The sequence below is a fragment of the Podarcis liolepis genome (genome assembly GCF_965112155.1).
Source record: "Podarcis liolepis genome assembly, chromosome: 3".
NCBI lineage: Eukaryota > Metazoa > Chordata > Lepidosauria > Squamata > Lacertidae > Podarcis > Podarcis liolepis.
The window spans coordinates 119,293,145-119,365,233 of NC_139557.1; the positions used below are offsets into that span (position 1 = coordinate 119,293,145).

At 45.8% G+C, this 72,089-nt stretch overlaps 2 long non-coding RNA genes across 3 annotated transcripts; one reads left to right on the forward strand and one right to left on the reverse strand.

Moving 5' to 3' along the window:
* The first annotated feature begins 1,460 nt into the window (after nucleotides 1-1,460).
* Nucleotides 1,461-57,316, forward strand: LOC310702846. Of its 2 annotated transcripts, XR_014523688.1 has the most exons (4): nucleotides 1,461-2,077; nucleotides 22,825-22,957; nucleotides 42,454-42,514; nucleotides 57,139-57,316. It is a non-coding gene; the product is annotated as an uncharacterized lncRNA (long non-coding RNA). The 2 variants fall into 2 exon arrangements; XR_014523689.1 differs by lacking the exons at nucleotides 42,454-42,514; nucleotides 57,139-57,316 and adding an exon at nucleotides 24,242-24,327.
* LOC310703007 lies at nucleotides 13,224-14,796 on the reverse strand. The gene is made up of 2 exons (XR_014523886.1): nucleotides 14,682-14,796; nucleotides 13,224-13,398 (listed from the first exon to the last, which is right to left on the reverse strand). It is a non-coding gene; the product is annotated as an uncharacterized lncRNA (long non-coding RNA).
* Nucleotides 57,317-72,089: the final 14,773 nt, after the last annotated feature.

Sequence of the window (72,089 nt, forward strand, 5' to 3'; positions counted from 1 at the left end):
ATCATTTCTGTCAAGGTTGGGGAGCTGGTCCCACGGTCTAATTTTCCCAGTTACTATGTTCTCTTTATAAGTTGACACAGACACACTGGTAGACTTCCTCTAGGGGGTGTAGTTACTTTTTGGCATCCATTTTTAAAATGTATCCAATAAGGGGGGGGAGAATTACTTTCGATTTTCCGATATTTTGTTTCCTTTCAATATAAAACAAACAGGCAGAAAGCAGCGTTGGAATTATTTTTTCCTTTTTCCTTTTCCATATTCAAATTGTAAGCATCACCGACAGTTTCTTTCCTGTCATTCCGTCCCCAGGTTAGGGACAATGGAGACTTATTTTCTTAACTCACTCACTGCAGGATTAGAAAGTCAAGTTTTTTCCCCCTTTCGTCCTGCTGTCTAGGGGGATTTGGTAGTAAAGATGCAGGAAGTTTAAGGGGTATAAATAATAAATTATTATTATTATTATTATTATTAAGGCTTTCAATTTATCCGGCTTTTAGCTTGTAAAATCTTTGCTTTAATTTTTATACAAAGAACAGGAGGCAGACTTCCTGTTTGCGCCTTCCCGTCTCAGGTCAAATTCAAAGGTATATTTTTAATCCAAAGTTTCAATTGTGCTACTCACGGGTTGTTGTTTAAAATCCGAATTGTCACAGGAAAAAGGACAGCGCTCTCCGACATCAGCTGTGCAGCTTCACTCCGCAGAAGTAGCGATTGACTCTCAGCACCACGCCAACCCCTGTCTCACTCCGGAGCCCTTTGGAGGGTTCCTTTGCCGAACGGGGGAGGGGGCGCAAACGGTGCCCGCCGAGTCCCACGGCTGCCGGCTTCTTCCGCCTGCGGTTTTCAAAAGGGTTCCCGCTTCGCTGCAGCGGTAGACCCGATTTCTGTGGAGCTATCTCCCTCTGAGTCAGAGGGAATCCGCCATTGTCGGAGGCGCCGCCTCCGGAAGTCCTGTGTCTCTAAAAGTTTAATCACTCCTCCTCCCACCATGTGTCCCAGGTATTGAATAGTCGAGACCCCTATCTGGCATTTGCTAGCTTTGATGGTTAAGCCCGCCTCTTTAATTCGCTGTAGCACTATCCCTAAGTGCTCTTTGTGTTTCTCCCAAGTTGGACTGTACACAGCCATATCGTCCAAATAAGCAACTGTGAACTCTCTTAATCCCTTCAGGATTTTGTCCACCAATCGCTGAAAAGTTGCTGGCGCATTCTTTAAGCCAAAGGGCATTACTTTAAACTCAAACAGCCCTAAGGGACTTCTGAACGCAGTTTTCTCCTGGTCCCTAGGGTCCATTTCTACTTGATAGTACCCCTTTGTTAAGTCTAGGCAGGTGATGTAATGACACTGGCCTATAGCTTCGATCAGGTCATCTAAACGGGGCATTGGATATGCATCTGCTTTAGTGACATGGTTCAGCTTCCTATAATCCAGGCAAAATCTAATAGATCCATCAGGTTTGTCTAATAACACTATGGGTGCTGCCCAGCGGCTTTCCGAAGGGGTTATCATCCCTGCCTTCAGCATCGCCCTTACCTCATTGCTAACTTTCCCCACATACTCTCCAGTTATTCTGTAGGGGTTGCCAGCAATAGGCTTAGCATCCCCAGTGTCGATATGATGTATAACTCCTTTAGCTCTACCTGGAGTGTTACTGAAAATGTCTTTATAATCTTGTAGGATCTGCTTAACCTCCACCTGCTGATTAAGGGTTAATGTAGGAGCTATCTTTATTTCTTGTAGATTGCACAATTGCTCCCCTCTCCCTTCCCAGCATGTTATATCGGCTTCATCTGATTTGTCTGCCTCAAAACAATTAACTAAATCAGCATCTTCTTTCTGTTCTTGGGCAAAACTATGTTTTTGGCTTTTTACAATGCTCTGTCTCCTTGGGCAACAGTAGCATTCCCCTCAGCATCGGGTGACGGTTGACCCCCCTTGGAGCGAGTAACTACAAAAGAACTCTGTACATGCTCTAAGAGATCCCATCCGATCAGCACAGTGGTAGGAATCTCCTCAGAAAGAGCAACCTGCCACTTCCCTGACCAATCTTGGAATTTAATATGGATTTCTGCAACTGGTAATACCTCAGGGTGTTTAGAAATTCCTTTTAATTCCATAACTTTCCCTGGAATTATTTTGGTGGGACAGATGATCTCTGGGTGGACAATAGTGACCTGAGACCCGGTGTCTTTTAACCCCAGAAATCTCTTCCCTTCAATCCAAATATCTTCCCCAGCATTTTTAAAAAGAAGATTATCTTGTTTTATAGCATAGCAATGTGCCACTTTAGCCTCCACTACTTCAGCAGGCTTCGGCCTATCCTGACTAGCTTGGCTCTCCTCAGCTTCTTTGATACAAAAGGTTCTTCTCTGAGGGCTTATATTACCAGACTTTTCTCCTCCAGATCTACAATTAAATCTTTTGTGGCGAAATTTTCGACATCCCCAGCATTGAACTTCTTTGGGATTTGTATAGTTTGTTTTCCATACTTTCTCCTCAGTGAGACTGGCGTTGGCTTGGGCCTTGTCATTTTGCCCTTTTGACAAAGGCCTATCTCCCTTGTCTTTCTCTGAAGAGGGGATTCCCTTTGCTTGTTGGAATTTATTTCTGTTAGTCCCCCACACTTTCCCGCCAAAACTCGGTTCATCAAACCTATGGTCCCTTATTTTGTTTATTTGGTCAGCTAAGTTAGCGGCTTCTTGAAGTGATGGAGGGTGTCTTTCCTTTATAAGATATTTTAATCGATCTCCGACATTTGAGAATAAATTACAGCTAATGACCCACTGATCCTGGCTCTAAGGATCGTCATCTTGTCCTCATCTTTCACTTGAAAGTCTTGACAAGCTCTTTCAAATGGTATAATGAAAGCCTCAAGGCAATCTTTTTCCTTAAACTCAGGAAAGCGCTTTAAATCTACCTTCACTTGAGTTGGACTACTGGTGTTATTACTATTATTTTGATTCTCCATAGCTGCTAATTCCAGTTTCCTCATTTCCAGCTGAAATTGCATTCTTTCGCTCTCACTTTCAGCCCTAATTCTTTCACTCTCCTTCTCAGCCTTAAGTCTTTTGCTCTCAGCTTTAATTCTTTCTATTTCTTGTGCAGATCTAATCTTTTCTAATTCCAATTTATATTCTTGTTCTAACATCCATTTTACAAATCCTTCAGTGAATTTTGGATCTCCTGCCTCAGGTTTGATATTAGTTACATTTTCTAAACTCTGCTCTACTCTCTGAGGATTTCCATTCTCCTCTCCTTCAGAGCTTTCATAAGTTGTTTCCCTCACAGGGTTTCTTATATTTTTGAGTGGCATATTGTGTGAGTGAGAATTATCAATAAATTAACAAAATACGGGAAATTTCCTCTCAGTACTGTTCTTTCTGGCTAGGCTTCTCTCAAGACTCTGGTCCCAAAGGTCTGCTATGGGTTTTCTCTCTAACCCTTCAAGCTCTACTTCCTCTGACCATGAGCCTAAACCCTCTACCAGAACAGACTTTGAGCTCTCTTTCTCTTTGTTATCTTGGCTTCGCTGATCAGAAGGTCGGTGGTTCGAATCCCTGCAACGGGATGAGCTCCCGTTGCTCGGTCCCTGCTCCTGCCAACCTAGCAGTTCGAAAGCACGTCAAAGAAAAGTAGATAAATAGGTACCACTCTGGTGGAAAGGTAAACGGTGTTTCCATGAGCTGCTCTGGTTTGCCAGAAGTGGCTTAGTCATGCTGGCCACATGACCCGGAAGCTGTATGCCAATAAAGCGAGATGAGCGCCACAGCCCCAGAGTCGGCCATGACTGGACGTAATGGTCAGGGGTCCCTTTACCTTAAGTAAGTAAATAAGTAAGTAAGTAATTAAGTAAATGGCTTAGTCATCCTCTACGGTGGAAAGGAGAAGGAAAAGGACAGGCTGGCCAATTATTGTTGTGAAAGGTGCTCTTCGTTCAGGTAACCGCAAGGGTCCAGCCAAGATTTATTTTAGGGGGGCCTATGAAGTTGTGCCTCCGTTTCTTGCTCTTCTGAATCAACTTTCCTTTCACTTGTGGACCATGGTATTTGTGCTCCCTCTACACAGGATTTGGCCTGTTACAAACCGATTATATCTGCCTCCTGTTGATGATGTCCTGCTGTCTTCACTGACATTGGGAGCTGTCCACCACTGTATAATTGTTGCAGAAGGGAACTTCTGCTTGGCGAATGAGAATCAAGCAAGTGTCCAGAGGAAAGTATCATTTCTCCTCCCCGCACCATGCCCCTCTTGTAGCATTTTTTGGATCAATCATTTTCAGGAGCCTCTGATCTGAGTAGCTTTAGGCTACCACCCTAAATGAACATCCCTTCTCGGATTTAGGCAAAGGGAGCCAGTGAACTGAGAAAATAGTTTCATTACGTAAAACTTGGAAAACTTTTATGATGCCTGCTAACATGAACAACAGGTTTCTTTACAAGTTGATGATCATTTATCTGATTCCAGTTTAACCTCCTTTAATATAGCATTTGTCTGCTATATCCATTTGAGTTTTCCATTAAAACTTTATTATTTCATCCATTATGTAAAAACTGCATCGATACAAACTCATCTCTCCTCCCTCCATCTTCCCATCCATGTCTTAGAGCCATTCTATTCCTTCAGAAACAGAAATAACCAAAACAAAACTCATTATAGTCATTATGTAGGTTAATTATACAGCCTGCAAGATTTACAGTTGTCTTAATTAGGTTTTTCATTAATTAAACAACCACTGGCAGTACAAAGTATCTCTAATGCAACCTTTTTATTACACAGAATGTCATTTTGATAGAGCAGTGAGTACTAGCTACCTGTTCCATTCGTTACACAAAGCGTCAATTACTTAAGTGGTCCCTGAATACATCGTCCTTTGATTGCAAGCTTAATTGGTTGCACAGCCAGTTGTTTTCATACCTTGTCAATTGCAAAAGACACCTATGGCAGAATCAGCCTAGGGCGGCACTTCCCGTACTGCCCTAAATGGCCGTGATATTTTCCAAAATCAGTGCTGATGATGCTGGTGCTTCTCCTCCACTGGCAGAAGCAGCAGGGCAGGAGGGGCACCCATGGGCATTCTGCCTGGTTGGGGGCTTCTGCCACCTGGAGCAGCGTCCTCACCTGCCTCAAGGCTCTGGGATCAGCCCTGTCTTTGGTTGCTTTGCTCTGTGAGTTTTTGCCAGATCCACATGGTCTAATCCTTAAATCACATGGTATTTGATTGTTTAGATTAATATTCAGTTTCATCTATTGTTTATCTCAGTGGAAAGGGATCACCATAACTGTCCATCCTAAAACTTCAATAGCTGCTGGGCATTTGCTCACTGTGATCTTCTCCCCTCCATCTTGTTTGAATAGCTGAGGATTAAAAGGTAAATGTAAAGGACCCCTGACAGTTAAGTCTAGTTAAAAAAGGAAAAAGGATGATGATGGTGATGGTGATGATGATGATGATGATTGCAAGAATGAGAAAAAGGACAAGAGAGCATGTGAAGATTGCCCTTCCTTCAAGTAAGCAAAGAGTCCATCATTTCACCTTTGAAATCTCCTTGCCCTGCATGTCCCACTCAACCTCTTCAATCAGTGGACTTGAATCTCTCTTTTTTGGAAGAACTGTTTGAAGCTATTACTACTACCAGTGCTATTTCCGGGGGGGGGGATGCAGGGGTAACGCATACCCCTAAACATTTTGTGAATCTAAGTTTGGCCAGATTGAGGAGCAGTATTTCAGCATGAGTAGGAAAATGAGAGTAACCCTAAACATTTTTTAGGGGGGGGGGAGCACGGGCTACTACTAAGAATAATCATTGTAGGAGGCGAGCATGTGAAAAGTGCCCTTCCTTCAGGTAACCGCAAGGGTCCAGCAATGTGGTGGGCACAGGTGAGGGGTGAGTCATTCACCTGAGGGATACATCCCCCTAGCACTGCCTATGTGGGGCATTGCATCCTCCTCATAAATGTTTCATTTGATTCAAGCTATCTCCCTCTGAAACATGAATACAGAACATCCTGAATGTTTGTGATCTTCTGTGGAAACTGGTATGACTGACAGAATGCAGGAATGCCTTTGCAGAGGCACGTGATTTTGGCAACATTCTCGTCCACGTCAGCCTAAGTCACAATGTCCCAAAGAAATTAAAATTATGATGAAAAAAAGGTAGATGAAAAAGAAGAACTCAAACAGAAGGTTCCCGTCTACAGGCAGCTCAGGGATTCGGCAGTGTCGCACAGGCTCAGGGGTGATCAAGGCTGTAATTGGAGGAGCAGAGAGGCTGATAGCACTACCATTCCTGTTTCTTAGACTAGTGCCGTTGCCACAGTTCCCACCAACCAACGTCTGGAGAGAAGGCAAAGCTGAATGGCTTAGCTGCTGCCGACTGGGTCCCCTCCTTCCACCGGGCATGACCAGGAACCAATCCACCTCTTCCACCTCTGGCAGCCTTTGCCCTGAGATCTAGGTAACAATTCGCAAGACTTTCCAGCTCGCCTCTCTAGCAGCACCATGAGGGGGTCCCGCCGCCGCCGCCTGCCCGCTCTCGGGGGCCCGCCAGGCTGCGGAGGGACCCGTCCCGGAACGTCCCGGTCCGGCTCCCCGTTTCCTCTTGTCCCTCCTTCGCTCGTTGTCGCCGCGACAGCAGCGGCGGCGACTGCAGCTCCTGCCGCCCTGAAGAGACGTGGCAATGAGGGGCTGATACTTCTCCCTCCCAGCCCTCTCTTGGCAAGCTTTGGGGCTCCATTTGACTGAAAAGCTGGCTTTGCCACCACAATTCATCCTGAGCCATGAAGATCCTTCACCTGTGCTTGGCAGTTCTCTCTTTGCTGCTCCTGGCTTCCCCAGGTAAGGGATGGAGAGGAAGAAGGCAAAGGGACACCTGCCAGCCTATTATGGGTTGGAGGAGGGAGAGGAGTACAGTTGCTCTTCTGTGGCCTTGCAAAGGAAGCTCACTTTTCTTGCTAGAGATGTTTCTTTAGTGGTAATCTCTTTAGTGGGAATTCTTTGCATAAAAAATGTATATATCCGACAAAATTGCCTACCAAAGCGTGTCTACTAGGGAAAATATGCACTGTGTTGCTGAATTTCCCCCATTATGCCCATAACAGCTATGCAATTTCCCCTATTATAACCTATATTTTCATGCTATTGTCATGAAATTACACTTTTTCAGGTACATTTTTTAAACACATTACTTGGAGGGAGAGCTGACTTTCAGAGGACGGCTGTACTTTGATGTTCACATGTTGTCTTCATTATGGCACAGTATTATAAGGAAAAAAGGACATGGGTGACCCTGTGGTTTAAACCACTGAGCCTCTTGGGCTTGCCGATCAGAAGGTTGGCGGTTTGAATCCCAACGACGGGGTGAGCTCCCATTGCTCGGTCCCTGGTCCTGCCAACCTAGCAATTCAAAAGCACATCAAAGTGCAGGTAGATAAATAGGTACCACTCTGGCGGGAAGGTAAACAGCTTAGTCATGCTGGCCATGTGACCCGGAAGCTGTCTGTGGTCAAACGCCGGCTCCCTCAGCTTGTAAAGCGGGATGAGCGCACAACCCCAGAGTTGTCTGCAACTGGAATTAACTGTCAAAACTGTCCTTTACCTTTTTTTTAATATATGGAAAATGGCTTTGCATGTAAAACTGGTAAGGAAAAACAAAAGCAGCCTCTTCTTTGCTCAGTTTGGTTAGATTTTATGGAATTCTATGCAAATTTATGGAATATGTTTTACAAAATAAAATTTTGATTTGTCTCTTCCACAAGTCTGCCAATAAATTTGGGGTATATAGTATCTAATTAGTGGGGAAATGTTTCTTGATGTAATATAGAGCCTTTTATTCTGGGTGGTCCTTGGGGTCTGATGGCTTCAGTTCCAGGCTTTAGTTTCTCTATAACTTATAAGCCATGTGTGCCTCACTTCTTGCTGTCGTGTTTCGTGGACTGAAACCCTCCACTCATGAGCAAATATCTGGATAAGCACATTTACCTTTTCTTCTTGTGAATGTAGCAAGGCTGGCAAACACCAGTGGCCAGTGGCAAGGGGTGGGGTGGGGGTAGGAGTTGGGATGTCACAGCACCCAGAGAGTCACATAGCCACTCCTGTTCAAAGGGCTGTGGAGTTGTTCCTCTCTTTCATCCAGTTGTGATTTAACTTCCTTCTCCCCAGTGGACAGTTATGTTTGTTTCTCTCTTTGTACAGGATCTTCACAGTACCAGGAACCAAAGAATAGAAGGCAATGCCATAATGCCAATGGTACTTGCTACCCTACACGTTGTCCCAATAATTATAAAAGGATTGGAAGGTGTATTTATAATTCTCCCTGTTGCCAAAGGTAATTTCAGCTTACCAAAAGAGAATTACACCTCCTGCCCCTCCCCCATTACCCTCTGGATTGATCATTTCAAGTACCCAATGCAGAGTCCCCTAAACTGATCATCCATTGCCTGCAAGCTCAATTGCTCCATTGCAAAAATAAAAATAAAATACCTATGCCAGAATCAGCCAAGGGTTGCACATCCCATTTTACCGCTTGATGCAAAATGCTAATTGCTGCTTGGCCATTCCGCCAGCACGGCTCCTAAGCCCATCTACCTGCTCCTCCTGCCATGGCCTGATCTGCCGCTGACACACACCATACCCTGTTGATTGCAGGCACAGAAGCGGCACTACCATTGTTGCCCATTTTAAGCAAGATTGTGCTGAGTTCTTTCACCACAGGCAGAACCAGCGGGGCAGGAGGGGCACCAATGTGTTTGTTGTCTGAGGGGCTTCTGCCAGCAGAAGCAGGGTCATCACCTGCCTCATGGCTGGTCAAGCTGTCTTTGGCCCCTTTGCCATGTGACCTTATGCAAGATCTTTGCCAAATCCCTAAACCACACCAGATGGGCACATTTAATTTGTTGTGCAGCTTCATCCATTGTTTATCTCAGTGCCTAAGGGATGTCTATTCTGCAGTTTCAACAGATGCTGGGCACTTACTCTGTGTGGTGTCCTGCCCTCCACCATTTAAGATTACCTCAGTTTCACATGCCATACATTCCATGCAAATCTCCCACTTTCAGTTCCAAGCAGCTTCATTCTTATTTTATCTTTTAAAGAAAGAACCTGAGGCAGTAGACTTTTGTCTTGGGTCCTGGCAGGGAAATTAGCAACTGGACTGAAGGAATCCCAGGGTGCCAGTATCTCTCCTGTTTCTCAAAACACTCCCACAAAATTGTGAGCAAGCTTCCTGTTAACCCTGAACTCTTCCTCAGGGCCACAAAGACAACAAATCCCTGCCGTGCATAACATCCAGTCTGCAGGAGAATATTGGAGACCTTGAAAGCCCCCTCACTATTCTGTGACCTATTTAATTGTACCTAGAAAAGAAAGTCCCCCAAGGGTAAGGATGGGCAAGAGGTTGGATTCAATTTTCATCGAAAGGTGAATCTATGTAATTCATAGTTTCTGGAAATGAAAAACTGAAACAGACCTATCCCTACTCAATGGTTTATTATCATGAAATCTTTCTTGTGGTCCAACATGCCTTGCTTTGTATTTTCGTGTCTCAAACATGGTCGCTTTGCTATGAAACTGAGTTAACTGTTGTCCTTTTGTTTCTGGTTTCTATGTTTTAGACGGGAGGAATGATAGATGCCTTTGAAAAGTGGAAGATGCTCCCTCTCTTTGAGAGCTGCTGGATCCCACTTGATCCCCAACTGGGGACTTCCAAAGCATCCAGATTGAAAAAAAGCAACATTTTCAAGGCTTACCTGAGCTTGTGCCTTGCAATAAAAGCAGATCCAAAAGCCTTTCCCCCTCTGTTTTTCATTTCTAAGCATGAGTGTTCTTGCTAGTGAAACTAAAATGGCACCTTACGTCCATGAGAAGGAGGTGTCAGCTGCATTCTGATGAACACCCAGCCGAAACCCCCTGATGATCTCTCCCAGCTGCTGCATGTAGATGTTGAAAACATTTGCCCTCAGATCTGTGGACCAGACCCAGAGGCAGGGATAGTCCTCAAAGAATGACTAAACCTGCCTCTTCGGTAATGACATAGTCTGGTCTTAGCGTAACTCCTCCTCCTACCCCTAATCACTGAGATTGGTTCTCCTAGGGCACCCCCCCCCCCGTGGAACCTGCCCCAGCCATTTTGTTGGATGGTCTGCCCCTGCCACTTAATGGATCCAAATGGTTTCCAAAGAGTGGCAGGGGATGCTTTATCTCATGTTGATGGCCTTTCAGCTGATTCCCTGGTGGCCCGCTGGAATGTGGAGTTAACCAGGGCTATTGACTGTTTGGCTCCGAAGCGCCCTCTCTGATTGCATGGTTTTCCACAGATCTGAGGGCAATGAAACAATTGCTGAGATGGCTAGAGCACCAGTGGTGGATAACTCATTCGGAAGCTACCAAGTGGGGGTAGCGATGGCAAAGAGGACTTTCTTCTCCGCCTTTATTGTATGTGCAGAAAACAGCAGCAGGAAACTCTTTCATGTGGTTTGCAATTCAGCAGAACCACCTGCTACATCAGGGCCCAGTACGGGTCACATGATCTCCTGCAATGATTTTGCAAAGTTTTTTGCAGATAAAGTCACTCAGATTCAAGAAGAGGTAGACTCCACTGTGGGAGCAGGGCCAGGGCGGGAGAGTGCTAGAGTCCTGTCTAGTCAAGTTGCGTGGGATCAATTCCAATCTGTTACCTCTGAGGATGTGGACAGGCTGCTTGGACGAGTGAAGCCAACCACCTGTCTCATTGATCCTTGGCCATCCTGGCTTATAAAAGCTAGCCGGTAAGGGCTGGGCGATGGACTTCGTGGGGTGGTGAATGCTTCTCTCTGTGAGGGAGCCTTCCCAGACCCGCTGAAAGAAGCGGTTAGGAAACCGCTTCTTAAAAAAACATCTTTAGATGCTTCCAATATGGCCAACTATCATCCAGTCTGAAATCTTCCATTCTTGGGCAAGGTGATTGAGCGAGTGGTTGCTGAACAACTCCAGGCACGCCTGGAAGAAGCAGACCATTTGGATCCCTTCCAGTCAGGATTCAGGCCTCATCATGGGACTGAAACGGCCTTGGTCGCACAGGTCTGTGATCTCCGGCGGGCTAGGGACAAAGGTGAGAGCTGTTTCCTAGTTCTGCTGGATCTCTCAGTGGCTTTTGACACCATCGGCCATAACGCCTCAGGGTTGTGTCCTCTCCCCCCTGCTCTAACTCTCTTTCAAATCAGAACCAGTGAAGGCGGTGAAGGTCCTGTGTCTGGAGGCGGTTGGAGGATGGATGGTGACTAACAGATTGAGGTTGAATCCTGACAAGACAGAAGTACTGTTTTGGGAGGGACAGAAGACGGGCAGGTGTGGAAGACTCCCTGGTCCTGAATGGGGTAACCATGCCCTGAAGGACCCGGTGTGCAGCCTGGGAGTCATTCTGGACTCACAGCTGTGCATGGAGGAGCAGGTCAATTCTGTGTCCAGGGCAGCTGTTTACCAGCTCCATCTGGTATGCAGGCTGAGACCCTAGCTGGCCATAGGCTGTCTCCTCAGAGTGGTGCATGCTCTACTTATCTCTCACTTGGACTACTGCAATGCGTTCTGTGTGGGGCTACCTTTTAAGGTGATCTGGAAACTACAACTAATCCAGAATGCAGCAGCTAGACTGGTGACTGGGAGCAGCAGCCAAAACCATTTAACACTGGTCTTGAAAGACCTACACTGGCTCCCAGTACATTTCCAAGCACAATTCAAAGTGTTGGTGTTGACCTTTAAAGCCCTAAACAGCCTTGGTCCAGTATACCTGAAGGAGCGTCTCCACCTCCATCGTTCTACCCGGACACTGAGGTCCAGCGCCGAGGGCCTTCTGGCGGTTCCCTCACTGCGAGAAGCCAAGTTACAGGGAAACAGGCGGAGGGCCTTCTCGGTAGTGGCACCCGCCCTGTGGAATGCCCTCCCACCAGATGTCAAAGAGAAAAACAACTACCAAACTTTTAGAAGACCTCTGAAGGCAGCCTTATTTAGGGAAGTTTTTAATGTTTAATAGGTTATTGCATTTTAATATTCTATTGGAAGCCGCCCAGAGTGGCTGGGGGAACCCAGCCAGTGGGGTGGGGTATAAATAATAAATTATTGTTATTGTTATTGTTATTCTTATTGTTATTCTTTGCATTCTCTTATCTCACCGGACTGGGTGCCATGGGATCCTAGGATGAAGAATTCTTCCCGGTAGGCACATGTGCATGCAATTATGCCTAATATACTATAATGAGTGGGCTTGGTGGAGCTAATTTCTGCAAGAGCCTGGGCTATTTCCTGTGACGTTAACATATGAGAGGCTGGAGGTGAAATAGTTAAACATGTTACCCAATCAGAACCTAGGGGGTGGAGTCAGAGGGACTATAAAACCAGCTCTGGGAGGGGCAAAGGGAGGAGTTCTTTGGGAGTGGGATGGTTGGTTGGAGTGGGAGAGAATTGGGATAGAGTCTGTGGGTAGGTTGAATTAGTGTAGCAAAAGAAGCTGAGTCAGAAACAGTTAGGAGCCAGGAAGACAAGTAAATATCTGAGAGGTGGTTTAGTGAGTAAGAGCAGGTAGCAGAAGTTATAGGTCTGGATAGGCACCCCATGATTGTAATTCACTGAGACCGTTTATGAAACCACATGCTTGTTAAACTGCAGTAAATAAACAGAAGTTTATGTTCCAACTTAACCCTGACGACTCAGTATTTTACCAGGTAGGACCTGTGTGGTGGCAGCGAGAAATAAACCGGTGGCACAGGGATCAATAGACGCTGAAACGTTCAGGAACCCTGTGTGATCCCCACACTTCCCAACCTGCGATCCTGTGGGGGGAAGGGGGCAAGAATCTATAAGAGGACGCTTCCAGACCTGGTCTGGTCAGTTCAATAATCCCCAAATTCAGACACCTGTGGATTTTGAAGGATGACTATATTTCAATTGGCATACTTTTTCAAAGAGTGCAACTCAGGTTGGTTACCATTTAAAGGGAAACTGAACAGAATTTCTTCTCCCTCCCATTCCACCCTCCATATTTTGTCACTCTTCATTTTCCACATTTTGGCCCAGTCCTCCTCACTAGACTGTTTTGGGGGATCCTCACCCCCTTTTAGTTTTCCTTTCTAATGACGTTTTGGGCCTCTCCACAAACCATGCCTGCTGACACCTCCTTCTCATGGACGTAAGGTGCCATTTTGGCTTCACTAGCAAGAACACTCATGCTTAGAAATGAAAAACAGAGGGAAAAGGCTTTTGGATCTGCTTTTATTGCAAGGCACAAGCTCAGGTAAGCCTTGAAACTGTTGCTTTTTTCAATCTGGATGCTTTGGAGAAGAAGTCCCTAGCTGGGGATCAAGCGGGATCCAGTGGCTCTCAAAGAGAGGGAGCATCTTCCATTTTTCAAAGGCATCCATCACTCCTCCCGTCTAAAACATAGAAACCAGCAACAAAAAGACAACAGTTAACTCAGTTTCATAGCAAAATGACCATGCTTGAGACACGAAAATACAAAGCAAGGCATGTTGGACCACAAGAAAGATTTCATGATAATAAACCATTGGGTAGGGATAGGTCTGTTTCAGTTTTTCATTTCCAGAAGCTATGAATTACATAGATTCCCCTTTCGATGAGAATTAAATGCAGTCTCTCAGGCACCCCTACCCCTGGGGGACTTTCTTTTCTAGGTACAATTAAATATGTCACAGAATAGTGAGTGAGCTTTCAAGGTCTCCAATATTCTCCTGCAGACTGGATGTTATGCACGGCAGTGATTTGTTGCCTTTGTGGCCCTAAGGAAGAGTTCTGGGGAAATAGGAAGCTTGCTCACCAGTTTGTGACAATGTATTGAGAAACACGAGAGAACTGGCACCCTGCGGTTCCTTCAGTCCAGTTGCTAATTTCTCTGTATGCACCCAAGACAAAAGTCTAGTGTCTCAGGCTCTTTCTTTAAAAGATAAAATAATAATGAATCTGCTTGGAATTGAAAGTGGGAGATTTGCCTGGAATGTATGGGATGTGAAACTGAGGTAATCTTAAATGGTGGAGGGCAGGACACCACACAGAGTAAGAGCCCAGTATCTGTTAAAGCTGCAGAATAGACATCCCTTAGGCACTGAGATAAACAATGGGTGAAGCTGCACAACAAATTAAATGTGCCCATCCGGTGTGGTTTAGGGGCAAAGGAGATCTGGCATAAGGTCACAGGGCCAAGGGGCCAAAGACAGCTGGACCAGCCATGAGGCAGGTGAGGACCCTGCTTCTGCTGGCAGAAGCCCCCCAGACAACAAACACATTGGTGCCCCTCCTGCCCCGCTGGTTCTGCCTGTGGCGAAAGAACTCAGCACCATCTTGCTTCAAATGGGCAACAATGGTAGTGCCGCTTCTGTGCCTGCAACCAACAGGGTATGGTGTGTGTCAGCGGCAGATCAGTCCATGGCAGGAGGAGCAGGTAGATGGGCTTAGGAGCCGTGCTGGCGGAATGGCCAAGCAGCAATTACCATTTTGCATCAAGCGGTAAAATGGGATGTGCCACCCTTGGCTGATTCTGGCAAAGGTATTTTTATTTTTATTTTTGCAATGGAGCAATTGAGCTTGCAGGCAAAGGATGATCAGTTTAGGGGACGCTGCATTGGGTACTTAAAATGATCAATCCAGGGGGTAATGGGAGAGGGGCAGGAGGTGTAATTCTCTTTTGGTAAGATGAAATTACCTTCTGCAGCAGGGATAACTAGGAAAACACTCTCCAATCTTTTCATGAGTATCAGGACAATACATAGGGTAGCAATAATCACCTTTCTTAAGGCATTGCCTGGCCTTCGTGGCCTGTGCAGATCCTGTGCAAAGAGAGAAACAAACATAACTGTCCACTGGGGAGAAGGAAGTTAAATCACAATAGAATGAAAGAGAGGAACAACTCCACAGCCCTTTGAACAGGAGTGGCTCTGTGACGCTCTGGGTGCTGTGACATCCCAACTCCTACCCCCCCACCCCCCCTTGCCACTGGCCACTGGTGTTTACCACCCTTGCTACATTCACAAGGAGAAATGGTAGATGTGCTTCTCCAGATATTTGCTCATGAGTGGAAGGTGTCAGTCCACATAACACGACAGCAAGAAGTGAGGCACACATGGCTTATAAGTTATAGAGAAACTAAAGCCTGGAATTGAAGCCATCAGAGCCAGTAGGACTACCCAGAATAAAAGGCTCTATATTACATCAAGAATATTTTCCCCATTAATTAGAAACTATATAGCCCAAATTTATTTGCAGACCTGTGGAAGAGACAAATCAAAATTTTATTTTGTAAAACATATTCCATAAATCTGCATAGAATTCCATAGAATCTAACCAAACTGAGAAAGGAAGAGGCTACTTTTGTTTTTCCTTACCAGTTTTACATGCGATGCCATTTTCCATATATTAAAAAAAAGGTAAAGGACTGTTTTAACAGTTAATTCCAGTTGCAGACAACTCTGGGAGCCGGCGTTTGACCACAGACAGTTTCCGGGTCATGTGGCCAGAATGACTAAGCTGCTTCTGGTGAACCAGAGCTGCACATGGAAACGCCGTTTCCTTTCTGCCGGAGCTGTACCTATTTATCTACTTGCACTTTGATGTGCTTTCGAATTGCTAGGTTGGCAGGACCAGGGACCGAGCAATGGGAGCTCACCCCGTCGTGGGGATTCAAACCGCTGACCTTCTGATCGCCAAGCCCAAGAGGCTCAGTGGTTTAAACCACAGGGCCACCCACATCCCTTTTTCCTTATATTAGTTTGCCATAATGAAGTCAACATGTGAACATCAAAGCACAGCCGTCCTCTGAAAGTCAGCTCTGCCTCCAAGTAATGTGTTTTAAAAATGTACCTGAAAAAGTCTAATTTCATGACAATAGCATGAAAATATAGGTTATAATAGGGGAAATTGCATAGCAATTATGGGCATAATGGGGGAAATTCAGCAACACAGTGCATATTTTCCCTAGTAGACACACTTTGGTAGGCAATTTTGTCAGATATATACATTTTTATGCAAAGAATTCCCACTAAAGAGATTACCACCAAAGAAACATCTCTAGCAAGAAAATCTCCTTTGCAAGGCCACAGAACAGCAACTGTACTCCTCTCCCTCTTCCACCCCATAATAGGCTGGCAGGTGTCCCTTTGCCTTCTTCCTCTCCATCCCTTACCTGGGGAAGCCAGGAGCAGCAAAGAGAGAACTGCCAAGCACAGGTGAAGGATCTTCATGGCTCAGGATGAATTGTGGTGGCAAAGCCAGGCAAAGCCAGCTTTTCAGTCAAATGGAGCCCCAAAGCTTGCCAAGAGAGGGCTGGGAGGGAGAAGTAGATTGCATAATTTTAATTTCTTTGGGACGTTGTGACTTAGGCTGACGTGGACGAGAATGTTGACAAAATCACCTGCCTCTGGAAAGGCATTCCTGCATTCTGTCAGTCATACCAGTTTCCACAGAAGATCACAAACATTCAGGATGTTCTGTATTCATGTTTCAGAGGGAGATAGCTTGAATCAAATGAAACATTTATGAGGAGGATGCAATGCCCCACATAGGCAGTGCTAGGGGGATGTATCCCTCAGGTAAATGACACACCCCTCACCTGTCCCCAAAACATTGCTGGACCCTTGCGGTTATGTGAAGGAAGGGCATTTTTCACATGCTCGCCTCCTACAATGATTGTTCTTAGTAGTAGCCCGTGCTCCCCCCCCCCCAAAAAATGTTTAGGGTTACTCTCATTTTCCTACTCATATTGAAATACTGCTCCTCAATCTGGCCAAACTTAGATTCACAAAATGTTTAGGGGTATGCGTTATCCCTGCATCCCCCCCCCCCCCCGGAAATAGCACTGGTAGTAGTAATAGCTTCAAACAGTTCTTCCAGAAAAAAAAGAAAATTCAAGTTCACTGATTGAAGAGGTTGAGTGGGACATGCAGGGCAAGGAGATTTCAAAGGTGAAATGATGGACTCTTGTGCTTACTTGAAGGAAAGGCAATCTTCACATGGTCGCTTGTCCTTTTTCTCATTCCTGCAATCATCATCCTCATCCTTTTTCCTTTTTTAACTGGACTTAACTTTCAGGGGTCTTTTACATGTACCTTTCAATCCTCAGCTATTCAAACAAGATGGAGGGGAGAAGATCACAGTGAGCAAATGCCCAGCAGCTATTGAAGTTTTAGGATGGACAGTTATGGTGATCCCTTTCCACTGAAATAAACAATAGATGAAACCGAATATTAATCTAAACATGCAGATACCGTGTGATTTAAGGATTAGACCATGTGGATCTGGCAAAACCTCACAGAGCAAAGCAACCAAAGACAAGGCTGATCCCAGAGCCGGACAAGCCTTGAGGCAGGTGAGGACGCTGCTCCAGGTGGCAGAAGCCCCCAACCAGGCAGAATGCCCATGGGTGCCCCTCCTGCCCTGCTGCTTCTGCCAGTGGAGGAGAAGCACCAGTATCATCAGCACTGATTTTTGAAAAGTTCACAGCCATTTGGGGGAATAAGGGATGTGCCACCCTAAGCTGATTCTGCCATAGGTGTCTTTTGCAATGGACAAAGTATGGAAACAACTGGCTGCGCAACCAATTAAGCTTGCAATCAAAGGACGATGTATTCAGGGACCAATTAAGTAACTGATGCTTTGTGTAACGAATGGAACAGGTAGCTGGTACTCACTGCTCTATCAAAATGACATTCTGTGTAATAAAAAGGTTGCATTAGAGATACTTTGTACTGCCAGTGGTTGTTTAATTAATGAAAAACCTAATTATGACAACTGCTTATTTCTGTTTTTGAAGGAATAGAATGGCTCTAAGACACAGAATGGAGGGAAGAGGCCGGGAGGAGAGATGAGTTTGTATTGATGCAGTTTTTACATAATGGAGGAAATAATAAAGATTTAATGGAAAACTCAAATGGATATAGCAGACAAATGCTATATTAAAGGAGGTTAAACTGGAATCAGATAAATGATCATCAACTTGTAAAGAAACCTGTTGTTCATGTTAGCAGGCATCACAAAAGTTTTACGTAATGAAACTATTTTCTCAGTTCACTGGCTCCCTATGCCTAAATCCGAGAAGGGATGTCCATTTAGGGTGGTAGCCTAAAGCTACTCAGATCAGAGGCTCCTGAAAATGATTGATCCAAAAAATGCTACAAGAGGGGCATGGTGCGGGGAGAAGAAATAATACTTTCCTCTGGACACTTGTTTGATTCTCCTTTGCTAAGCTGAAGTTCCCTTCTGCAACAATTATACAGTGGTGGACAGCTCCCAATGTCAGTGAAGACAGCAGGACATCATCAACAGGAGGCAGGTATAATCGGTTTGTAACAGGCCAAATCCTGTGTAGAGGGAGAACAAATACCATGGTCCACAAGTGAAAGGAAAGTTCATTCAGAAGAGCATGAAATGGAGGCACAACTTCATAGGCCCCCCTAAAATAAACCTTGGCTGGACCCTTGCAGTTACCTGAACGAAGAGCACCTTTCACAACAATAATTGGCCAGCCTGTCCTCTCCCTTCTCCTTTCCACCGTAGAGGATGACTAAGCCATTTACTTACTTGCTTGCTTACTTACTTAAGGTAAAGGGACCCCTGACCATTAGGTCCAGTCGTGGCCGACTCTGGGGTTGCGGCACTCATTTCGCTTTATTGGCCAAGGGAGCCGGCATACAGCTTCTGGGTCATGTGGCCAGCATGAATAAGCCGCTTTTGGCGAACTCCGTCTTGTTTTTTGGGATGGGGGCCTGCTGGATAGCGCAGATCTTGGATGTGGTCGGGTGAAGGCCGGAGGCGTCAAAAAGATAGCCCAGGAACTTCACTTGTGGAACGGCGATCTGACACTTCTCCCTCTTTACCTTGAGCCCGGCCTCCTGGAACCTGGTCAGCACGGCACAGAGGCGCTCGAACAGCAGCTGGTGTGAGTCTGCGGACACCAAGACGTCAGACGTACCATGCCCGGAAGCCCTTGCAGGAGACACTCCATAAGGCTTTGGAAGATGCCAGGAGCCACACTCACCCTGAACTGCAACCGGCGGCAACGGAGTGCCCCTTGGTGGGTGATGATCGTCTGGGCTTCAGCAATGGCATCATCGACGGGCAGTTGTTGATAGGCTTGGGCAAGGTCCAGCTTAGCGAAGACCTTGCCCTAACCCAGGGATTGCCCTAACCGATTGGCCCTTGGACTTCTTTTGGAACTTCCTGCACTCCAGCTTTGTCTGGTGCACGTCATCGTCTTCACTGGAGGATGCCTCATCACTGCTGGCCTCTTCATGATGCACTGGAACTGGCTTCCTAGCAAGACGCGGGCTGCTGGCCTTACGGATCTCCTGGGCGGAGCGTTCGGCAGCTTCCGAGGCCACGGCCTCTTCAATGGCTTCCTGTAGCATGAGGTCTGGCTTGGCGAGGAGACGCCGTTGCAAACAGATGTCCCAGACCCCATAGACGATTCGATCCATCAGGGCATCATCTAAGTCTCGGAACTCGCAGCGCATTGCGGCTTGTCGGAGGGCGGCAGTGTAGTTGTTAATTGACTCCCCCTCTGACTCATTCCAGTGGTAGAATGCATGGCGGGCAGCAATCTTGGATGGCTTTGGCGTGTTGTGGTTGCGGAGCTTCTCTTGAATCGTGTCCCATGTTGTTGCCTGTACTGCATCAGGCGCAACCAAGGCTTGTTCAGCTCTGGGATCAGCCCTGTCTTTGGTTGCTTTGCTCTGTGAGGTTTTGCCAATTCTTCTTGGTCGAATTCTTCAATCACATGGTATTTGATTGTTTAGATTAATATGCAGTTTCATCTATTGTTTATCTCAGTGGAAAGGGATTACCATAACTGTCCATCCTAAAGCTTCAATAGCTGCTGGACATTTGCTAAGTGTGATCTTCTCCCCTCCATCTTGTTTGAATAGCTGAGGATTAAAAGGTAAAGGACCCTTGACAGTTAAGTCCAGTCGCGGATGACCCTGGAGTTGCTGAGCTGACCTTGCTTTACTGGCTGAAGGAGCCTACATTTGTCCACAGACAGTTTTTCAACGTCATGTGGCTAGCATGACTAAGCCGCTTCTGGCGAAATCGGAACAGTGCACGGGAACACCTTTTACCTTCCCGCAGGAACGGTACCTATTTATCTACTTTTATTTTTTGTTGTAATTTCGAACTGCTAGGTTGCCAGGAGCTGGGACCGAACAACGGGAGCACACCATATATCAGAGATTTGAACTGCCAACATTTTGATTGGCAAGCCCAAGGCTCAGTGGTTTAGACCACAGCGCACCCGTGTCTGTTAGCTGAGGATTAGGTTCCATATATTCCTTGCAAAGGGTTCCATACTCAGTTTCAAGCACCTTGCGCATGAAAGCACCAGGCCTGAGAATGAAATCTCAAATGAAACCTCAAAGCAGAGAAGGTTAACTCATCGGCCTTTGGATGTTTCTGTTCTGGAGATCCCATCACCCCTGATCTTTAGTCACAAATAACAGCGACTCCAAGGAGCGCAGGACAGAAGAGTGAAGCAGCTTCAGAAACAGGGTTGGGAAGGGGGAAAGGGGGCTCAGTCATCTTCAAGGGTGGAAAGGAGAAAGGAAAGGACAGGTTGGCCAATTATTATGGGGTGCAGAGTGGACATGGCAGGTGGAGCAAGCAGAGAAGCAGAGCCCCTCATGTTTGAAAATATTTTTGTAAGTTGCTTTGAGTCTAGTTAGAAAAAGGTGTTTGCGAAAAAGGATGGTGATGATGATTGCAAGAATGAGAAAAAGGACAAGAGAGCATGTGAAGATTGCCTTTCCTTCAAGTAAGCAAAGAGTCCATCATTTCACCTTTGAAATCTCCTTGCCCTGCATGTCCCACTCAACCTCTTCAATTGGTGGATTGAATCTTTCTTTTTTCTTTTTGGAAGACCTGCTTGAAGCTATTACTACTCCCAGTGCTATTTCCTGGGGGGATGCAGGGGTAACGCATACCCCTAAACATTTTGTCAATCTAAGTTTGGCCAGATTAAGAATAATCATTGTGGGAGGTGAGCATGTGAAAAGTCCCCTTCCTTCACGTAACCGCAAGGGTCCAGCAATGTGGTGGGCACAGGTGAGGGGTGAGTCATTTACCTGAGGGATACATCCCCCTAGCACTGCCTATGTGGGGCATTGCATCCTCCTCATAAATGTTTCATTTGATTCAAGCTATCTCCCTCTGAAACATGAATACAGAACATCCTGAATGTTTGTGATCTTGTGTGGAAACTGCTATGACTGACAGAATGCAGGAATGCCTTTGCAGAGGCACGTGATTTTGGCAACATTCTTGTCCACGTCAGCCTAAATCACAACGTCCCCCAAAAATTACATTTATGCAATCTGCTTCTCCCTCCCAGCCCTCTCTTGGCAAGCTTTGGGGCTCCATTTGGCTTAAAAGCTGGCTTTGCCTGGCTTTGCCACCACAATTCATCCTGAGCAATGAAGATCCTTCACCTGTGCTTGGCAGTTCTCTCTTTGCTGCTCCTGGCTTCCCCAGGTAAGGGATGGAGAGGAAGAAGGCAGAGGTACACCTGCCAGCCTATTATGGGGTGGAAGAGGGAGAGGAGTACAGTTGCTCTTCTGTGGCCTTGCAAAGGAAGCTCACTTTTCTTGCTAGAGACATTTCTTTAGTGGTAAAATTAGCATAAAAATGTATATATCAGACAAAACTGCCTACAAGGGTGCATCTATTGGGGGATATATGCACTGTGTTGCTGAATTTCCCCCATTATGCCCATCATTGCTATGCAATTTCCCCTATTGTAAACTATATTTTCATGCTATTGTCATGAAATTATACTTTTTCATGTACATTTTTTAAACACATTACTTGGAGGGAGAGCTGCCTTTCAGAGGACGGCTGTGCTTTGATGTTCACATGTTGACTTCATTATGGCAGAGTAATATAAGGAAAAGGGGACATGAGTGGCCCTGTGGTTTAAACTACTGAGCCTCTTGGGCTTGCCGATCAGAAGGTCGGCGGTTTGAATCCCCACGACGGGGTGAGCTCCCATTGCTCGGTCCCTGGTCCTGCCAACCTAGCAATTCGAAAGCACATCACGTGCAAGTAGATAAATAGGGACAGCTCCGGCGGGAAGGGAAACGGCGTTTCCGTGTGCTGTTCTGGTTCACCAGAAGCGGCTTAGTCATGCTGGCCACGTGACCCGGAAGCTGTCTGTGGTCAAACGCCGGCTCCCAGAGTTGTTTGCAACTGGAATTAACTGTCAAAACAGTCCTTTACCTTTTTATTAATATATGGAAAATGGCTTTGCATGTAAAACTGGTAAGGAAAAACAAAAGCAGCCTCTTCTTTTCTCAGTTTGGTTAGATTTTATGCAATTCTATGCAAATTTATGGAATACGTTTTACAAAATAAAATTTTGATTTGTCTCTTCCACAGGTCTGCCAATAAATTTGGGGTATATAGTTTCTAATTAGTGGGAAATGTTTCTTGATGTAGTATACAGCCTTTTATTCTGGGTAGTCCTCGGGGCTCTGATGGATTCAGTTACAGGCTTTAGTTTCTCTATAACTTATAAGCCACGTGTGCCTCACTTCTTGCTGTCGTGTTTCGTGGACTGACACCTTCCACTCATGAGCAAATATCTGGATAAGCACATTTACCTTTTCTCCTTGTGAATGTAGCAAGGCTGGTAAACACCAGTGGCCAGTGGCAAGGGGTGGGGTGGGGGGTAGGAGTTGGGATGCCACAGCACCCAGAGCGTCAAAGAGCGACTCCTGTTCAAAGGGCTGTGCAGTTGTTCCTCTCTTTCATTCTATTGTGATTTAACTTCCTTCTCCCCACTTTTGTTTGTTTCTCTCTTTGCACAGGATCTGCACAAAACCAGGAACCTCAGAATGCTAGGCAATGCTATAAGGCCAATGGTACTTGCTACCGTACACGTTGTCCCAATAATTATAAAAGGATTGGAAGGTGTTTTTATAATTCTTTCTGTTGCCAAAGGTAATTTCAGCTTACCAAAAGAGAATTACACCTCCTACCCCTCTCCCATTACCCCCTGGATTGATCATTTTAAGTACCCAATGCAGCGTCCCCCAAACTGATCATCCTTTGCCTGCAAGCTCAATTGCTCCATTGCAAAAATAGAAATAAAAATACCTATGCCAGAATCAGCCAAGGTTGGCACATCCCATTTTACCGCTTGATGCAAAATGCTAATTGCTGCTTTGCCATTCTGCCAGCACGGCTCCTAAGCCCATCTACCTGCTCCTCCTGCCATGGCCTGATCTGCCGCTGACACACACCATAGCCTGTTGATTGCAGGCACAGAAGCGGCACTACCATTGTTGCCCATTTTAAGCAAGATGGTGCCGAGTTCTTTCGCCACAGGCAGAACCAGCGGGCCAGGAGGGGCACCAATGGGTTTGTTGTCTGGGGGGCTTCTGCCAGCAGAAGCAGGGTCCTCACCTGCCTCATGGCTGGTCTAGCTGTCTTTGGCCCCTTTGCCCTGTGACCTTATGCCAGATCTTTGCCAAATCCCTAAACCACACCAGATGGGCACATTTAATTTGTTGTGCAGCTTCATCCATTGTTTATCTCAGTGCCTAAGGGATGTCTATTCTGCAGTTTCAACAGATGCTGGGCACTTACTCTGTGTGGTGTCCTGCCCTCCACCATTTAAGATTACCTCAGTTTCACATGCCATACATTCCATGCAAATCTCCCACTTTCAGTTCCAAGCAGCTTCATTCTTATTTTATCTTTTAAAGAAAGAACCTGAGGCAGTAGACTTTTGTCTTGGGTCCTGGCAGGGAAATTAGCAACTGGACTGAAGGATCCCAGGGTGCCAGTATCTCTCCTGTTTCTCAAAACACTCCCACAAATGGTGAGCAAGCTTCCTGTTAACCCTGAACTCTTCCTCAGGGCCACAAAGACAACAAATCCCTGCCGTGCATAACATCCAGTCTGCAGGAGAATATTGGAGACCTTGAAAGCCCCCTCACTATTCTGTGACCTATTTAATTGTACCTAGAAAAGAAAGTCCCCCAAGGGTAAGGATGGGCAAGAGGTTGGATTCAATTTTCATCGAAAGGTGAATCTATGTAATTCATAGTTTCTGGAAATGAAAAACTGAAACAGACCTATCCCTACTCAATGGTTTATTATCATGAAATCTTTCTTGTGGTCCAACATGCCTTGCTTTGTATTTTCGTGTCTCAAACATGGTCGCTTTGCTATGAAACTGAGTTAACTGTTGTCCTTTTGTTTCTGGTTTCTATGTTTTAGACGGGAGGAGTGATAGATGCCTTTGAAAAGTGGAAGATGCTCCCTCTCTTTGAGAGCTGCTGGATCCCACTTGATCCCCAACTGGGGACTTCCAAAGCATCCAGATTGAAAAAAAGCAACATTTTCAAGGCTTACCTGAGCTTGTGCCTTGCAATAAAAGCAGATCCAAAAGCCTTTTCCCCTCTGTTTTTCATTTCTAAGCATGAGTGTTCTTGCTAGTGAAACTAAAATGGCACCTTACGTCCATGAGAAGGAGGTGTCAGCTGCATTCTGATGAACACCCAGCCGAAACCCCCTGATGATCTCTCCCAGCTGCTGCATGTAGATGTTGAAAACATTTGCCCTCAGATCTGTGGACCAGACCCAGAGGCAGGGATAGTCCTCAAACAATGACTAAACCTGCCTCTTCGGTAATGACATAGTCTGGTCTTAGCGTAACTCCTCCTCCTACCCCTAATCACTGAGATTGGTTCTCCTAGGGCACCCCCCCCCCCCCCGTGGAACCTGCCCCAGCCATTTTGTTGGATGGTCTGCCCCTGCCACTTAATGGATCCAAATGGTTTCCAAAGAGTGGCAGGGGATGCTTTATCTCATGTTGATGGCCTTTCAGCTGATTCCCTGGTGGCCCGCTGGAATGTGGAGTTAACCAGGGCTATTGACTGTTTGGCTCCGAAGCGCCCTCTCTGATTGCATGGTTTTCCACAGATCTGAGGGCAATGAAACAATTGCTGAGATGGCTAGAGCACCAGTGGTGGATAACTCATTCGGAAGCTACCAAGTGGGGGTAGCGATGGCAAAGAGGACTTTCTTCTCCGCCTTTATTGTATGTGCAGAAAACAGCAGCAGGAAACTCTTTCATGTGGTTTGCAATTCAGCAGAACCACCTGCTACATCAGGGCCCAGTACGGGTCACATGATCTCCTGCAATGATTTTGCAAAGTTTTTTGCAGATAAAGTCACTCAGATTCAAGAAGAGGTAGACTCCACTGTGGGAGCAGGGCCAGGGCGGGAGAGTGCTAGAGTCCTGTCTAGTCAAGTTGCGTGGGATCAATTCCAATCTGTTACCTCTGAGGATGTGGACAGGCTGCTTGGACGAGTGAAGCCAACCACCTGTCTCATTGATCCTTGGCCATCCTGGCTTATAAAAGCTAGCCGGTAAGGGCTGGGCGATGGGCTTCGTGGGGTGGTGAATGCTTCTCTCTGTGAGGGAGCCTTCCCAGACCCGCTGAAAGAAGCGGTTAGGAAACCGCTTCTTAAAAAACCATCTTTAGATGCTTCCAATATGGCCAACTATCATCCAGTCTGAAATCTTCCATTCTTGGGCAAGGTGATTGAGCGAGTGGTTGCTGAACAACTCCAGGCACGCCTGGAAGAAGCAGACCATTTGGATCCCTTCCAGTCAGGATTCAGGCCTCATCATGGGACTGAAACGGCCTTGGTCGCACAGGTCTGTGATCTCCGGCGGGCTAGGGACAAAGGTGAGAGCTGTTTCCTAGTTCTGCTGGATCTCTCAGTGGCTTTTGACACCATCGGCCATAACGCCTCAGGGTTGTGTCCTCTTCCCCCTGCTTTTCAACATCTACATGCAGCCGCTGGGAGAGATCATCAGGGGGTTTGGGCTGGGTGTTCATCAGTATGCGGATGATACCCAGCTCTAACTCTCTTTCAAATCAGAACCAGTGAAGGCGGTGAAGGTCCTGTGTCTGGAGGCGGTTGGAGGATGGATGGTGACTAACAGATTGAGGTTGAATCCTGACAAGACAGAAGTACTGTTTTGGGAGGGACAGAAGACGGGCAGGTGTGGAAGACTCCCTGGTCCTGAATGGGGTAACCGTGCCCTGAAGGACCCGGTGTGCAGCCTGGGAGTCATTCTGGACTCACAGCTGTGCATGGAGGAGCAGGTCAATTCTGTGTCCAGGGCAGCTGTTTACCAGCTCCATCTGGTATGCAGGCTGAGACCCTAGCTGGCCATAGGCTGTCTCCTCAGAGTGGTGCATGCTCTACTTATCTCTCACTTGGACTACTGCAATGTGCTCTATGTGGGGCTACCTTTGAAGGTGATCTGGAAACTACAACTAATCCAGAATGCAGCAGCTAGACTGGTGACTGGGAGCAGCAGCCAAAACCATTTAACACTGGTCTTGAAAGACCTACACTGGCTCCCAGTACATTTCCAAGCACAATTCAAAGTGTTGGTGTTGACCTTTAAAGCCCTAAACAGCCTTGGTCCAGTATACCTGAAGGAGCGTCTCCACCTCCATCGTTCTACCCGGACACTGAGGTCCAGCGCCGAGGGCCTTCTGGCGGTTCCCTCACTGCGAGAAGCCAAGTTACAGGGAAACAGGCGGAGGGCCTTCTCGGTAGTGGCACCCGCCCTGTGGAATGCCCTCCCACCAGATGTCAAAGAGAAAAACAACTACCAAACTTTTAGAAGACCTCTGAAGGCAGCCTTATTTAGGGAAGTTTTTAATGTTTAATAGGTTATTGCATTTTAATATTCTATTGGAAGCCGCCCAGAGTGGCTGGGGGAACCCAGCCAGTGGGGTGGGGTATAAATAATAAATTATTGTTATTGTTATTGTTATTGTTATTCTTTGCATTCTCTTATCTCACCGGACTGGGTGCCATGGGATCCTAGGATGAAGAATTCTTCCCGGTAGGCACATGTGCATGCAATTATGCCTAATATACTATAATGAGTGGGCTTGGTGGAGCTAATTTCTGCAAGAGCCTGGGCTATTTCCTGTGACGTTAACATATGAGAGGCTGGAGGTGAAATAGTTAAACATGTTACCCAATCAGAACCCAGGGGGTGGAGTCAGAGGGACTATAAAACCAGCTCTGGGAGGGGCAAAGGGAGGAGTTCTTTGGGAGTGGGATGGTTGGTTGGAGTGGGAGAGAATTGGGATAGAGTCTGTGGGTAGGTTGAATTAGTGTAGCAAAAGAAGCTGAGTCAGAAACAGTTAGGAGCCAGGAAGACAAGTAAATATCTGAGAGGTGGTTTAGTGAGTAAGAGCAGGTAGCAGAAGTTATAGGTCTGGATAGGCACCCCATGATTGTAATTCACTGAGACCGTTTATGAAACCACATGCTTGTTAAACTGCAGTAAATAAACAGAAGTTTATGTTCCAACTTAACCCTGACTGGACTCAGTATTTTACCAGGTAGGACCTGTGTGGTGGCAGCGAGAAATAAACCGGTGGCACAGGGATCAATAGACGCTCAAACGTTCAGGAAGCCTGTGTGATCCCCACACTTCCCAACCTGCGATCCTGTGGGGGGAAGGGGGCAAGAATCTATAAGAGGACGCTTCCAGACCTGGTCTGGTCAGTTCAATAATCCCCAAATTCAGACACCTGTGGATTTTCAAGGATGACTATATTTCAATTGGCATACTTTTTCAAAGAGTGCAACTCAGATTAGTTCCCATTTAAAGGGAATCTGAACAGAATTTCATCTCCCTCCCATTCCACCCTCCATATTTTGTCACTCTTCATTTCCCACATTGTGGCCCAGTCCTCCTCACTAGACTGTTTTGGGGGATCCTCACCCCCTTTTAGTTTTCCTTTCTAATGACGTTTTGGGCCTCTCCACAAACCATGCCTGCTGACACCTCCTTCTCATGGATGTAAGGTGCCATTTTGGCTTCACTAGCAAGAACACTCATGCTTAGAAATGAAAAACAGAGGGGAAAAGGCTTTTGGATCTGCTTTTATTGCAAGGCACAAGCTCAGGTAAGCCTTGAAAATGTTGCTTTTTTCAATCTGGATGCTTTGGAGAAGAAGTCCCTAACTGGGGATGAAGCGGGATCCAGTGGCTCTCAAAGAGAGGGAGCATCTTCCACTTTTCAAAGGCATCTATCACTCCTCCCGTCTAAAGCATAGAAACCAGCAACAAAAAGACAACAGTTAACTCAGTTTCATAGCAAAATGACCATGTTTGAGACACAAAAATACAAAGCAAGGCATGTTGGACCACAAGAAAGATTTCATGATAATAAGCCATTGGGTAGGGATAGGTCTGTTTCAGTTTTTCATTTCCAGAAGCTATGAATTACATAGATTCCCCTTTCGATGAGAATTAAATGCAGTCTCTCAGCCACCCCTACCCCTGGGGGACTTTCTTTTCTAGGTACAGTTAAATATGTCACAGAATAGTGAGAGGGCTTTCAAGGTCTCCAATATTCTCCTGCAGACTGGATGTTATGCACGGCAGGGATTTCTTGTCTTTGTGGCCCTGAGGAAGAGTTCTTGGGAAACAGGAAGCTTGCTCACAATTTTGTGAGAGTGTTTTGAGAAACACAAGAGAACGGACACCCTTGGGTTCATTCAGTCCAGTTGCTAATTTCTCTGTATACACCCAAGACAAAAGTCTACTGCCTCAAGTTCTTTAATTAAAAGATAAAATAAGAATGAATCTGCTTGGAATTGAAAGTGGGAGATTTGCATGGAATGTATGGGATGTGAAACTGAGGTAATCTTAAATGGTGGAGGGTAGGACACCACACAGAGTAAGAGCCCAGCATCTGTTAAAGCTGCAGAATAGACATCCCTTAGGCACTGAGATAAACAATGGATGAAGCTGCACAACAAATTAAATGTGCCCCTCTGGTGTGGTTTAGGGATTTGGCAAAGGAGATCTGGCATAAGGTCACAGGGCAAAGGGGCCAAAGACAGCTAGACCAGCCATGAGGCAGGTGAGGACCCTGCTTCTGCTGGCAGAAGCCCCTCAGACAACAAACACATTGGTGCCCCTCCTGACCCGCTGGTTCTGCCTGTGGTGAAAGAACTCAGCACCATCTTGCTTAAAATGGGCAACAATGGTAGTGCCGCTTCTGTGCCTGCAACCAACAGGGTATGGTGTGTGTCAGTGGCAGATCAGTCCATGGCAGGAGGAGCAGGTAGATGGGCTTAGGAGCCGTGTCGGCAGAATGGCCAAGCAGCAATTACCATTTTGCATCAAGCGGCAAAATGGGATGTTCCACCCTTGGCTGATTCTGGCAAAGGTATTTTTATTTTTATTTTTGCAATGGAGCAATTGAGCTTGCAGGCAAAGGATGATCAGTTTAGGGGACGCTGCATTGGGTACTTAAAATGATCAATCCAGGGGGTAATGGGAGAGGGGCAGGAGGTGTAATTCTCTTTTGGTAAGATGAAATTACCTTCTGCAGCAGGGATAACTAGGAAAACACTCTCCAATCTTTTCATGAGTATCAGGACAATACATAGGGTAGCAATAATCACCTTTCTTAAGGCATTGCCTGGCCTTCGTGGCCTGTGCAGATCCTGTGCAAAGAGAGAAACAAACATAACTGTCCACTGGGGAGAAGGAAGTTAAATCACAATAGAATGAAAGAGAGGAACAACTCCACAGCCCTTTGAACAGGAGTGGCTCTGTGATGCTCTGGGTGCTGTGGCATCCCAACTCCTACCCCCCACCCCACCCCTTGCCACTGGCCACTGGTGTTTACCAGCCTTGCTACATTCACAAGGAGAAATGGTCAGTCTGCTTATCCAGATATTTGCTCATGAGTGGAGGGTGTCAGTCCACATAACACGACAGCAAGAAGTGAGGCACACATGGCTTATAAGTTATAGAGAAACTAAAGCCTGGAACTGAAGCCATCAGAGCCAGTAGGACTACCCAGAATAAAAGGCTCTATATTACATCAAGAATATTTTCCCCATTAATTAGAAACTATATAGCCCAAATTTATTTGCAGACCTGTGGAAGAGACAAATCAAAATTTTATTTTGTAAAACATATTCCATAAATCTGCATAGAATTCCATAGAATCTAACCAAACTGAGAAAGGAAGAGGCTACTTTTGTTTTTCCTTACCAGTTTTACATGCGATGCCATTTTCCATATATTAAAAAAAAGGTAAAGGACTGTTTTAACAGTTAATTCCAGTTGCAGACAACTCTGGGAGCCGGCGTTTGACCACAGACAGTTTCCGGGTCATGTGGCCAGAATGACTAAGCTGCTTCTGGTGAACCAGAGCAGCACATGGAAACGCCGTTTCCCTTCCCGCCGGAGCTGTACCTATTTATCTACTTGCACTTTGATGTGCTTTCGAATTGCTAGGTTGGCAGGACCAGGGACCGAGCAATGGGAGCTCACCCCGTCGTGGGGATTCAAACCGCTGACCTTCTGATCGCCAAGCCCAAGAGGCTCACTAGTTTAAACCACAGGGCCACCCACATCCCTTTTTCCTTATATTAGTTTGCCATAATGAAGTCAACATGTGAACATCAAAGCACAGCCATCCTCTGAAAGTCAGCTCTCCCTCCAAGTAATGTGTTTAAAAAATGTACCTGAAAAAGTCTAATTTCATGACAATAGCATGAAAATATAGGTTATAATAGGGGAAATTGCATAGCAGTTTTGGGCATAATGGGGGAAATTCAGCAACACAGTGCATATTTTCCCTAGTAGACACACTTTGGTAGGCAATTTTGTCAGATATATACATTTTTATGCAAAGAATTCCCACTAAAGAGATTACCACCAAAGAAACATCTCTAGCAAGAAAATCTCCTTTGCAAGGCCACAGAACAGCAACTGTACTCCTCTCCCTCCTCCACCCCATAATAGGCTGGCAAGTGTCCCTCTGCCTTCTTCCTCTCCATCCCTTACCTGGGGAAGCCAGGAGCAGCAAAGAGAGAACTGCCAAGCACAGGTGAAGGATCTTCATGGCTCAGGATGAATTGTGGTGGCAAAGCCAGGCAAAGCCAGCTTTTAAGCCAAATGGAGCCCCAAAGCTTGCCAAGAGAAGGCAGGTAGGGAGAAGCAGATTGCATAAATGTAATTTCTTTGGGACGTTGTGACTTAGGCTGACGTGGACGAGAATGTTGACAAAATCACGTGCCTCTGCAAAGGCATTCCTGCATTCGGTCAGTCATAGCAGTTTCCACAGAAGTAAAATCACAAACATTCAGATGTGCTGCATTCATGTTTCAGAGGGAGATAGCTTGAATCAAATGAAACATTTATGAGGAGGATGCAATGCCCCACATAGGCAGTGCTAGGGGGATGTATCTCTCAGGTAAATGACACACCCCTCACCTGTCCCCAAAACATTGCTGGACCCTTGCGGTTACGTGAAGGAAGGGCAGTTTTCACATGCTCGTCTCCTACAATGATTATTCTTAGTAGTAGCCCGTGCTCCCCCCCCCCCAAAAAAAAAATGTTTAGGGCTACTCTCATTTTCCTACTCATATTGAAATACTGCTCCTCAATCTAGCCAAACTTAGATTCACAAAATGTTTAGGGGTATGCGTTATCCCTGCATCCCCTCAGGAAATAGCACTGGTAGTAGTAATAGCTTCAAACAGTTCTTCCAGAAAAAAAGAAAATTCAAGTCCATTGATTGAAGAGGTTGAGTGGGACATGCAGGGCAAGGAGATTTCAAAGGTGAAATGATGGACTCTTGTGCTTACTTGAAGGAAGGGCAATCTTCACAAGGTCGCTTGTCCTTTTTCTCATTCCTGCAATCATCATCCTCATCCTTTTTCCTTTTTTAACTGGACTTAACTTTCAGGGGTCTTTTACATGTACCTTTCAATCCTCAGCTATTCAAACAAGATGGAGGGGAGAAGATCACAGTGAGCAAATGCCCAGCAGCTATTGAAGTTTTAGGATGGACAGTTATGGTGATCCCTTTCCACTGAAATAAACAATAGATGAAACTGAATATTAATCTAAACATGCAAATACCGTGTGATTTAAGGATTAGACCATGTGGATCTGGCAAAACCTCACAGAGCAAAGCAACCAAAGACAGGGCTGATCCCAGAGCCGAACAAGCCTTGAGGCAGGTGAGGACGCTGCTCCAGGTGGCAGAAGCCCCCAACCAGGCAGAATGCCCATGGGTGCCCCTCCTGCCCTGCTGCTTCTGGCAGTGGAGGAGAAGCACCAGTACCATCAGCACTGATTTTGGACAAGATCACTGCCATTTGGGGCAAAACGGGAAGTGCTGCTCTAGGCTGATTCTGCCATAGGTGTCTTTTGCAATGGACAAAGTATGAAAACAATTGGCTGCGATGTATTCGGGGACCACTTAAGTAATTGATGCTTTGTGTAACTAATGGAACAGGTAGCTGGTACTCACTGCTCTATGAAAATGACAATTTGTGTAATAAAAAGGTTGCATTAGAGATACGTTGTACTGTCAGTGGTTGTTTAATTAATGAAAAACCTAATTAAGACAACTGTAAATATTGCAGGCTGTATAATCAACCTACATAATGACTATAATGAGTTTTGTTTTGGTTAATTTGGCAGTGAGGAGAGATGAGTTTGTATCGATGCAGTTTTTACATAATGGATGAAATAAAAAGGTTTTAATGGAAAACTCAAATGGATATAGCAGACAAATGCTATATTAAAGGAGGTTAAACTGGAATCAGATAAATGATCATCAACTTGTAAAGAAACCTGTTGTTCATGTTAGCAGGCATCATAAAAGTTTTCCAAGTTTTATGTAATGAAACTATTTTCTCAGTTCACTGGCTCCCTATGCCTAAATCCGAGAAGGGATGTTCATTTAGGGTGGTCGCCTAAAGCTATTCAGATCAGAGGCTCCTGAAAATGATTGATGCAAAAAATGCTACAAGAGGGGCATGGTGCGGGGAGAAGAAATAATACTTTCCTCTGGACACTTGTTTGATTCTCATTCGCCAAGCAGAAGTTCCCTTCTGCAACAATTATACAGTGGTGGACAGCTCCCAATGTCACTGAAAACAGCAGGAAACAAGAACAGGAGGCAGATACAGTCAGTTTGTGACAGGCCAAATCCTGTGTTAAGGAAAAACAAATACCATGGTCCACAAGTAAACGGAAAGTTCATTCAGAAGAGGAAGAAACGGAGCCACAACTTCATAGGCCCCCCCTAAAATAAATCTTGGCTGCACCCATGCTTCCCATATTTTTAATTTCTTTGGGATGTTTTGACTTAGGCTAACATGGAGGAGAACGTTGCCAAAATCACATGCTTGTGGGAAGATATTGCTGAAATCTGGTAGTCATAGCAGTTTCCACAGAAGTAGGATCCCAACCACAGATCGCAAACATTCAGATCTGCTGCATTCATGTTTCACAAGGAGATCGCTTGGATCAAACAAAAAGTTTATGAGGAGGATAGGCAGTGCCAGGGGGATGTATCCCTCAGGTAAATAACTCACCCCTCACCTGTTCCCATCACATTGCTGGACCCTTGTGGTTACCTGAAGGAAGGGTACCTTTCACAATAATAGTTGGCCAGCCTGTCCTTTCCCTTCTCCTTTCCACCGTAGAGGACGACTAAGCCATTTACTTACTTGCTTGCTTACTTACTTACTTAAGGTAAAGGGACCCCTGACCATTAGGTCCAGTCGTGGCCGACTCTGGGGTTGCGGCACTCATTTCGCTTTATTGGCCAAGGGAGCCGGCATACAGCTTCCGGGTCATGTGGCCAGCATGAATAAGCCGCTTTTGACGAACTTCGTCTTGTTCTTTGGGATGGGGGCCTGCTGGATAGCGCAGATCTTGGATGTGGTCGGGTGAAGGCCGGAGGCGTCAAAAAGATAGCCCAGGAACTTCACTTGTGGAACGGCGATCTGACACTTCTCCCTCTTTACCTTGAGCCCGGCCTCCTGGAAGCTGGTCAGCACGGCACAGAGGCACTCGAACAGCAGCTGGTGTGAGTCTGCGGACACCAAGACGTCAGACGTACCATGCCCAGAAGCCCTTGCAGGAGACACTCCATAAGGCTTTGGAAGATGCCAGGAGCCACACTCACCCTGAACTGCAACCAGCGGCAACGGAGTGCCCCTTGGTGGGTGATGATCGTCTGGGCTTCAGCAGTGGCATCATCGACGGGCAGTTGTTGATAGGCTTGGGCAAGGTCCAGCTTAGCGAAGACCTTGCCCTAACCCAGGGATTGCCCTAACCGATTGGCCCTTGGACTTCTTTTGGAACTTCCTGCACTCCAGCTTTGTCTGGTGCACGTCATCGTCTTCACTGGAGGATGACTCATCACTGCTGGCCTCTTCATGATGCACTGGAACTGGCTTCCTAGCAAGACGCGGGCTGCTGGCCTTACGGATCTCCTGGGCGGAGCGTTCGGCAGCTTCCGAGGCCACGGCCTCCTCAATGGCTTCCTGTAGCGTGAGGTCTGGCTTGGCGAGGAGACGCCGTTGCAAACAGATGTCCCAGACCCCATAGACGATTCGATCCATCAGGGCATCATCTAAGTCTCGGAACTCGCAGTGCATTGCGGCTTGTCGGAGGGCGGCAGTGTAGTTGTTAATTGACTCCCCCTCTGACTCGTTCCAGTGGTAGAATGCATGGCGGGCAGCAATCTTGGATGGCTTTGGCGTGTAGTGGTTGCGGAGCTTCTCTTGAATCGTGTCCCATGTTGTTGCCTGTACTGCATCAGGCGCAACCAATGCTCGGGCTGTCTCAAACCTCTCAAGCCCACAGAGGTTGAGGAAAAGGCCCCGCTTCCATTCCTTTGATACTGTCAGCTCATTGGCTTGGAGGTAGCAGTCGAACCGAGCGAGGAAGGAGTCCCATGATTCAGAGGTTGGCGCAAACGGCGATAGAGGCACAAGTGAAGCCATGATTCCGATGCCGGCGTGATTCCGAAGGGCGATGGATGGAACACAGTGCTCTAGCCAGAACAGTCAGCTCTGAATTGGTTCTGTTCAGTGATTTAGCTCAGTGATTTTGCTCAGTGATTCAGCTCAGTGATGCAGCTCAGTTCAGAGGGTGGCCGCATCTGGCTGTGCTCTGATGTCCATCGATCCCATCCTCGTCGCCTCGGGGGGTGCTCCCGTCTTTTTTGTCAAAAAGAAAGGGGAGGAAGGGGCACCAAGATTAGTATGTGACTTCAGAATTCTTAATAGCCAAATGAAGCCTCACGTGTGCCCACTGCCACGTATAGACGACCTCTTAGAGAGAGTAAGGTCAGCCAAAGTCTTTACCAAGCTTGATCTACGAGGAGCATATAATCTGATAAGGGTCAGAGAAGGGGATGAGTGGAAAACCAGTTTTTGTACTAAGTATGGTGCATTTGAATTCTTGGTAATGCCTTTTGGCTTGCAAAATGGCTCAGGGGTATGTCAAACCTTCATCAATCACGTCTTGGCAGGTATACTGGATCAGTTCTGTGTCTCTTATTTAGATGATCTCTTAATATATAGTGAAAGTATGGAGGAACACGTAAAACATGTCACACAGGTGTTAGAGAGATTCCCTTCGTTTTCCCGCTCTTTTTTCTAACCTCCTGGCTAGAGCTGGCCTGTATCTCCCCTGCTCTGAATCTGAGCTAGAACTTGAGGGTGGCTGGTCATGGAGAAGCAGAGCTCAGAAGGTATCTGAAATAAGTGACTCTGAGGAATAATAGTTAAGAACTGTTTATAAGATTATTTTGTTAATACACAATAAAAAGTTATAAAAGAACAAGAAGCGTTTGTGTGGTGATCTGAAGAGGACAACGACCAGTCCTGACACAGAAGACCTGCAATTGAAAGTTAAGTGAATGCTTAAGATGTAACAGGCTTTTGTATATATGTATATTTTACAAGAACACAGTGTTTGATGTACAAATGTTAGGTGTGATGTGAAGGGTGAAATGACAGGTTAGGAAATGTTTATTTGCCATAAAGATGTACTGCTGATTGATCAGGAGAATAACTAGGTTAAGTTATCCCTCCTGAGTCAATCTTCTTAAGGGGGGAGGAATGTGGTGTTTGCCTCCTAGGGTGAGTCATAGGAAAGGGTTAAAATGGGTGTGATGTGATTGGCCAGTGAGAATGCAAGGGGGGAGTAAAAGTTAGAGTGGGAGGCTTTGAAAGTCAGTTGAGGTTTGGGAGTTGAAGAAGGAAGAGGGAGGATTAGGTGTGGGTTGGCAGAGATGTATTGTGAGAGGAATTGTCAGGTGGAGTCAGATAGATAGTTGGGAACAATCAGTTTGGAGTTGTTAGGAACTAAGATTAAGAAACTGACAAGAGAAAAATAAACTGAAACCATACGCTTGTTCCTGTATTTAAAAATAAACTTGATTATTTGTTAATGTTAACAACTATCTGGACTCCATGTGTCCCCATGAGAAGCGGGGTGGTGGCAGCGAAGAAAGCAATCACAGTGATGGCACAGGATCAATAGACCATCAAACGTCCAGGGGCCCTGTGTGATCGCCACAGTAAGTAAGTAAGTAAGTAAGTAAGTAAGTAAGTAAGTAAGTAAATGGCTTAGTTATCCTCTATGGTGTAAAGGAGAAGGGAATGGACAGGTTGGCCAATTCTTATTGTGAAAGGTGCCCTTCCTTCAGGTAACCACAAGGGTCCAGCAATGTGATGGGAACAGGTGAGGGGTGAGTTATTTACCTGAGGGATACATCCCCCTGGCACTGCCTATTCTCCTCATAAACTTTTTGTTTGATCCAAGCGATCTCCTTGTGAAACATGAATGCAGCAGATCTGAATGTTTGCGATCTGTGGTTGGGATCCTACTTCTGTGGAAACTGCTATGACTACCAGATTTCAGCAATATCTTCCCACAAGCATGTGGGAACATTCTCCTCCATAGTCAAAATAAAAAAATTCCTTCCAGTAGCACCTTAAAGACCAACTAAGTTAGTTCTTGGTATGAGCTTTCGTGTGCATGCACACTTCTTCAGATACACTGAAACAGAAGTTGCCAGATCTTTCTATAAGAAGGATCCTTCTATAGAAGGATCTGGCAACTTCTGTTTCAGTGTATCTGAAGAAGTGTGCATGCACACGAAAGCTCATACCAAGAACTAACTTAGTTGGTCTTTAAGGTGCTACTGGAAGGAATTTTTTTTATTTTGACTATGGCAGACCAACACGGCTACCTACTTGTAACATTCTCCTCCATGTCAGCCTAAGTCAAAATGTTCCAAACAAATTAAAAATATGGGAAGCATGGGTGCAGCCAATATTTATTTTAGGGGGGTCGGCTATGAAGTTGTGCCTCCGTTTCTTCCTCTTATGAATGAACTTTCCTTTTACTTGTGGACCATGGTATTTGTTCTTCCTCTACACAGGATATGGCCTATCACAAACTGATTGTATCTGCCTCCCATTCGTTTGTCCTGCTGTCTTCACTGACATTGGGAGCTGTCCACCACTGTATAATTGTGGCAGAAGGGAACTTCAGCTTAGCAAAGGAGAATCAAACAAGTGTCCAGAGGAAAGTATTATTTCTTCTCCTCGCACCATGCCCCTCTTGTAGCATTTTTTGGATCAATCATTTTCAGGAGCCTCTGATCTGAGTAGCTTTAGGCTACCACCCTAAATGGACATCCCTTCTCGGATTTAGGCATAGGGAGCCAGTGAACTGAGAAAATAGTTTCATTACTGTCAGGGGTTTAGGAGCAGAGGCAAGGGCAAGGGAGGAAACAGAGAGCGAAGGGGAGGAGGCAGAAGAAAAGATGAGTGATGACGACGACCCGAGATCTCCGAGTCTTTCCAGTGAATCAGAGGATTCACAGAAAGGAGCACCAGTGGCCAGGGCAAGGGGGGAGTCTAGGGGGGCACCCCAGGAAGATAGAGCCAGAGGGGACTCAGAGGAGAGCAGTTGGAAATCGGGACCAGCGTCACCGCCAGAGAGCAGGGAAGAGGAAGGGAGCCAGGGGGCAAGCGCCGGCAGCTCACAACAGGAGGGAGGACACGAGTCAGGAGTGGCCACACCTCCATCGGGGAGCGAAGAGACGGTTAGACGGAAGGTGGAAGGTTGGGCGCGCGCGCCAAGTTCAAATGCACCGGAAGGCGGCGCAGGAGGCAGCCTGGAGAGGGAGCCAGGTCCTAAAGCCCGGCGCAAGGAGACAGGAGGGTCCGGGGGGTCAGCGTCAGAAGAATCCCGGAGGGAGGAGACCCCGGGGGGCAGAGGGACCCAGAGGAGAATAGTCAGGCGGAAAAGGTGGAGCAGGGCGAGGATATTAAGTTGGTGCGCAAGGGGCGGAGACTCAGACGGAGCTTCGCCGATCTAGCTACTAGACGTAGAGTTGCACGCAGCAGCTTGAGGATGGAAACTGTAACTCAATAAAGACTTTTACTTAATGATCGCTGGCTAGCGTGATCCTCTGTGAGCTGGGATCTTCAAGCAGCTCTGACAATTACGTAAAACTTTTGTGATGCCTGCTAACATGAACCATAGGTTTCTTTACAAGTTGATGATCATTTATCTGATTCCAGTTTAACCTCCTTTAATATAGCATTTGTCTGCTATATCCATTTGAGTTTTCCATTAAATCTTTATTATTTCCTCCATTATGTAAAAACTGCATCAATACAAACTCATCTCTCCTCCCTGCCTCTTCCCTCCATTCTGTGTCTTAGAGCCATTCTATTCCTTCAGAAACAGAAATAAGCAGTTGTCATAATTAGGTTTTTCATTAATTAAACAACCACTGGCAGTACAAAGTATCTCTAATGCAACCTTTTTATTACACAGAATGTCATTTTGATAGAGCAGTGAGTACCAGTTACCTGTTCCATTCGTTACACAAAGCATCAGTTACTTAATTGGTCCCTGAATACATCGTCCTTTGATTGCAAGCTTAATTGGTTGCACAGCCAGTTGTTTCCATACTTTGTCCATTGCAAAAGACACCTATGGCAGAATCAGGTTAGGGTGGCACATCCCTTATTCCCCCAAATGGCTGTGAACTTTTCCAAAATCAGTGCTGATGATACTGGTGCTTCTCCTCCACTGGCAGAAGCATCAGGGCAGGAGGGGCATCCATGGGCATTGTGTCTGGTTGGGGGCATTCTGCCTGGTTGGGGGCTTCTGCCACCTGGAGCAGCGTCCTCACCTGCCTCAAGGCTCTGGGATCAGCCCTGTCTTTGGTTGCTTTGCTCTGTGAGGTTTTGCCAATTCTTCTTGGTCGAATTCTTCAATCACATGGTATTTGATTGTTTAGATTAATATGCAGTTTTATCTATTGTTTATCTCAGTGGAAAGGGATTACTATAACTGTCCATCCTAAAACTTCAATATCTGCTGGACATTTGCTCAGTGTGATCTTCTCCCCTCCATCTTGTTTGAATAACTGAGGACTAAAAGGTAAAGGACCCTTGACAGTTAAGTCCAGTCGCGGACGATCCTGGAGTTGCTGAGCTCACCTTGCTTTACTGGCTGAGGGAGCCTACATTTGTCCGCAGACAGTTTTTCAACGTCATGTGGCTAGCATGACTAAGTCGCTTCTGGCGAAATCAGAACAGTGCACAGAAAGACCTTTTACCTTCCCGCAGGAGCAGTACCTATTTATCTACTTGCATTTTTTGGTGTGCTTTCGAGCTGCTAGGTTGCCAGGAGCTGGGACCGAACAACGGGAGCTCATCCTGTAACGGGGATTCGAACTGCCGATGTTTTGATTGGCAAGCCCAAGGCTCAGTGGTTTAGACCACAGCGCACCCGTGTCTGTTAGCTGAGGATTAGGTTCCATATATTCCTTGCAAAGGGATCCATATTCTGTTTCAAGCACCTTGCGCATGAAAGCACCGGGCCTGAGCATGAAAGCTCAAATGAAACCTCAAAGCAGAGAAGGTTAACTCATCGGCCTTTGGATGTTTCTGATCTGGAAATCCCATCACCCCTGATCTTTAGTCACAAATAACAGCGACTCCAATGAGCGCAGGACAAAAGAGTGAAGCAGCATCAGAAACAGGGTTGGGAAGGGGGAAAGGGGGCTTAGTCATCTTCAAGGGTGGAAAGGAGAAAGGAAAGGACAGGTTGGCCAATTATTATGGGGTGCAGAGTGGACATGGCAGGTGGAGCAAGCAGAGAAGCAGAGCCCCTCATGTTTCAAAATATTTTTGTAAGTGCCATTGAGTCTAGTTAGAAAAAGGTGTTTGCGAAAAAGGATGATGATGATGATGATGATGATGATGATGATGATTGCAAGAATGAGAAAAAGGACAAGAGAGCATGTGAAGATTGCCTTTCCTTCAAGTAAGCAAAGAGTCCATCATTCCACCTTTGGAATCTCCTTGCCCTGCATGTCCCACTCAACCTCTTCAATCGGTGGACTTGAATCATTCTTTTTCTTTTTGGAAGAACTGTTTGAAGCTATTACTACTACCAGTGCTATTTCATGGGGGGATGCAGAGGTAACGCACACCCCTAAATATTTTGTGAATCTAAGTTTGGCCAGATTAAGAATAATCATTGTGGGAGGTGAGCATGTGAAAAGTCCCCTTCCTTCACGTAACCGCAAGGGTCCAGCAATGTGGTGGGCACAGGTGAGGGGTGAGTCATTTACCTGAGGGATACATCCCCCTAGCACTGCCTATGTGGGGCATTGCATCCTCCTCATAAATGTTTCATTTGATTCAAGCTATCTCCCTCTGAAACATGAATACAGAACATCCTGAATGTTTGTGATCTTGTGTGGAAACTGCTATGACTGACAGAATGCAGGAATGCCTTTGCAGAGGCACGTGATTTTGTCAACATTCTCGTCCACGTCAGCCTAAGTCACAACGTCCCAAAGAAATTACATTTATGCAATCTGCTTCTCCCTACCTGCCTTCTCTTGGCAAGCTTTGGGGCTCCATTTGACTGAAAAGCTGGCTTTGCCTGGCTTTGCCACCACAATTCATCCTGAGCCATGAAGATCCTTCACCTGTGCTTGGCAGTTCTCTCTTTGCTGCTCCTGGCTTCCCCAGGTAAGGGATGGAGAGGAAGAAGACAGAGGGACACCTGCCAGCCTATTATGGGGTGGAAGAGGGAGAGGAGTACAGTTGCTGTTCTGTGGCCTTGCAAAGGAAGCTCACTTTTCTTGCTACAGACATTTCTTTAGTGGTAAAATTAGCATAAAAATGTATATATCAGACAAAACTGCCTACAAGGGTGCATCTATTAGGGGATATATGCACTGTGTTGCTGAATTTCCCCCATTATGCCCCAAACTGCTAAGCAATTTCCCCTATTGTAACCTATACTTTCATGCTATTGTCATGAAATTACACTTTTTCATGTACATTTTTTAAACACATTACTTGGAGGGAGAGCTGACTTTCAGAGAACAGCTGTGCTTTGATGTTCACATGTTGACTTCATTATGGCACACTAATATAAGGAAAAAGGGACGTGGGTGGCCCTGTGGTTTAAACTAGTGAGCCTCTTGGGCTTGCTGATCAGAAGGTTGGTGGTTTGAATCCCCACGACGGGGTGAGCTCCCATTGCTCGGTCCCTGGTCCTGCCAACCTAGCAATTCGAAAGCACATCAAAGTGCAAGTAGATAAATAGGTACAGCTCCGGCAGGAAGGGAAACGGCGTTTCCGTGTGCTGCTCTGGTTCGCCAGAAGCAGCTTAGTCATGCTGGCCACATGACCCGGAAACTGTCTATGGTCAAACGCTGGCTCCCAGAGTTGTCTGCAACTGGAATTAACTGTCAAAACAGTCCTTTACCTTTTTATTAATATATGGAAAATGGCATCGCATGTAAAACTGGTAAGGAAACACAAAAGCAGCCTCTTCTTTTCTCAGTTTGGTTAGATTTTATGCAATTCTATGCAAATTTATGAAAAACGTTTTAGAAAATAAAATTTTGATTTGTCTCTTCCACAGGTCTGCGAATAAATTTGGGGTATAAAGTTTCTAATTAGTGGGGAAATGTTTCTTGATGTAATATAGAGCATTTTATTCTGGGTAGTCCTTGGGGCTCTGATGGCTTCAGTTCCAAGCTTTAGTTTCTCTATAACTTATAAGCCATGTGTTCCTCACTTCTTGCTGTCGTGTTTCGTGGACTGACACCCTCCACTCATGAGCAAATGTCTGGATAAGCACATTTACCTTTTCTTCTTGTGAATGTAGCAAGGGTGGAAAACACCAGTGGCCAGTGGCAAGTTGTGGTGTGGGGGGTAGGAGTTGGGATGCCACAGCACCCAGAGCGTCACAGAGCCACTCCTGTTCAAAGGGCTGTGGAGTTGTTCCTCTCTTTCATCCTATTGTGATTTAACTTCCTTCTCCCCACTTACGTTTGTTTCTCTCTTTGCACAGGATCTGCACAAGACGATGAACCTAATGATGGTAGGCAATGCTGTAAAGCCAAAGGATTTTGTGGTTTTCTTTCTGCCTATTGTGAATTAACTTCCTTCTTCACACTTATGTTTGTTTCTCTCTTTGCACAGGATCTGCACAGGAACCTCAGAATCCTAGTCAATGCTTTAATGCCAATGGTTTTTGCTTCCCTCTAGGATGTCCCAATAATTCTAAAAAGATTGGAAGGTGTATTAATAATTATTTCTGTTGCAAAAGGTAATTTCAGCTTACCAAAAGAGAATTACACCTCCTACCCCTCTCCCATTACCCCCTGGATTGATCATTTTAAGTACCCAATGCTGAGTCCCCTAAACTGATCATCCTTTGCCTGCAAGCTCAATTCCCCCATTGCAAAAATAAAAATAAAAATACCTATGCCAGAATCAGCCAAGGGTGGCACATCCAATTTTACCGCTTGATGCAAAATGGTAATTGCTGCTTTGCCATTCCGCCAGCACGGCTCTTAAGCCCATCTACCTGCTCCTCCTGCCATGGACTGATCTGCCGCTGACACACACCATACCCTGTTGATTGCAGGCACAAAAGCGGCACTACCATTGTTGCTCATTTTAAGCAAGATGGTGCTGAGTTCTTTCGCCACAGGCAGAACCAGCGGGGCAGGAGGGGCACCAATGGGTTTGTTGTCTGAGGGGCTTCTGCCAGCAGAAGCAGGGTCCTTACCTGCCTCATAGCTGGTCCAGCTGTCTTTGGCCCCTTGGCCCTCTGAGCCTATGCCAGATCTCCTTTGCCAAATCCCTAAACCACACCGTATGGACACATTTAATTTGTTGTGCACCTTCATCCATTGTTTATCTCAGTGCCTAAGAGATGTCTATTCTGCAGCTTTAACAGATGCTGGGCTCTTACTCAGTGTGGTGTCCTGCTCTCCACCGTCTAAGATTACCTCAGTTTCACATCCCATACATTCCATGCAAATCTCCCACTTTCAATTCCAAGCAGATTCATTATTATTTTATCTTTTAATGAAAGAACCTAAGGCAGTAGACTTTTGTCTAGGGTCCTGGCAGAGAAATTAGCAACTGGACTGAATGAACCCAAGGGTGTCCGTTCTCCCGTGTTTCTCAAAACACTCTCACAAATGGTGAGCAAGCTTCCTGTTAACCCTGAACTCTTCCTCAGGGCCACAAAGACAAGAAATCCCTGCCGTGCATAACATCCAGTCTGCAGGAGAATATTGGAGACCTTGCAAGCTCACTCACTATTCTGTGACATATTTAATTGTACCTAGAAAAGAAAGTCCCCCAGGGGTAGGAGTGTCTCAGAGACTGCATTCAATTCTCATCGAAAGGGGAATCTATGTAATTCATAGTTTCTGGAAATGAAAAACTGAAACAGACCTATCCCTACCCAATGGTTTATTATCATGAAAACATTCTTGTGGTCCAACATGCCTTGCTTTGTGTTTTCATGTCTCAAACATGGTCACTTTCCTATGAAACTGAGTTAACTGTTGTCTTTTTGTTGCTGGTTTCTATGTTTTAGACGGAAGGAGTGATAGATGCCTTTGAAAAGTGGAAGATGCTCCCTCTCTTTGAGAACCGCTGGATCCCGCTTGATCCCCAGCTAGGGACTTCTTCTCCAAAGCATCCAGATTGAAAAAGCAACATTTTCAAGGCTTACCTGAGCTTGTGCCTTGCAATAAAAGCAGATCCAAAAGCCTTTTCCCTCTGTTTTTCATTTCTAAGCATGAGTGTTATTGCTAGTGAAGCCAAAATGGCACCTTACGTCCATGAGAAGGAGGTGTCAGCAGGCATGGTTTGTGGAGAGGCCCAAAACGTCATTAGAAAGGAAAACTAAAAGGGGATGAGGATCTCTCTATACAGTCTAGCGAGTAGGACTGGGCCACAATGTGGAAAATGAAGAGTGGTAAAATATGGAGGGTGGAATGGGAGGGAGAAGAAGAAGTTTCCTTTTAAATAGGAACCAATCTGAGTTGTACTCTTTGAAAAAGTATGCCAGTTGAAATTTAGTCATCCTTCCAAATTCACAGGTCTCTGAATTTTGGGGTTATTGAACTGACCAGACCAGATCTGGAAGTTTCCTCTTATAGATTCTAGGCCCCTCCAGCTAAAGGATTACAGGATGGGAAGTAGCCCTGGCTTTTACAGAAACTAGCCCCACAAAGCCCACTCATTACAGTATGTTGAGCATAATTGCATGCACATGTGCCTACCTGGAAGAATTCTTCATCCTAGGATCCCATGGCTTCCAGTTGGGTGAGATAAGAGAATGCACATCCATTCCTCTCTATGGCAACAGAGCTCACTCTTTTAAGATGTGAATGGTGGGTCCTTAGCTGAATGGCTATATACCTCCAGACATAATTTTATTGGAGTGGTGCCTTTCCATAGTTCATACCATGCTTGAGGTGGCTTGCAAGATAGAAAATAATAATAATTACAACATAAAAATTTAGTCTTAAATCATTCAAAAACACACAAACTGAACAAATTAGACATAATTTATAGGATCCGAAATAAAGACACTAAAAGGTTTGCTTCTGGAGATCTGCAGACATCCTGACTACACTTAAGATGGGTGGGGTATAAATACAGTGGTGTAGCCTTATTAGACTTTACTGATTGGTGGGCTCTGTGTTGCTCCCGGACAGGAGTAAGGATGTCCAATGACACCGAGGGTTGGTTCAGAGAAAGAGTTCTTTATTTCTGCTCTCTGGAAAAGCAGAAAGGCACTTGCGTCCACAGCAAGTCGAAAGAAATGAGAAATTTCATGCAGTATATATATCCTCCAGGCACCCTCTCCCTTCTTCCCCAGGAATCCAACCACGTCAGCCTATACACGCAGGTTGACATCACATATGTTCCTGCTCCGGTATTCTTAACCATAAAAGGGTATTCCTTCCTGTACTTCTGACCATAAAAGGTTTTTACTGTTCTTATACTCTTAACTTGGAGCAAGAGGTCACCAAGTCGAAGAACACACTCTGGCGCTGTTCCCGGACTAGGTCTGTGCATCTTTGTGGTCAGGATGTAAGATAAGGCCCAGAGTGTCATCCCTGTTCCACTCTGGAATGGACAAAGCCATCCGTCATTACCAGCCTTCATAGACTGATAAGGGAGAGAACTTTGAGCACTTGTTTATACAGCTGGGTTTTGGCTCAAGAGCTCAAGTTAAAGCATTTTAACTAAGGAAAAATAGGGATTTTGGTGCAGTTTCAAACTGCCTGCACAGTCAGTTTTGGGTTTGGGAAACCCATTCCTTCAGTGGTACCTCTAGTTACAAACTTAATTCGTTCTGGCAATCCATTCTTAACCTGAAACTGTTCTTAACTAGAGGTGTGCTTTCACTAATGGGGCCTCTTGCTGCCGCTGCGCTGCCGGCACACGATTTCCATTTTTTTTTTTAATCTTTATTGTCATTACCCCTCTCGGGGACAACGAAATTCTCATCCCGGGGCAAAGTTCTCAGCTCGTGGTAACTCTTCCCCCTTGTGTCCTGCCCTGAAGGCCACACCCTGCTGGCCTCTCTTGCCCATCTGTGCTGTGGCTGGCCTGTTTCTCCTTTGATCTCCTAGCGTAGAGTTTGGAGGTGACTTCTAATCCTAAAGTCCAAGAGAGAGAATTGTGAGGAGGAGCAGGAAGATGTAAAACAGGGTGAAAGCTAAGATGTACCAGCCTAAAGAACAAAGAGATTCAGAAGTCCACTGAGAGTGGAGGAACCACACCACTCTAAGGGTGAATCTACACACAGGGGGAGAAATGTCGGGAAATCTACTGTTGAGAAGTGGAACTGTTATTTTTTCAACTCTGAAGCACATTTTTTCAACCTCTGAAGCACATCTTTCATATGATGTATATGCTGTTCTTGATTCTCTGAATAAATCAAAATGTTATCAAAACAGTCCACCAGGACTCTGAGTATGTAGCTGATGAAATCTTAGAACGTTGCTGCTCCTGACTGAAATGTTATCTCCCGCTCTCTCCCTGCCTTCTCTTGGCAACCTTTGGGGCTCCATTTGGCTTAAAAGCTGGCATTCAGCTTTGCCACGTCAACTCATCCTGAGCCCTGAAGATCCTTCACCTATGCTTGGCAGTTCTCTCTTTGCTGCTCCTGGCTTCCCCAGGATTTTTAGGAAGTCGTTAGTCTGCACCAGGCGTCCTATTGTGAAGACCCAGTTTTCTGAGTTCATGTTCTGGGAGTTGTGCAATAGGGGCAGTACAGGATTCCTTTTGGTGTACTGACCTCCCCGCTGCACCAAGGATTCCCTGCCTGAGCTGCTTCCTGGAGATACCTAGTTTGGTTGTCCTAGGGGATTTTAACATCCAGATCTGCCGCAGTCATGTTTCAGAATGAAATAGCTTGGATCAAATGAAAATTTTATGAGGAGGATACAATGCCCAGGGGATTTATCCCTCAGGTAAATAACTCACGCTTCACCTGTCCCCACCAGATTGCTGGATCCTTGCAGTTACCTGAAGGAAGAGCATTTTCACAGGCTCATATCCCAAAATTATTATTAGTTGTAGTCATAATAGCATCAAACAGTTCTTAAAAAAAAAAACCAAGTCGGCCAATTGAAGAGGTTGAGTGGGCAAGGAGGACAAGGAGATTTCAAAGGTGAATTGATGGACTCTTCAGCTTACTTGAAGGAAGGGAAATTTTCACATGTCTCCTCCTCCTCCTCCTCCTCTTCCTAACTCACCACCACCATATCTCTCAGACACCTTTTTCAAACAGGACTCAAGACAACTTTAAAAATAATTCAAAACTGGAGGGGCTCTTCTTCTCTGCTTCCTCCACCTGCCATTTCCCACTCTGCACCCCATAATAATTGGCCAGCCTGTCCTTCCCTTTCTCCTTTCCACCCTAGAAGATGACAAATCCCCCTTTCTGCTTATTTAACTTATATGCAGAATTCATCATGCGAAAGGCTGGGCTGGATGAATCCCTAGCCGGAATTAAGATTGCTGGAAGAAATATCAACAACCTCAGATATGCAGATGACACAACCTTGGTGGCAGAAAGTGAGGAGGAATTAAAGAACCTTTTAATGAGGGTGAAAGAGGAGAGCGCAAAATATGGTCTGAAGCTCAACATCAAAAAAACGAAGATCATGGCCACTGGGCCCATCACCTCCTGGCAAATAGAAGGGGAAGAAATGGAGGCAGTGAGAGATTTTACTTTCTTGGGCTCCATGATCTCTGCAGATGGTGACAGCAGTCACAAAATTAAAAGATGCCTGCTCCTTGGGAGAAAGGCGATGGCAAACCTAGACAGCATCTTAAAAAGCAGAGACATCACCTTGCCAACAAAGGTCCGTATAGTAAAAGCCATGCTTTTCCCAGTAGTGATGTATGGAAGTAAGAGCTGGACCATAAAGAAGGCTGATCGCCGAAGAATTTATGCTTTTGAATTATGGTACTGGAGGAGACTCTTGAGAGTCCCATGGACTGCAAGAAGATCAAACGCATCCATTCTTAAGGAAATTAGCCCTGAGTGCTCACTGGAAGGACAGATCGTGAAGCTGAGGCTCCAATACTTTTGCCACCTCATGAGAAGAGAAGATTCCCTGGAAAAGACCCTGATGTTGGGAAAGATGGAGGGCACAAGGAGAAGGGGACAACCGAGGACGAGATGGTTGGACAGTGTTCTCGAAGCTACAAACATGAGTCTGACCAAACTGCGGTAGACAGTGGAAAACAGAAGTGCCTGGCGTGCTCTGGTCCATGGGGTCACGAAGAGTCGGACATGACTAAACGACTAAAAAACAATGTGTTTATAAAATGTACAGGAAAAAGAATAACTTCATGAAAATATGGGTTATATTAGGGGAAATTGCATAGCAAAGATGGGCGTAATGGGGAAAATTCAGCAACACAGTGCATATTTCCCCTAATAGACACACTTTTGTTGGCAATTTTGTCCAATATATACATTTTAATGCAAAGAATTCCCACTAAAGAGATTTCCACTAAAGAAACATCTCTAGTGAGAAAAGTGAGCTTCCTTTGCAAGGCCACAGAAGAGCAACTGTACTCCTCTCCTTCTTCCACCCCACAATTGGCTGGCAGGTGTCCCTCTGTCTTCTTCCTCTCCATCCCTTACCTGGGCAAGCCAGGAGCAGCAAAGAGAGAACTGCCAAGCACAGGTGAAGGATCTTCAGGGCTCAGGATAAGTTGACGTGGCAAAACTGAATGCCAGCTTGTAGACCAATTGGAGCCCCAAAGCTTACCAAGAGAGGGCTGGGAGGGAGAGGGAGATTAAATAATCGTAATTTCATTGGGACGTTGTGACTTAGGCTAACGTGGAAGAGAACATGGCTAAAATCACATGCACCTGGAAAGGTATCCCTGCAGTCTGGCAGTCATAGCAGTTTTCACCGAAGTGAGATCCCAGTTACAGATCACAAACATTCCTTTCCCTTTTCAACCTAGAAGATGACCGAGTCCCCTTTCCCCTTCCCACCCCTGTTTCTGAAACCGTTCCCCCTACCCCGTCCAGCAACACTCAAGGCTGCAATCCTGCCTTAATTTACCTGGGCGCATGCCCCATGGAAACCAACAGGAGTTCCTTCTGAGTGGGCCTGTTTTAGAACTGCACTTTAAGATGCCACAACCAGAGATGGCACTCCTGCCTAAACCACTGTCCATACAAATACTTTCCTTAAGTCACGTAAGCCAAGCAGGGTCCCAGGGAAGGCAGCAAGGCCACCAGGAGGAGAGGGCCAGGGATGTGCAGCCAGTCCTTTTGTCAAGGCAACGACCTTAAACATCTTGGGAGACCTTCTTGGCTGTGAGTCCTGGAAGCTCTGCTCTCTGCTCACAGGCCTTTCCCCACCTGGGTTCATTCAGCCCAGCTGCTAGTTACTATGTAAAGACCCAGAGCAAAAGTCTGCAACCTCAGATTCTTTATTTATTTATTTTAGTAAAGGCGTTTTGAACGGAATGTGGGACACTTTGCATGGAATACATGGGACCGAATCTTCAGATGTTCAAGCAAGGTGGGGTGAAGATCACACTGAGCAAATGCCCAGCAGCTATTAAAGCTTCAGGATGGACAATGATAGTGATCCCTTATCCAATGAGAAAAACATTGGATGAAACTGCATATTAATCTAAGCATGCAAATAAAGTGTGATTTAAGGATTGGACAAAGATGAACTTGCAAAACCTCACAGAGTAAAACAACCAAAGACAAGTCTGATTCTGGAATGAATTAAATTCGTAACCTGAGGTACCACTGTATACTGGAATCATATAAATTATCATCAACCTGTACATATAATTTGGAAAACTTTACGATGCTTGTCATGATTAACTATTGATTAGTCTGCATGTTTACAATCATTTGCCCACAAGTCACCTCTACTGGAGAAGAACCTGGCAAGAACTTCAAAGGAACCAGGTGGCGCGGTCCATAAAAAAGCGAAATACTGCTGAATTGAGGATGTGTCTGGACTATAAGAAGGTGAACAAAATAATGTTGACAAACCGCTATCCTCTACCACAGATTGGGGATTTGTTGGAAAGGATGAGGCCAGCGAAAGTCTTCACAAAGTTGGATTTGAGGGGGGTGTAAAAGTCAATTTGAATCAGAGAGGGAGATGAGTGGAAAACTATCTTTTCCACCAGGTATGGCAGCGTCAAGTATTTTGTCATGCCCTTTGCATTCCAGTCAGGAGCAGCAACGTTCCAAGATTTCATCAGCTACATACTCAGACTCCTGGTGGACTGTTTTGATAACATTTTGATTTATTCAGAGAATCAAGAGCAGCATATACATCCTATGAAAGATGTGCTTCAGAGGTGGCGAGAACACTGGCTGTATGCCAAGTTGGAAAAATGACCGTTCCACGTCTCAACAGTAGATTTCCTGACATTTCTCCCCCTGTTTGTTGATTCACCCTTAGAGTGGTGTGGTTCCTCCCCTCTCAGCGGACCTCTGAATCTCTTTGTTGTTTAGGCTGGTACACCTTAGCTTTCACCCTGTTTTACATCTTCTTCCTCCTCACACTTCTCTCTCTTGGAGTTTTGCTCTATTTTGAGTGTTACGCTTGCATTACGAGTGTTATGCTGAGGACTGTCTTTTTTTCCTATTTATTTTGCCTTTTTGTTTTTGAGGCACTGTTTTGGAATTGTTTTTCTGACTGTTTGGAACAGTTCAGCTACTGATTGATTGATTGTGGGTTGGCAGTACATTGTTGATTGTTTTCACTTTATGAAACAATGCTCTCATTAGATAGTAAAATTCATGTTAAATTGATGTTTTAGGGGTTGTTTTTAAAAGTCTGGAATGGATTGATCCATTTTGCATTAATTTCTATGGGAAAGCGCACCTTAGTTTTGGAACGCTTTGGTTTTGGAACGCATTTCCGGAACGGATTAAGTTTGAGAACCAAGGTACCACTGTATAGCCATTCAGCTAAGTACCCACCATTCACATCTTAAAAGAGTGAGCTCTGTTGCCATAGAGAGGAATGGATGTGCATTCTCTTATCTCACCCGACTGGATGCCATGGGATCCTAGGATGAATAATTCTTCCAGGTAGGCACATGTGCATGCAATTATGCCTAATATACTGTAATGAGTGGGCTTTGTGGAGCTAGTTTCTGTAAAAGCCTGGGCTACTTCCCATCCTGTAATTCTGTGGCTGGTGATGGGGAAAGCAATTATTTGTGGGATTGATTGAATGTAAGTATGTTTGAACACTTTTAAGGATTGTATGAAATGTATGTTTGTATGCTTGTATATGTGTATTAATGATGAACTATTTTAACAATAAAAACTTATTTTTAAAAAAATAGGTACCACTCTGGTGGGAAGGTAAACAGCGTTTTTTGTGTGCTGCTCTGGTTCGCCAGAAGCAGCTTAGTCATGCTGGCCACACGACCCAGAAGATGTCTGCAGACAAACGCCGGCTCCCTCAGCCTGTTAAGTGGGATGAGCACAGAACCCCAGAGTTGTCTGCAACTGGACTTAACTGTCAAAAAAGTCCTTTACCTTTTTTTAATATATGGAAAATGGCTTCGCATGTAAAACTGGTAAGGAAAAACAAAAGCAGCCTCTGCTTTTCTCAGTTTGGTTAGATTTTATGGAATTCTATGCAAATTTATGGAATATGTTTTACAAAATAAAATTTTGATTTGTCTCTTCCACTGGTCTGCCAATAAATTTGGGGTATATAGTATCTAATTTGTGAAAAAAAATTATTGATGTAGTTGTTGTTGTTTAGTTGTTTAGTCGTGTCCGACTCTTCGTGACCCTATGGACCAGAGCACGCCAGGCATTCCTGTCTTCCACTGCTTCCCGCAGTTTGGTCAGACTTCAGTTTCTCTAGTTTAGTTTAGTTACAGGCTTTAGTTTCTCTATAACTTATAAGCCATGTGTGCCTCACTTCTTGCTGTCGTGTTTCGTGGACTGACACCCTCCACTCATGAGCAAATAGCTGGAGAAGCACAATTAACATTTCTTCTTGTGAATGTAGCAAGGGTGGTAAACACCAGTGGCCAGTGGCAAGGGGTGGGGTGGGGGGTAGGAGTTGGGATGCCACAGCACCCAGAGCGTCAAAGAGCCACTCCTGTTCAAAGGGCTGTGGAGTTGTTCCTCTCTTTCATCCTATTGTGATTTAACTTCCTTCTCCCCAGTGGACAGTTATGTTTGTCTCTCTCCTTGCACAGGATCTGCACGTGGTCCACCTACCAATCCTTTTCATTGCCATAAAGCCAAAGGCTCTTGCTTCCCTAAACGTTGTCCCGATACTCATGAAAAAATTGGAAAGTGTTTATCTAGTATGCTCTGTTGCAAAAGGTAATTTCATCTTACCAAATGAGAATTACACCTCCTGCCCCTCTCCCATTACCCTCTGGATTGATCATTTTAAGTACCCAATGCAGAGTCCCCTAAATTGATCATCCTTTGCCTGCAAGCTCAATTGCTCCATTGCAAAAATAAAAATAAAAATACCTATGCCAGAATCAGCCAAGGGTGGCACATGCCATATTGCCGCTTGCCGGCAAAATGGTAATTGCTGCTATGCCATTCTGCCGGCAAGGCTCCTAAGCCCATCTACCTGCTCCTCCTGCCATGGCCTGATCTGCCGCTGACACACACCATACCCTGTTGGTTGCAGCCACAGAAGCGGCACTTCCATTGTTGCCCATTTTAAGCAAGATGGTGCCGAGTTCTTTCACCACAGGCAGAACCAGCGGGGCAGGAGGGGCACCAATGGGTTTGTTGTCTGGGGGGCTTCTGCCAGCAGAAGCAGGGTCCTCACCTGCCTCATGGCTGGTCCAGCTGTCTTTGACATCGCCTGGGTGAGGACTGCAGGGCCTGCTCCCTTCCAGGGCCTTTTCCAACTGGCCCAGGGGGCGTGGCCCAGGCCCTTTCTCCCGGCTATAAAGGGACTCCTGCTGCAGGGAAGCCTCGGACCATCGCCTGGGTGAGGACTGCAGGGCCTGCTCCCTTCCAGGGCCTTTTCCAACTGGCCCAGGGGGCGTGGCCCAGGCCCTTTCTCCCGGCTATAATGGGACTCCTGCTGCAGGGAAGCCTCGGACCATCGGCTGGGTGAGGACTGCAGGGCCTGCTCCCTTCCAGGGCCTTCTCCAACTGGCCCAGGGGGCGTGGCCCAGGCCCTTAGTTGGAACAAACTTTTGGGGAAGCTGGGAAGTGTTCTGCAATTGCTTCCCTGTTCCAATGTGTTTTAAAATGTCCTCAAGCAGTCGGTGGCAATTTAAATTTGTATTTCTTTTTTTCCTTTTTTCTCTTGCTGGGGGTGGGTGGGTGTAATGGATATTTGGTTGGGGATTAATTTTAGTATAATTGTTCTGTTTTTGTTTTCTGTTGTTTTATTGGTTCTGTATAGTTTGTGTTTTGTTTTTAAGGGGCGGGATCAGGGCTGCCTGGGAGTGAGGCCCCAGCCAACACGATGGCTGGGACAAGTTCCACAGGGGGGAAAGCACTGGGACATCCGATCTCGGTGATCATGGGCAGGAGGCGGAGTTACGCTAAGACCAGACCATGTCATTACCGAGGAGGCAGGTTTAGTCGTTGTTTGAAGACTATCCCTGCCTCCGGGTCTGGCCTTGACCAGATGGATACTGGAATCAACAGGGGAAACCCACATAACCTGAAGGTGTTGCTGTGTAATGCCAGGTCAATGATGAATAAAGCCACTGCCATCCACAACCTGATTGTGGATGGAGGATTTGACCTGGCTTGTGTGACAGAGACCTGGTTGAATGAGGCAGATGGGCCTGTCCTTGCTGCCGCTTGCCCACCAGGTTTCTCTTACGCACAGCAACCCAGGTCATGTGGGCGGGGAGGGGGGGTTGCAGTGATTTTTAGGAAGTCATTAGTTTGCATCAGGCGTCCTACTGGGAAGACCCAGTTTTCTGAGTGCATGTTCTGGAAGTTGGGCAATAGGGGCAGTACAGGATTCCTTTTGGTGTACCGACCTCCCCGCTGCACCAAGGATTCCCTGTCCGAGCTGCTTCAGGTCGTGGCGGATGTTCTCCTGGAGACACCTAGTTTGGTTGTCCTAGGGGATTTTAACATCCACGCCGACACGACCTTACAAGGGGCCGCTCGGGACTTCGTGGAAAGCATGGCCTCCATGGGGCTGTCCCTGAATAAGTTGGGCCCAACTCATAGTCATGGACATGCCTTAGACCTGGTATTCACCTCTAGCGACGTGGGTGATCTGACACTAAGTAAAAATGAAACCAAAGAAGTGCCATGGTCAGATCACTTCCTGGTGCAACTGGACTTCTCCGCGACCCTTCCCCTCTGCAGGGAGGTGGGACCAATTCGGATGGTCCGCCCCCGCCACTTAATGGATCCCAATGGTTTCCAGAGAGTGGTAGGGGATGCTTTATCCCATGTTGATGGCCTTTCAGCTGATTCCCTGGTGGCCCGCTGGAATGCGGAGTTAACCAGGGCTATCGACTGTCTGGCTCCGAAGCGCCCTCTCCGATTGCATGGAGCCCGGACAGCCCCGTGGTTTTCTTCGGAGCTGAGGGTGATGAAACAATCGCTGAGACGGCTAGAGCGTCGGTGGCAGAAAACTCACTCCGAATCTGATCGGACACAGGTTAGAGCTCAACGTCGAGCCTACCAAGTGGCGATAGCGACGGCGAAGAAGACTTTCTTCACCGCCTCTATTGCATTTGCAGAAAATAGTAGCAGGAGACTCTTTCAGGTGGTCCGCAATCTAACGGAACCACCTTTACCACCGGGGCCTTGTAAAGACCCCAAGATCTCCTGCAACGATTTTGCAAAGTTTTTTGCAGATAAAATCACTCATATTCGGAAGGAGCTAGACACCACCGTGGGAGCAGGGCTGGGGCGGGAGAGTGCTAGAGCCCTGTCTGGTCAAGTTGCATGGAATCAATTTCAATCCGTTACCCCCGAGGATGTGGACAGGCTGCTTGGACGAGTGAAACCAACCACCTGTCTCCTTGATCCTTGCCCATCCTGGCTTATAAAAGCTAGCCGGGAAGGGCTGGGCGATAGGCTCTGCGGGGTGGTGAATGCTTCCCTCTGTGAGGGAACATTCCCAGATCCGCTGAAAGAGGCGGTCATTAAACCGCTTCTTAAAAAACCATCTTTGGACCCGGATAGTATGGCCAACTATCGCCCAGTCTCAAATCTTCCATTCTTGGGCAAGGTGATTGAGCGTGTGGTTGCTGAACAACTCCAGGCACGCCTGGAGGATGCAGACCATTTGGATCCCTTCCAATCAGGGTTCAGGCCTCATCATGGGACTGAAACTGCCTTGGTCGCACTGGTTGATGATCTCCGGCGAGCTAGGGACAAAGGTGAGAGTTGTTTCCTGGTTCTGCTGGATCTCTCAGCGGCCTTTGATACAATCGACCATAACATCCTTCTGGACTGTCTAGAGGGGTTGGGAGCTGGGGGCACTGTTATACAGTGGTTTCGCTCCTTTCTCCTGGGCCGTGTTCAGAAAGTGGTGGTGGGGGATGAGTGTTCAGACCCTTGGGCCCTCACTTGTGGGGTGCCTCAGGGTTCCGTCCTCTCCCCCATGCTTTTTAACATCTATATGAAGCCGCTGGGAGAGATCATCAGGGGGTTTGGACTGGGTGTTCATCAATATGCAGATGATACCCAGCTCTACCTTTCTTTCAAATCAGAACCAGTGAAGGCGGTGAAGGTCCTGTGTGAGTGCCTGGAGGCGGTTGGAGGATGGATGGCGGCTAATGGATTGGAGTTGAATCCTGACAAGACAGAAGTACTGTTTTTGGGGGACAGGGGGCGGGCTGGTGTGGAGGACTCCCTGGTCCTGAATAGGGTAACTGTGCCCCTGAAGGACCAGGTACGTAGCCTGGGAGTCATTTTGGACTCACAGCTGTCCATGGAGGCGCAGGTCAATTCTGTATCCAGGGCAGCTGTTTACCAGCTCCACCTGGTACGCAGGCTGAGACCCTACCTGCCCGCTGACTGTCTGGCCAGAGTGGTGCATGCTCTAGTTATCTCCCGCTTGGACTACTGCAATGCGCTCTACGTGGGGCTACCTTTGAAGGTGACTCGGAAACTACAGCTAATCCAGAATGCGGCAGCTAGACTGGTGACTGGGGGCGGCCGCCGAGACCACATAACACCGGTCTTGAAAGACCTACATTGGCTCCCAGTACGTTTCCGAGCACAATTCAAAGTGCTGGTGTTGACCTTTAAAGCCCTAAACGGCTTTGGCCCTGTATACCTGAAGGAGCGTCTCCACCCCCATCGTTCTGCCCGGACACTGAGGTCCAGCGCCGAGGGCCTTCTGGCGGTTCCCTCATTGCGAGAAGCGAAGCTACAGGGAACCAGGCAGAGGGCCTTTTCGGTGGTGGCTCCCGCCCTGTGGAATGCCCTCCCATCGGATGTCAAGGTGATGGACAACTACCTGACATTCAGAAGACATCTTAAGGCAGCCCTATTCAGGGAAGCTTTTAATGTATGATATTTTAGTGTTTTTGGTTTCTGTGGAAGCCGCCCAGAGTGGCTGGGGAAACCCAGCCAGATGGGCGGGGTACAAATAATAAATTATTATTATTATTATTATTATTGACCCCTTGGTCCTGTGAGCTTATGCCAGATCTCCTTTGCCAAATCCCTAAACCACACCGTATGGGCACATTTAATTTGTTGTGCAGCTTCATCCATTGTTTATCTCAGTGCCTAAGGGATGTCTATTCTGCAGCTTTAACAGATGCTGGGCACTTACTCTGTGTGGTGTCCTGCCCTCCACCGTCTAAGATTACCTCAGTATCACATCCCATACATTCCATGCAAATCTCCCACTTTCAATTCCAAGCAGATTCATTCTTATTTTATCTTTTAAAGAAAGAACCTGAGGCACTAGACTTTTGTCTTGGGTCCTGGCAGAGAAATTAGCAACTGGACTGAAGGAACCCCAGGGTGCCAGTTGTCCCGTGTTTCTCAAAACATTGTCACAAACTGGTGAGCAAGCTTCCTGTTTCCCCAGAACTCTTCCTCAGGGCCACAAAGACAACAACTCCCTGCCATGCATAACATCCAGTCTGCAGGAGAATATTGGAGACCTTGAAAGCTCCCTCACTATTCTGTGACATATTTAATTGTACCTAGAAAAGAAAGTCCCCCTAGGGTAAGGATGGGCTAGAGACTGCATTCAATTCTCATTGAAAGGTGAATCTATGTAATTCATAGTTACTGGAAATGAAAAACTGAAACAGACCTATGCCTACCCAATGGTTTATTATCATGAAATCTTTCTTGTGGTCCAACATGCCTTGCTTTGTGTTTTCGTGTCTCAAACATGGTCACTTTGCTATGAAACCGAGTTAACTGTTGTCTTTTTGTTGCTGGTTTCTATGTTTTAGACGGGAGGAGTGATAGATGCCTTTGAAAAGTGGAAGATGCTCCCTCTCTTTGAGAGCCACTGGATCCCGCTTGATCCCCAGCTAGGGACTTCTTCTCCAAAGCATCCAGATTGAAAAAAGCAACATTTTCAAGGCTTACCTGAGCTTGTGCCTTGCAATAAAAGCAGATCCAAAAGCCTTTTCCCCTCTGTTTTTCATTTCTAAGCATGAGTGTTCTTGCTAGTGAAGCCAAAATGGCACCTTACATCCATGAGAAGGAGGTGTCAGCAGGCATGGTTGTGGAGAGGCCCAAAACGTCATTAGAAAGGAAGACTAAAAGGGGGTGAGGATCCCCCAAAACAGTCTAGTGAGGAGGACTGGGCCAAAATGTGGAAAATGAAGAGTGACAAAATATGGAGGGTGGAATGGGAGGGAGATGAAATTCTGTTCAGATTTCCTTTAAATGGGAACTAATCTGAGTTGTGCTCTTTGAAAAAGTATGCCAATTGAAATATAGTCATCCTTCAAAATCCACAGGTGTCTGAATTTTGGGATTATTGAACTGACCAGACCAGGTCTGGAAGTGTCCTCTTATAGATTCTTGCCCCCTTCCCCCCACAGGATCGCAGGTTGGGAAGTGTGGTGATCACACAGGGTTCCTGAACGTTTCACCGTCTATTGATCCCTGTGCCACCAGTTTATTTCTCGCTGCCACCACACAGGTCCTACCTGGTAAAATACTGAGTCCAGTCAGGGTTAAGTTGGAACATAAACTTCTGTTTATTTATTGCAGTTTAACAAGCGTGTGGTTTCATAAACGGTCTCAGTGAATTACAATCATGGGGTGCCTATCCAGACCTATAACTTCTGCTACCTGCTCTTACTCACTAAACCACCTCTCAGATATTTACTTGTCTTCCTGGCTCCTAACTGTTTCTGACTCAGCTTCTTTTGCTACACTAATTCAACCTACCCACAGACTCTATCCCAATTCTCTCCCACTCCAACCAACCATCCCACTCCCAACGAACTCCTCCCTTCGCCCCTCCCAGAGCTGGTTTTATAGTCCCTCTGACTCCACCCCCTGGGTTCTGATTGGGTAACATGTTTAACTATTTCACCTACAGCACTCTCATATGTTAACGTCACAGGAAATAGCCAGGCTTTTGCAGAAATTAGCTCCACCAAGCCCACTCATTATAGTATATTAGGCATAATTGCATGCACATGTGCCTACCGGGAAGAATTCTTCATCCTAGGATCCCATGGCACCCAGTCTGGTGAGATAAGAGAATTCAAATAATAACAGTAACAATAACAATAATTTATTATTTATACCCCACCCCACTGGCTGGGTTCCCCCAGCCACTCTGGGCGGCTTCCAGCAGAATATTAAAATGCAATAACCTATTAAACATTAAAAACTTTCCTAAACAAGGCTGCCTTCAGATGTCTTCTAAAAGTTTGGTAGTTCTTTTTCTCTTTGACATCTGGTGGGAGGGCATTCCACAGGGCAGGTGCCACTACCGAGAAGGCCCTCCGCCTGTTTTCCTGTAACTTGGCTTCTCGCAGTGAGGGAACCGCCAGAAGGCCCTCGGCGATAGACCTCAGTGACCGGGCAGAACGATGGGGGTGGAGACGCTCCTTTAGGTATACTGGACCAAGGCTGTTTAGGGCTTTAAAGGTCAACACCAACACTTTGAATTGTGCTTGGAAATGTACTGGGAGCCAGTGTAGGTCTTTCAAGACCAGTGTTAAATGGTTTCGGCAGCCGCTTCCAGTCACCAGTCTAGCTGCCGCATTCTGGATTAGTTGTAGTTTCCAGATCACCTTCAAAGGTAGCCCCACACAGAACCCATTGCAGTAGTCCAAGTGAGAGATAAGTAGAGCATGCACCACTCTGGTGAGACAGTCTATGGCCAGCTAGGGTCTCAGCCTGCATACCAGATGGAGCTGGTAAACAGCTGCCCTGGACACAGAATTGACCTGCTCCTCCATGCACAACTGTGAGTCCAGAATGACTCCCAGGCTGCACACCTGGTCCTTCAGGGCACGGTTACCCCATTCAGGACCAGGGAGTCTTCCACACCTGCCCGTCTTCTGTCCCTCCCAAAACAGTACTTCTGTCGTGTCAGGTTTCAACCTCAATCTGTTAGCCGCCATCCATCCTCCAACCGCCTCCAGACACTCACTGCCTTCACTGGTTCTGATTTGAAAGAGAGTTAGAGCTGGGTATCATCCGCATACTGATGAACACCCAGCCCAAACCCCCTGATGATCTCTCCCAGCAGCTGCATGTAGATGTTGAAAAGCAGGGGGGAGAGGACACAACCCTGAGGCACCCCACAAGTGAGAGCTCAGGGGTCTGAACACTCATCCCCCACCACCACTTTCCGAACACGACCCAGGAGGAAGGAGCAGAACCACGGTATAACAGTGCCCCCAGCTTCCAGCCCCTTGAGATGGTCTAGAAGGATGTTATGGTTGATGGTGTCAAAAGCCACTGAGAGATCCAGCAGAACCAAGAAACAGCTCTCACCTTTGTCCCTAGCCCGCTGGAGATCACAGACCAGTGCGACCAAGGCCATTTCAGTCCCATGATGAGGCCTGAATCCTGACTGGAAGGGATCCAAATGGTCCGCTTCTTCCAGGCGTGCCTGGAGTTGTTCAGCAACCACTCTCTCAATCACCTTGCCCAAGAATGGAAGATTTCAGACTGGATGATAGTTGGAAATATTGGCAGCATCTAAAGATGGTTTTTTAAGAAGCGGTTTCATAACCGCCTCTTTCAGCAGGTCTGGGAAGGCTCCCTCACAGAGAGAAGCATTCACCACCCCACGAAGTCCATCACCCAGCCCTTCCCGGCTAGCTTTTATAAGCCAGGATGGGCAAGGATCAATGAGACATGTGGTTGGTTTCACTCGTCCCAGCAGCCTGTCCATATCCTCACAGGTATTGATCCCACGCAATTGATCCCACACAACTTGACTAGACAGGACTCTAGCACTCTCCCACCCTGGCCCTGCTCCCACGGTGGAGTCTACCTCTTCTTGAATCTGAGTGACTTTATCTGCAAAAAACTTTGCAAAATCATTGCGGGAGATCATGTGGCCCGTACTGGGCCCTGATGTAGCAGGTGGTTCTGCTGAATTGCAAACCACATGAAAGAGTTGAATAGATGAAATTGCATATTAATCTAAACAATCAAATACCATGTGATTAAAGAATTCGACCAAGAAGAATTGGCAAAACCTCACAGAGCAAAGCAACCAAAGACAGGGCTGATCCCAGAGCCTTGAGGCAGGTGAGGACGCTGCTCAAGGTGGCAGAAGCCCCCAACCAGGCACAATGCCCATGGGTGCCCCTCCTGCCCTGCTGCTTCTGCCAATGGAGGAGAAGCACCAGTACCATCAGCACTGATTTTGGGCTCCCATTTGGGGCAAAACGGGAAGTGCCGCCCTAGGCTGATTCTGCCATAGGTGTCTTTTGCAATGGACAAAGTATGGAAACAACTGGCTGTGCAACCAATTAAGCTTGCAATCAAAGGACGATGTATTCAGGGACTACTTAAGTAATTGATGCTTTGTGTAACTAATGGAACAGGCAGCTGGTACTCACGTGTTTAGTCGTTTAGTCATGTCCAACTCTTCGTGACCCCATGGACCAGAGCATGGTACTCACTGCTCTATGAAAATGACATTTTGTGTAATAAAAAGGTTTCATTAGAGATACGTTGTACTACCAGTGGTTGTTTAATTAATGAAAAACCTAATTAAGACAACTGTAAATCTTGCAGGCTGTATAATCAACCTACATAATGACTATAATGAGTTTTGTTTTGGTTAATTCTGTTTCTGAAGGAATAGAATGGCTCTAAGACATGGATGGGAAGAGGAAGGGAGGAGAGATGAGTTTGTATCGATGCAGTTTTTACATAATGGATGAAATAATAAAGTTTTAATGGAAAACTCAAATGGATATAGCAGAAAAATGCTATATTAAAGGAGGTTAAACTGGAATCAGATAAATGATCATCAACTTGTAAAGAAACCTGTTGTTCATGTTAGCAGGCATCATAAAAGTTTTCCAAGTTTTACGTAATGAAACTTTTCTCAGTTCACTGGCTCCCTTTGCCTAAATCCGAGAAGGGATGTTCATTTAGGGTGGTAGCCTAAAGCTACTCAGATCAGAGGCTCCTGAAAATGATTGATCCAAAAAATGCTACAAGAGGGGCATGGTGCGGGGAGGAGAAATGATACTTTCCTCTGGACACTTGTTTGATTCTCATTCGCCAAGCAGAAGTTCCCTTCTGCAACAATTATACAGTGGTGGATAGCTCCCAATGTCAGTGAAGACAGCAGGACATCATCAACAGGAGGCAGATATAATCGGTTTGTAACAGGCCAAATTCTGTGTAGAGGGGGAACAAATACCATGGTCCACAAGTGAAAGGAAAGTTCATTCAGAAGAGCATGAAACGGAGGCACAACTTCACAGGCCCCCCTAAAATAAATCTTGGCTGGACCCTTGCGGTTACCTGAACGAAGAGCACCTTTCACAACAATAATTGGCCAGCCTGTCCTTTTCCTTCTCCTTTCCACCGTAGAGGATGACTAAGCCATTTACTTAATTACTTACTTACTTAAGGTAAAGGGACCCCTGACCATTACGTCCAGTCGTGGCCGACTCTGGGGTTGCAGCGCTCATCTCGCTTTATTGGCTGAGGGAGCCGGCGTACAGCTTCCGGGTCATGTGGCCAGCATGACTAAGCTGCTTCTGGCGAACCAGAGCAGCACATGGAAACACCGTTTACCTTCCCACTGGAGTGGTACCTATTTATCTACTTTTCTTTGACGTGCTTTAGAAATGCTAGGTTGGCAGGAGCAGGGACCGAGCAATGGGAGCTCACCCCGTTGCAGGGATTCGAACCACCGACCTTCTGATCAGCGAAGCCAAGATAACAAAGAGAAAGAGAGCTCAAAGTCTGTTCTGGTAGAGGGTTTAGGCTCATGGTCAGAGGAAGTAGAGCTCGAAGGGTTAGAGAGAAAACCCATAGCAGACCTTTGGGACCAGAGTCTTGAGAGAAGCCTAACCAGAAAGAACAGTACTGAGAGGAAATTTCCCATATTTTGTTAATTTATTGATAATTCTCACTCACACAATATGCCACCCAAAAATATAAGAAACCCTGTGAGGGAAACAACTTATGAAAGCTCTGAAGGAGAGATTGGAAATGCTCAGAGAGTAGAGCAGAGTTTAGAAAATGTAACTAATATCAAACCTGAGGCAGGAGATCCAAAATTCACTGAAGGATTTGTAAAATGGAAGTTAGAAGAAGAATATAAATTGGAATTCGAAAAGATTAGATCTGCACAAGAAATAGAAAGAATTAAAGCTGAGAGCGAAAGACTTAAGGCTGAGAAGGAGAGCGAAAGACTTAATAAGGCTGAGCAGGAGAGCGAAAGAATTAGGGCTGAAAGTGAGAGCGAAAGAATGCAATTTCAGTTGGAAATGAGGAAACTGGAATTAGCAGCTATGGAGAATCAAAATAATAGTAATAACACCAGTAGTCCAACTCAAGTGAAGGTAGATTTAAAGCGCTTTCCTGAGTTTAAGGAAAAAGATTGCCCTGAGGCTTTCATTATACCCTTTGACGATCCTTAGAGCCAGGATCAGTGGGTCATTAGCTGTAATTTATTCTCAAATGTCGGAGACCGATTAAAATATCTTATAAAGGAAAGACACCCTCAATCACTTCAAGAAGCCGTTAACTTAGCTGACCAAATAAACAAAATAAGGGACCATAGGTTTGATGAACCGAGTTTTGGCGGGAAAGTGTGGGGGACTAACAGAAATAAATTCCAACAAGCAAAGGGAAACCCCTCTTCAGAGAAAGACAAGGGAGATAGGCCATTGTCAAAAGGGCAAAATGACAAGGCCCAAGCCAACGCCAGTCTCACTGAGGAGAAAGGGTGGAAAACAAACTATACAAATCCCAAAGAAGTTCAATGCTGGGGATGTGGAAAATTTGGCCACAAAAGATTTAATTGTAGATCTGGAGGAGAAAAGTCTGGTAATCTAAGCCCTCAGAGAAGAACCTTTTGTATCAAAGAAGCTGAGGAGAGCCAAGCTAGTCAGGATAGGCCGAAGCCTGCTGAAGTAGTGGAGGCTAAAGTGGCACATTGCTATGCTATAAAACAAGATAATCTTTTAAAAAATGCTGGGAAGATATTTGGATTGAAGGGAAGAGATTTCTGAGGTTAAAAGACACCGGGTCGCAAGTCACTACTGTCCACCCAGAGATCATCTGTCCCACCAAAATAATGCCAGGGAAAGTTATGAAATTAAAAGGAATTTCTAAACACCCTGAGGTATTACCAGTTGCAGAAATCCATATTAAATTCCAAGATTGGTCAGGGAAGTGGCAGGTTGCTCTTTCTGAGGAGATTCCTACTACTGTGCTGATCGGATGGGATCTCTTAGAGCATGTACAGAGTTCTTTTGTAGTTACTCGCTCCAAGGGGGGTCAACAGTCACCCGATGCTGAGGGGAATGCTACTGTTGCCCAAGGAGACAGAGCTGAGGAACAGGACTCTGAGGGGAGAAAACCAAGCCCTGCTAGTCCCTTTTGTAAAAAGCCAAAAACATAGTTTTGCCCAAGAACAGAAAGAAGATGCTGCTTTAGTTAATTGTTTTCAGGCAGACAAATCAGATGAACCCGATATAACATGCTGGGAAGGGAGAGGGGAGCAATTGTGCAATCTACAAGAAATAAAGATAGCTCCTACATTAACCCTTAATCAGCAGGTGGAGGTTAAGCAGATCCTACAAGATTATAAAGACATTTTCAGTAACACTCCAGGCAGAGCTATAAAGGAGTTATACATCATATCGACACTGGGGATGCTAAGCCTATTGCTGTCAACCCCTACAGAATAACTGGAGAGCATGTGGGGAAAGTTAGCAATGAGGTAAGGGCGATGCTGAAGGCAGGGATGATAACCCCTTCGGAAAGCCGCTGGGCAGCACCCATAGTGTTATTAGACAAACCTGATGGATCTATTAGATTTTGCCTGGATTATAGGAAGCTGAACCGGGTCACTAAAGCGGATGCATATCCAATGCCCCGTTTAGATGACCTGATCGAAGCTATAGGCCAGTGTCATTACCTAGACTTAACAAAGGGGTACTATCAAGTAGAAATGGACCCTAGGGACCAGGAGAAAACTGCGTTCAGAAGTCCCTTAGGGCTGTTTGAGTTTAAAGTAATGCCCTTTGGCTTAAAGAATGCGCCAGCAACTTTTCAGCGATTGGTGGACAAAATCCTGAACGGATTAAGAGAGTTCACAGTTGCTCATTTGGACGATGTGGCTGTGTACAGTCCAACTTGGGAGAGACACAAAGAGCACTTAGGGATAGTGCTACAGCGAATTAAAGAGGCAGGCTTAACCATCAAAGCTAGCAAATGCCAGATAGGGGTCTCGACTATTCAATACATGGGACACATGGTGGGAGGAGGAGTGATGAAACTTTTAGAGACAAAGGTAGAAGCCATTTCCAACTGGCCTACCCCTACCTCCAAGAAGAAAGTCAGAGCTTTCCTAGGACTAGCCGGTTATTATCGCAAATTTATTCCAAAATTTAGCGAGATAGCAGTGCCTTTATCTGACCTAACCAGAAGAAGGAGCCAGACAAGGTTAACTGGACAGCAGCATGTCAGCGGGCGTTTGACGTCTTAAAAAGCGCCTTGACATCACATCCAGTCCTTGTTGCTCCTGATTATGATCGTGAGTTCACCGTCTTCACCGATGCATCTAATGCCGGGATCGGGGCCGTGCTGTGCCAACAGGGAGAGAAGGACGACCTGCATCCCATCACCTTCATAAGCAAGAAACTACTACCAAGGGAAAGACATTATTCGACCATCGAGAAGGAATGCCTTGCCATCGTGTGGGCATTACAGAAACTGAAGCCGTACATCTGGGGCCGAACTTTCACTTTATGTACTGACCATTTACCCTTAATGTACTGACCATTTACCCTTAAAAATGTGAAAGGGACCCTGAACACCGTTGCAGACGCCTTATCCAGAAGACCTGCAATTGAAAGTTAAGTGAATGCTTAAGATGTAACAGGCTTTTGTATATATGTATATTTTACAAGAACACAGTGTTTGATGTACAAATGTTAGGTGTGATGTGAAGGGTGAAATGACAGGTTAGGAAATGTTTATTTGCCATAAAGATGTACTGCTGATTGATCAGGAGAATAACTAGGTTAAGTTATCCCTCCTGAGTCAATCTTCTTAAGGGGGGAGGAATGTGGCGTTTGCCTGGTGGGATGGGTCATGGGAAAGGGTTAAAATGGGTGTGATGTGATTGGCCAGTGAGAATTCAAGGGGGGAGTAAAAGTTAGAGTGGGAGGCTTTGAAAGTCAGTTGAGGTTTGGGAGTTGAAGAAGGAAGAGGGAGGATTAGGTGTGGGTTGGCAGAGATGTATTGTGAGAGGAATTGTCAGGTGGAGTCAGATAGATAGTTGGGAATAATCAGTTTGGAGTTGTTAGGAACTAAGATTAAGAAACTGACAAGAGAAAAATAAACTGAAACCATACGCTTGTTCCTGCATTTAAAAATAAACTTGATTATTTGTTAATGTTAACAACTGTCTGGGCTCCGTTTGTCCCCATGAGAAGCGGGGTGGTGGCAGCGAAGAAAGCAATCACAGTGGTGGCACAGGGTCAATAGACCATCAAACATCCGGGGGCCCTGTGTGATCGCCACAGTAAGTAAGTAAATGGCTTAGTCATCCTCTATGGTGTAAAGGAGAAGGGAAAGGACAGGCTGGCCAATTATTGTTGTGAAAGGTGCCCTTCCTTCAGGTAACCACAAGGGTCCAGCAATGTGATGGGAACAGGTGAGGGGTGAGTTATTTACCTGAGGGATACATCCCCCTGGCACTGCCTATCCTCCTCATAAACTTTTTGTTTGATCCAAGCGATCTCCTTATGAAACATGAATGCAGCAGATCTGAATGTTTGCGATCTGTAGTTGGGATCTTACTTCTGTGGAAACTGCTATGACTACCAGATTTCAGCAATATCTTCCCACAAGCATGTGATTTTGGCAACATTCTCCTCGTCAGCCTAAGCCAAAACGTTCCAAACAAATTTAAAATATGGGAAGCATGGGTGGGGGGTCGGCTATGAAGTTGTGCCTCCGTTTCTTCCTCTTCTGAATGAACTTTCCTTTTACTTGTGGACCATGGTATTTGTTCTTCCTCTACACAGGATATGGCCTATCACAAACTGATTGTATCTGCCTCCCATTCGTTTGTCCTGCTGTCTTCACTGACATTGGGAGCTGTCCACCACTGTATAATTGTTGCAGAAGGGAACTTCAGTTTAGCAAAGGAGAATCAAACAAGTGTCCAGAGGAAAGTATTATTTCTTCTCCCCGCACCATGCCCCTCTTGTAGCATTTTTTGGATCAATCATTTTCAGGAGCCTCTGATCTGAGTAGCTTTAGGCTACCACCCTAAATGGACATCCCTTCTCGGATTTAGGCATAGGGAGCCAGTGAACTGAGAAAATAGTTTCATTACGTAAAACTTTTATGATGCCTGCTAACATGAACCATAGGTTTCTTTACAAGTTGATGATCATTTATCTGATTCCAGTTTAGCCTCCTTTAATATAGCATTTTTCTGCTATATCCATTTGAGTTTTCCATTAAACCTTTATTATTTCCTCCATTATGTAAAAACTGCATCAATACAAACTCATCTCTTCTTCCTCCCTCTTCCCTCCATTCTGTGTCTTAGAGCCATTCTATTCCATCAGAAACAGAAATAAGCAGTTGTCATAATTAGGTTTTTCATTAATTAAACAACCACTGGCAGTACAAAGTATCTCTAATGCAACCTTTTTATTACACACAATGTCATTTTAGTAGAGCAGTGAGTACTAGCTACCTGTTCCATTCGTTACACAAAGCATCAATTACTTAAGTGGTCCCTGAATACATCGTCCTTTGATTGCAAGCTTAATTGGTTGCACAGCCAGTTGTTTCCATACTTTGTCCATTGCAAAAGACACCTATGGCAGGTGGAGCAAGCAGAGAAGCAGAGCCCCTCATGTTTGAAAATATTTTTGTAAGTTGCTTTGAGTCTAGTTAGAAAAAGGTGTCTGAGAAATAGGATGATGATGACTGCAAGAAGGATAAGGAGTGAGATAAGAGAGCATGTGACGATCGCCTTTCCTTCAAGTAAGCATAGAGTCCATCATTTCACCTTTGAAATCTCCTTGCCCTGCATGTCTCACTCAACCTCTTCAGTCAGTGGACTTGAATCTTTCTTTTTCTTTTTGGAAGAACTGTTTGAAGCTATTACTACTACCAGTGCTATTTCCTGAGGGGATGCAGGGGTAACGCATACCCCTAAACATTTTGTGAATCTAAGTTTGGCCAGATTGAGGAGCAGTATTTCAACATGAGTAGGAAAATGAGAGTAACCCTAAACATTTTTTAGGGGAGGAAAGCACAGGCTACTACTAAGAATAATCATTGTAGGAGACGAGCATGTGAAAACTGCCCTTCCTTGACATAACCGCAAGGGTCCAGCAATGTTTTGGGGACAGGTGTCATTTACCTGAGGGATACATCCCCCTAGCACTGCCTATGTGGGGCATTGCATCCTCCTCATAAATGTTTCATTTGATTCAAGCTATCTCCCTCTGAAACATGAATACAGAACATCCTGAATGTTTGTGATCTTGTGTGGAAACTGCTATGACTGACAGAATGCAGGAATGCCTTTCCAGAGGCACGTGATTTTGTCAACATTCTCGTCCACGTCAGCCTAAGTCACAACGTCCCAAAGAAATTAAAATTATGCAATCTGCTTCTCCCTCCCAGCCCTCTCTTGGCAAGCTTTGGGGCTCCATTTGGCTTAAAAGCTGGCTTTTCCTGGCTTTGCCACCACAATTCATCCTGAGCCATGAAGATCCTTCACCTGTGCTTGGCAGTTCTCTCTTTGCTGCTCCTGGCTTCCCCAGGTAAGGGATGGAGAGGAAGAAGGCAGAGGGACACCTGCCAGCCTATTATGGGGTGGAAGAGGGAGAGGAGTACAGTTGCTCTTCTGTGGCCTTGCAAAGGAAGCTCACTTTTCTTCCCAGAGACGTTTCTTTAGTGGTAATCTCTTTAGTGGGAATTCTTTGCATAAAAAACGTATATATCCGACAAAATTGCCTACCAAAGTGTGTCTATTAGGGAAAATATGACCTGTGTTGCTGAATTTCCCCCATTATGCCCATCATTGCTATGCAATTTCCCCTATTGTAAACTATATTTTCATGCTATTGTCATGGAATTACACTTTTTCAGGTACATTTTTTAAACACATTACTTGGAGGCAGAGCTGACTTTCAGAGGACGGCTGTGCTTTGATGTTCACATGTTGACTTCATTATGGCACAGTAATATAAGGAAAAAGGGACGTGGGTGGCCCTGTGGTTTAAACCACTGAGCCTCTTGGGCTTAGTGATCAGAGGGTTGGCGGTTTGAATCCCCACGACGGGGTGAGCTCCCATTGCTCGGTCACAGCTCCTGCCAACCTAGCAATTCGAAAGCACATCAAAGTCAAGTAAATAAATAACTACCGCTGTGGCGGGAAGGTAAACAGCTTAGTCATGCTGGCCACATGACCCGGAAGCTGTCTGTGGTCAAACACCGGCTCCCTCAGCCTGTAAAGCGGGATGAGCACACAACCCCAGAGTTGTCTGCAACTGGACTTAGCTGTCAAAACGGTCCTTTACCTTTTTATTAATATATGGAAAATGGCATCACATGTAAAACTGGTAAGGAAAAACAAAAGTAGCCTCTTCTTTTCTCAGTTTGGTTAGATTTTATGCAATTCGATGCAGATTTATAGAATATGTTTTACAAAATAAAATTTTGATTTGTCTCTTCCACAGGTCTGCCAATAAATTTGGGGTATATAGTATCTAATTAGTGGGGAAATGTTTCTTGATGTAATATAGAGCCTTTTATTCTGGGTAGTCCTAGGGGCTCTGATGGCTTCAGTTCCAGGCTTTAGTTTCTCTATAACTAATAAGCCATGTGTGCCTCACTTCTTGCTGTCGTGTTTGGTGGACTGCCACCTTCCACTCATGAGCAAATATCTGGATAAGCAGATTGACAATTTCTTCTTGTGAATGTAGAAAGGGTGGTAAACACCAGTGGCCCCTGGCAGGGGTGGGGTGGGGGGTAGGAGTTGGGATGCCACAGCACCCAGAGCCTCACAGAGCCTCTCTTGTTCAAAGGGCTGTGGAGTTGTTCCTCTCTTTCATTCTATTGGAATTTAACTTCCTTCTCCCCACTTATGTTTGTTTCTCTTTTTGCACAGGATCTGCACAAGACTATGAACCTCAGAATACTTTGGATTGCCATAGTATCCATGGTACTTGCTTCCCTGTACGTTGTCCCAATAATTATATAAGGATTGGAAGGTGTATTCGTAATTATCCCTGTTGCCAAAGGTAATTTCAGCTTACCAAAAGAAAATTACACCTCCTACCCCTCTCCCATTACCCCCTGGATTGATCATTTTAAGTACCCAATTCAGCGTCCCTAAACTGATCATCCTTTGCCTGCAAGCACAATTGCTCCATTGGAAAAATAAAAAAAAAATACCAATGCCAGAATCAGCCAAGGGTGGCACATCCCATTTTACTGCTTGATGCAAAATGGTAATTGCTGCTTGGCCATTCTGCCAGCACGGCTCCTAAGCCCATCTACCTGCTCCTCCTGCCATGGCCTGATCTGCCGCTGACACACACCATACCCTGTTGATTGCAGGCACAGAAGCGGCACTACCATTGCTGCCCATTTTAAGCAAGATGGTGCTGAGTTCTTTCGCCACAGGCAGAACCAGCGGGGCAGGAGGGGCACCAATGTGTTTGTTGTCTGAGGGGCTTCTGCCAGCAGAAGCAGGGTCCTCACCTGCCTCATGGCTGGTCCAGCTGTCTTTGGCCCCTTTGCCCTGTGAGCTTATGCCAGATCTCCTTTGCCAAATCCCTAAACTACACCAGATGGACACATTTAATTTGTTGTGCAGCTTCATCCATTGTTTATCTCAGTGCCTAAGGGATGTCTATTCTGCAGTTTCAACAGATGCTGGGCACTTACTCTGTGTGGTGTCCTGCCCTCCACCATTTAAGATTACCTCAGTATCACATCCCATACATTCCATGCAAATCTCCCACTTTCAGTTCCAAGCAGATTCATTCTTATTTTATCTTTTAAAGAAAGAACCTGAGGCAGTAGACTTTTGTCTTGGGTCCTGGCAGAGAAACTAGCAACTGGACTGAAGGAACCGCAGGGTGCCAGTTCTCCCGTGTTTCTCAAAACATTGTCACAAACTGGTGAGCAAGCTTCCTGTTAACCCAGAACTCTTCCTCAGGGCCACAAAGACAACAAATCCCTGCAGTGCATAACATCCAGTCTGCAGGAGAATATTGGAGACCTTGAAAGCTCCCTCACTATTCTGTGACATATTTAATTGTACCTAGAAAAGAAAGTCCCCCAGGGATAAGGATGGGCTAGAGACTGCATTCAATTCTCATTGAAAGGGGAATCTATGTAATTCATAGCTTCTGGAAATGAAAAACTGAAACAGACCTATCCCTACCCAATGGCTTATTATCATGAAATCTTTCTTGTGGTCCAACATGCCTTGCTTTGTATTTTTGTGTCTCAAACATGATCGCTTTCCTATGAAACTGAGTTAACTGTTGTCTTTTTGTTGCTGGTTTCTACATTTTAGACGGGAGGAGTGATAGATGCCTTTGAAAAGTGGAAGATGCTCCCTCTCTTTGAGAGCCACTGGATCCCGCTTGATCCCCAGCTAGGGACTTCTTCTCCAAAGCATCCAGATTGAAAAAGCAACATTTTCAAGGCTTACCTGAGCTTGTGCCTTGCAATAAAAGCAGATCCAAAAGCCTTTTCCCCTCTGTTTTTCATTTCTAAGCATGAGTGTTATTGCTAGTGAAGCCAAAATGGCACCTTACATCCATGAGAAGGAGGTGTCAGCAAGCATGGTTTGTGAAGAGGCCCAAAATGCCATAAGAAAGGAAGACTAAAAGGGGATGAGGATCTCTATACAGTCTAGTGAGTAGGACTGGGCCACAATGTGGAAAATGAAGAGTGGTAAAATATGGAGGGTGGAATGGGAGGGAGAAGAAATTCTGTTCAGTTTCCCTTTAAATGGTAACCAAACTGAGTTGCACTCTTTGAAAAAGTATGCCAATTGAAATATAGTCATCCTTCCAAATTCACAGGTCTTTGAATTTTGGAATTATTAAACTGACCAGACCAGATCTGGAAGTTTCCTCTTATAGATTCTAGGATTACAGGATGGGAAGTAGCCCTGGCTTTTACAGAAACTAGCCCCACAAAGCCCACTCATTACAGTATGTTGGGCATAATTGCATGCACATGTGCCTACCTGGAAGAATTCTTCATCCTAGGATCCCATGGCTTCCAGTTGGGTGAGATAAGAGAATGCACATCCATTCCTCTCTATGGCAACAGAGCTCACTCTTTTAAGATGTGAATGGTGGGTACTTAGCTCAATGGCTATATACCTCCAGACATAATTTTATGGGAGTGGTGCCTTTCCATAGTTCATACCATGCTTGAGGTGGCTTGCAAGATGGAAAATAATAATAATTACAACATAAAAATTTAGTCTTAAATCATTCAAAAACACACAAACTGAACAAATTAGACATAATTTATTGGATCCGAAATAAAGACACTAAAAGGTTTGCTTCTGGAGATCTGCAGACATCCTGACTACACTTAAGATGGGTGGGGTATAAATACAGTGGTGTGCCTTATTAGACTTTACTGATTGGTGGGCTCTGTGTTGCTCCCGGACAGGAGTAAGGATGTCCAATGACACCGAGGGTTGGTTCAG